We start from the raw sequence: 71103 nt of genomic DNA, 5'->3' as shown, positions 1-71103 counted from the left end.
CAGATTCTGGAACTTGAGATTTTTCGGGGCTTGCAACATTCCTAGACCTCAATGTAATTGCCTTAACTTGCTCTTTTGCTTCCCTCTTGCCTGGTACTTCTGTGTCACTAGGGAGTGTACCAGGTTGTTGATTCAACAAAGCATTGGCAATCTGCCCAATTTGATTCTCCAGAGTCTTGATAGAAACCGCTTGGCTCTTGCACATGAGCCTCAACTCCTTCAATTCAGATTTTTCATTATACTGGCTTGTACTTCCATGCGGTAGTTGTTGAAGTTGGAGTTTTTGTCTTGGTGCATATTGCGGTTGTTGAAAACCAGGAGGGTTGAATTGCTTTGCTGCATACTTGCTGATAAGGCTGTTGCACCGCATTCTGATTATTGCTCCAGCAGAAGTTAGGATGATTCTGGTTGTTGGGATGATAAGTGGATGGAATTGGTTGCTGCGACCTCTGAAAGTTGCTTACAAACTGAGCTAATTCACTAGAAATTGCACACTACTCAGTCTCATGCGCACCAGCACAAAGCTCACATATACTTGTGATCTGATTAACTCCATAATTAGCCAAAGAATCCACCTTCATCGTTAAAGCCTTAAGATGAGCAACTATAGCGGTAGTTGTATCCACCTCCAGAATTCCTGCTACCTTGCCTTGAGGTAGTCTCTGAGTTGGATTCTGGTATTCATTAGCAACCATTAGTCCAATCAACTCATAAGCTTCATCGTAGCTTTTAGCCCATAAGGCTCCACCTGATGCTACATCGAGCATGGGTCTAGACTGTGCTCCCAAAACATTATAAAAGTAGTTGATAATCATCCAGTCAGGCATCCCATGATGAGGACACTTCATAAGCATCTCCTTATAGCGCTCCCAAGCTTCACACAAAGACTCTCCCGATTGCTGCGCAAATTGAGTAAGAGCATTCCTGATTGTAGTTGTCTTTGCTATAGGGATGAATTTAGTAAGAAACTTCTGAGCAAGATCTTCCCAAGTAGTAATAGAGCCTGGTGGTAGAGAATGCAACCAACACTTAGCCTTATCCCTCAGAGAGAATGGGAAAAGCCTCAGCTTTATAGCATCTTCAGAAACATTATTGAACTTGAAAGTGTCACAGATCTCGATGAAATCTCTAATGTGCATGTTGGGATCTTCCGTTGGAGAACCCCCAAACTGGACTAAATTCTGCACCATCTTAATCGTGCTAGATTTGATTTAAAAAGTATTAGCTGTGATGGATAATCTGATAATGCTAGAATGAATATCATTGATCTTCGGTTGAGAATAATCCATCAAAGCTTTCGTATTCTCTACTGGTTCTCCCATTGCAATAATAGCTTCTTCTTCAACTTCCTCAACTTCTTCAAAAACCTCTTCAACTACTTCAACTTCTTCTAGCGCTTCCATACGAGATTGAGAACGTGTTCGCATACACGATCTCTAGCGTACCTGAAACACAACAAGTACCCTTGTAAGTAAGATATCCGAGTCAGTGAACTTTAACGACCATTGGTGTCAAGCACATAAACTAAATTGAACATCGAGTCCCCGGCAGCGGCGCCAAAAACTTGTTAGGGCGAAAACACGCGCTAAAATTACACGCAAGTATACGCGTTCGAAGATACTATAAGAATTAAATCAGATAAATACCCACAGAGTCTCTTTTTAGTTAACTTAATATTATGCACCTATGCAACAATGGTATGGCTATCGCTCAATGCTAAGACAAATAACAAATTGAAATGTTTAGAACTAAGATTAAACTAACATGCTGTTAGATATATTTGATAATGTCATGGATAATATGATTTATGTTTAGTTTTCAGATCTTACTTTAACAGGATAAATCAGTACTTACTGGAAGTCAGGACTTAAGGATATCAATACTTATATTATCAGGAGATAATCATCAGAAGATGGATATCAGAACTTAAGTGCTGAAGGATGTTCAGATAAGGACAGTAGCTGATTAAAGGAAAGAAGATCGAGATAAACATAAGAAGAGATATGCATGAAGAAGGAATTCTATGAAGAATAGAATACTTGGAAGAAAAGATATCTGATTGATATATTTTAGAAAGCAGAATTATATTCCATATCAATTAGCGATTATCTTGTAACTGTGTAGTATATAAACACAGACATAGGGTTTACACTATAAGTGTTATCATATTCGAAGAGATTATTCATTGTAACTCTAGCAGCTCTCGTGATTTTTGTTCATCACTGAGAGGTAACAGTTCCATACTGTAACAGAGTTTATTGTTTCAATAAAGTTTATTTTCTGTTACTTGAAATATTAAAAGTTTGATTTGATTGTATTTTACACTGTATTCACCCCCTCTACAGTGTGTGTGACCTAACAAGTGGTATCAGAGCCTATCTGTTAACGCGCATACAGTTTAAGATCCAAACACAATCGTGTCTGACACAGAAACTCCAACTAAGCCTACCAAAACTGAAGAACCTCCAAAGATACAAATTTAAAGTCGGTATGAGACCATCAGAGTTCCCATACTGAGACCATCTGAATATCCCATATGGAAGGTGAGGATGACCATGTTTCTGGAAGCTACAGATCCAGAATATCTTGATAGAATCAAGGAAGGACCTCACAAACCAACCAAGCTCTCTGTTGCAGTTGCAGGTGAAGCAGCAAAGACTGTACCAAAGGAGAAGAGTGATTATACTGCTGAAGATATCGCATCAATTGCTAAGGATGCTAAGGTACGACACTTACTGCATAGTGCCATTGATAATGTAATGTCAAACAGGGTAATTAACTGCAAGACTGCAAAGGAGATATGGGATGCTCTGGAAATAAGGTGTCAGGGAACTGATACAATTAAGAAGAACATGAAGACAATACTCACTCAAGAGTATGAACACTTTGACTCAAAGGCTAATGAGTCATTGACTGATCTATATGATAGATTTGTCAAACTCTTGAATTATCTGTCACTGGTTAATAAGGAGTATGATCTTGAAGATTCAAACCTTAAATTCCTGTTAGCTCTTCCTGAATGCTGGGATTTGAAGGAAACAATAATAAGAGACAACTACAATCTTGATGAAACAACTCTTGATGAAATTTATGGAATGCTCAAGACTCATGAACTTGAGATGGAACAAAGAAGCAAGAGGAAAGGAGGAAAGTCAAGGACAGTTGCTCTTAAGGCTGAAGAAGAATCCCCCAAAGCAGCTACCTCAAGGAAAGACAAGGGTACAGCTCTTTTCACAAAGTCTGATACTGAGTCCTCAAGGTCTGAAAGCGATAATGACTCAGATTCTGAAAGCTTGCCTGAGACTGATGCTGATGAGGAGATGATGAAGCTGTGTGCTCTTATGGTGAAAGGGATCACAAAGATTACATACAGGAAGTTCAGGAAGGGAAAGAAGTTTTCCAGGAAAGGCACAAGTTCTGATAAAAAGAATTTCAGAAGATCTGAGGGCAGAGGAGAAAAGTCTGATAGAGGAGATTATACCAATGTCAAATGCTATAACTGTGGTGAGAAAGGCCACATATCTCCTGATTGCAAGAAAGTGAAGGGTGACAAAGGCAAGGCTCTGGTCACAAAGAAGAAAAGCTGGACAGACACCTCAGACTCTGAAAGTGAGGAGAACTATGCTTTGATGGCAAATGCTGATAAAGAAAGTGCCGAGAGCAGTTCTGAAGCTGCTGAAACAAAGGTACCTCAGACTACTTACGCTTTTCATACTGATGATATTAATGAGTTGAGAAGATATCTTAAAACCATGTTTGTTAGTTACAGAGATCAAACTTTAACATGTGAAAAATTAACTTCTGAAAATCTTGCTTTTAAGAAAAGAAATGATTTCTTAGAAAAATAGTTAGTTATGTTCCATCAAACTCAGAAGGATAGAAATGATGCTTTTTATGTTAGGGATGAAGTGCTAAAAATGAATGAATCTCTAATAACTGAGTTAGAAAAGGAAAGAGAGATAATCAGGACTTGGACTAACTCTAGCTGAACAACTCAAAATTTGCTAAGTAGTGAAAATTGGAAAGAGGGCTTAGGTTATGGAGAGGATAAGAATGATAAAGGAACTGTAGAAATTAAGTCTATTGTTAAGCAAAAGCCAAAGTTAAAACCTGTTAAGTTTGTAACTGTAAAGTCTGATAATGATAAATCAGAAGGTAAAGAGGGATTAACTTCTGACAAACTAAAACAGGAAAAGACAGCTGAAGTAAACATAGGCTTAATGACTAAGAAGCAGCTTAAGCATAAGCTGAAAGATGTTAAGAATGCAAACAAGGTAAAATCACCTAGGAAAAATAGGAATGGAAAGGAATGTGTGAATAAAAGCAATGATTATAAACCTGTTCCTGATGCTCCTAGGAAAACATGTCATAACTGTGGAAGTTCTAACCATCTGGCTTCTTTTTGCAGGAAGAATAAGAACATTAACTCCTTACCTTCAAAATCAGGAGTTAAGAGTCAGTTTGTTAGATATAAACCACAAAATCCTTGTTTTCATTGTGGTAGTTTATGGCATTCCATTTATACTTGTAAGGAATATCATAGTTTGTACTATGATTATTGTCAAATAAAACCTTCTTTGAAGAAAGTTTCCATTGTTCCTTCTAGTGTAAATTCTGATACAAAGTCTGATAGTGTAAATTCTGATAAGAAAAATGTTAACATAAACTCTGATGCTAAATCCGCTGCAAATGTTAATAAACTTGATAAGGCCAAAGGATCCAAACAAGTCTGGGTCCTTAAAACTAATCATTAGTGGTCTTAGTGATTGTAGGGCAACAGGAAAAATATTCTAGTTCTGGACAGTGGATGTTCAGGACAGTGGATGTTCAGGACATATGACTGGAAATAAAGCCCTGCTATCAGACTTTGTGGAGAAAGCTGGCCCAAGTGTTTCTTATGGAGATGGCAACATTGGAAAAACATTGGGATATGACAATATCAATCTTGGGAATGTCATCATTAAAGAAGTAGCTCTGGTCTCAGGACTTAAACACAATCTGCTGAGTATAAGTCAAATCTGTGACAGAGGTTATCATGTTGATTTCTTTGAAGAACACTGTGAAGTTGTGAGTAAATCCAAAGGCAAAGTTGTTCTAAAAGGATACAGGCGTGGTAATATTTATGAAGCTAAGCTTTCAACAAGTACTGATGGTTCTGCAATCTGTCTGATGAGTAGAGCATCAATTGAAGAAAGCTGGAATTGGCACAAGAAACTCTCTCATTTAAATTTTAACAATATAAATGAACTAGTCAAGAAAGATCTTGTGAGAGGACTGCCAAAGTCAGTATTTGCTCCTGATGGCCTTTGTGATTCTTGTCAGAAGACCAAACAAAGAAAATCTTCATTTAAGAGCAAGACTGAATCATCAATTCTTGAGCCTTATCATCTATTACATGTTGATCTATTTGGTCCAGTGAATGTCATGTCTATTGCAAAGAAGAAATATGCGTTGGTCATAGTGGATGAGTTCACCAGATACACATGGGTGTATTTCTTGCACACAAAAAGTGAAACTGCATCTATCTTGATTGATCATGTCAAACATCTGGATAAATTGGTCAAAGATTCTGTGAAAACCATAAGGAGTGATAATGGCACTGGGTTCAAGAATTTGAAAATGGAAGAGTTCTGCAAAAACCATGAAATTAAGCAGGAATTTTCTGCTCCTGGAACTCCACAGCAAAATGGAGTTGTTGAAAGGAAGAATAGAACTCTCATTGAAGCTGCACGTACAATGCTTGAAGAAGCAAAGCTTCCAACCTACTTCTGGGCTGAAGCTGTGCAGACTGCTTGTTTTACTCAAAATGCAACACTCATTAACAAGCAAGGAAAAACACCATATGAGATGGTGAGGAAAAAGAAGCCAAATCTGAAGTACTTTCATGTATTTGGATGTAAGTGTTTTGTTCTCAAGACTCATCCTGAACAGCTATCCAAATTTGATCTAAAAGCTGATGAAGGAATCTTTGTTGGATATCCACTTTCCACAAAAGCCTTCAGAGTCTATAATTTGAGAACAAGAGTGGTCATGGAATCTATCAATGTCTCTTTTGATGACAAGAAGATTACTGGTCTTGAAGATTTTATTGATCATGATCAGCTGAGATTTGAAAACGAAGACTCAAATTCTGATACTGAAAATCCTGACAGTCTAAGTCCTGATACTGTAAACTCTGATGGATTAAACTCTGATGTTATTGAAACAGTGGTAACTATGCCAAAGGAAGATGCACCTATGTAGGGGGAGCATACTCAAGATCTTATCACATCTCAAGAAGCATCAGAACATACATCTGGCTCTTCAAGTTCTGATTCGTCAAGTTCTGATAAGCCAAGTTCTGATAGTGCTGAAAATCTAAATTCTAAAGAATCCAACTCAGAGAGCATAGTTTCAGGGGGAGCATCAGAAAATGAAATTGAAGACAGCATGGATCATGGGGGAGCATCCAGTTCTAGAGAAAACCTTCCATCTGCAAGGAAGTGGACTAAATCACATACACCTGATTTGATAATTGGAAATCCTGATGCAGGTGTCAGAACTAGAACAGGTACTTCAAACGAATGTCTTTACAATTCTTTTCTCTCTCAGACTGAGCCAAAGAAAGTGGAAGAAGCTCTACAAGATGCTCATTGGGTGCAAGCAATGCAGGAAGAGTTAAATGAATTTGAAAGAAATAAAGTCTGGACCCTAGTGCCAAGACCAAAGAATAGATCTGTTGTTGGTACAAAGTGGGTATTCAGAAACAAAACTGATAGTGATGGCATAATTACAAGGAATAAGGCAAGGCTGGTTGCAAAAAGATATTCTCAACAGGAGGGAATTGATTATGATGAAACATCTGCACCAGTTGCTAGGTTAGAAGCCATAAGGATATTTTTGGCTTATGCTGCTCACAAAAAATTTACTGTCTTTCAAATGGATGTGAAAAGTGCTTTTGTCAATGGAGAATTTGAGGAGGAAGTATATGTTGAACAACCTCCACGCTTTGTAGATTCCAAACATCCAGATTATGTCTACAGGCTTGATAAAGTACTTTATGGACTTAAGCAAGCTCCTAGAGCATGGTATGAGACTTTAGCTCAGTTTCTTCTGGAAAGTGGATTCAACAGAACCTCACTTAACAGCTGTGAAAATAATTTTTAAATATCTTAAGGGAACAGGTGATATGGGATTATGGTATCCCAGAGAATCAGATTTTAAACTAATAGGTTACTCAGATGCAGATTTTGCAGGTTGCAAAATTGACAGGAAAAGCACAAGTGGAAGCTGCCAATTTCTTGGAGGCAGATTGGTTTCTTGGTTTAGCAAGAAACAAAAGTCAATTTCCACATCAACTGCAGAAGCAGAATATATTGCTGCAGAAAGCTGTTGTGCACAGATTCTTTGGATGAAGAATCAGTTACTGGAATATGGGTTAACATATTTCAAAATCCCTATTTACTGTGATAATCAAAGTGCTATTGCTATGACAGGTAATCTAGTTCAACACTCTATGACAAAGCACATCAGCATCAGGTACCACTTCATCAGGGAACATGTAGATGAAGGTACAGTGGAATTGTACTTTGTTCCAACAGATCAACAACTAGCAGATATCTTCACAAAACCATTGTGTGAAGCTACTTTTACAAGATTGGTAAATGAACTTGGAATGGTTTCAGGTTCTTTCTCTAAATCTGCTTAGTTTTGTTCTGGTGCATCAGACTTTATGATCAGTATTTACAGAATTTAATCTCTTTGTGTATTCTGTGCTTAATTGAAAAATTTGTTTAAGTACTGACTGTTGTCTGATCAATATTTCTAAACTCTGATAGTGATATGTCTGTTTAGGTAACTATTCAATCCTATGAGGATAACTGTGCTAGATGCTGACCTAGTAGTCTTCAATAAACAAGGGATCCCATGTAAGAAGTAATTATTTCTGTAGAAATCTATTGACACAAGCAAATTCTGATAATTGAGTTTAGTTGAGTTTACTTTGTCTATCTTATTACTAAGTCATAAACTAGAATAATGCTACTCACCTGTTAAGTTCTGATGCTAGTAAATCAGTTGAATGTACTAAGTGCTGATAAACCTCACTTATCAAAAGAAAAAGAAAGCGAAACAAGGATTAAAAAAATAAAAAATAAAAAAAAATCAGGTACTCCTTTGAGATCTAGAGTAAAAATGTGGAAGGGAAGACCCAAGTGCAGTGCTGGTATTAAGTAATATGCATCAGAAAAGCAAATAAAATATTTTCTTGGTACCTTTTCACACTCTATGATTACTGGAGAAATACTCTGATAATAACATAAATTCTGATAAGCAGTCGTGACTCACTTACACTGAGAAGCCACTGTAAAAAGGAATTTAAAAAGATGCACAAAATTAGCACAAAATAGTTGAGGTGGACTCAAGCATGAACTCATTCAACAGTAGGTTTCAGAATATTGACAGCTCTTTAGCAAAGTTTTAGATATGCCTTATTTCTAAGATGTACTGAAGTGAATCAGACTTTACTCTTTGTCTGATATTTAGCTTAATGCACACACTAATCACTCCATATGAATGATGAAAATCACTGTGGTGATCTATGTTGTTTTAGATGAACAATCATTGTGTCACATTGCACAAATTCTGAGGACAAGCTCTGATGATTAAGTTCTGAAGAATATAAATCAGAATTTGTGAGAGGACTTACTAAGATAGGAATTTTTTTTCGAGTTAAGAAATTATGTTCTGATGACTGTTAAGTTCTGATATAAGTCTAAGTTCTGATATTAAAGTCTGATTCTTTACTTGACTTATTTGTGGATAAAATATGACAACAGTCTCAGTTTAAACCAGAATATGTTGAAGTGGAAGATTAATAGTCACTATGGTTAGGGTTAGCGATACTCGTACTTGAACATTCAACTTTTACTTGCTTCTTGTGCGCATTAAATCATTTTTTCTCTTTCCAATGAATGTTTTTCTTTTTCCAAGTCTGGGGAGACGAGGTAGAATTATTTCTACCTGTCAGCATTAAATTTCTTTGCGTCTCCTGGCATTCTCCTGCCTATATAAGCAACCACTTCACTTCAGCCTTCCCATCAAATCTTTTCTCACAAACTCACCTTCATATTTTTTCTATCAAAAACACCATGGTCAGATACAATATATTTTTGAACTACGAAACTTTCAATATGGAGCTACGCTGTGTCGATTGGCAGCAGGAATGGCACGTCACTGCCATTCCTGATGAGATATGGGACTCCGTTCCCCAGGAGGTACTCACCCACCTCCTGTTCTTCTATATGGATTACCATCGCCATCTGGAGCGATTGGAGGAGGAAAGGCTGGAAGCTCCGCCAGCAAGAGCGAATCATTCGACTCGCCATTCTGTTTGTCGAGAGTAGGAAGAAGAAATGATTTATTTTCTTCTTCCTGTTTTTCTTCATCATCAGCCTTGCCCTGCTTCTTGAGCTAGGACAAAGGCTGTTGACGTTAGGTTTAGAAGCTTAGGGAAATTTTGTACAAGTTCTGATGTAATTTAAATTTCATGAATGTATTCTCTTGATATATTAATGAAATTTATTTTTGTTTCAAGATCTTGTCTCTAAGATATTTTAATGCATTGTTAAATCCTGATACATATTCATATTCTGATGACCATATAAATTCTGTTTTAATTTAAGTTCTGATTTTCCTTTATCAGTACTTACTCATCTGATTTATCTTGGTCATTTTCACTCGATTTATTTTCAGAATATTGATGTTGCAGTGAACAATAATTAAATAAGTGGGAACGGTTTCAATTCTGAATTAAAACTGTTTCACCTTGATTAATGGAATATCTGGGTAAGTGGAACGGTTTTTCCTTGAAAAACTGCAAGTGGGTAAGTAATGATTACTGTTTTCTCGTGCCCAGTAACTATCTGTTATTACTGCATGTCTAACAGGTGTCCAACGGTTATATTTTTTTAAAAAAAAGTATAAGTAAGACAGAGAGAGGATTTTTTAATCTTTTATTTCCTTTCATACTTTTTCTCTCTACTTGCTTTTACTCTCTTTCTTCTTCTCACATTGGTTTTTCATACAGACATTTTATCAAACACCTAACAGGCACTCTTAAATCTCAATTTTTCTCATGGCACCAAAGGATTTAATCATTGATGGAGCTAAATTTGTTCCAAACAACTATTCTGCAATTCTTGATCATGCTGAAGCTCCATCTGAATTGCATTTTGTGCAAAATCTTCTTGCACACAGTGAGATTGGGTAAGCATTGACCCAACCTTCAGTCTTTTCGAGCCAACAAGTTCTGACATTTTAGCGGACTGGGCACTTTGATAATGGTGGTACACATGGCACTCCCAGTATTGTTTTCGAAGTGGGTGATTTTTCATATGCAGTCACTCCTGGTACAATACGCAAGGCTTACATCTCCCAGAAGGATGTACCTTTTCAATTCCAGAGGAATCAGCTCTTCAGGAGTTAATGGCCAGTTTGGGGTATGAACAGAGTTTGGCAAAGCTTGGGCAGTTGAAACGGGCTCATATCAGAAGGGAATGGAGCTTCTTCTTCGACTGCATCACTAAAGCTTTGGGAACAAGTGTTCGAATTTTGATGCTATTCCTATAATGAGTCAGCACATCAGGTATGCTATTATAAACCAAACTCATTTTGATTTTGCAACTGCAATAATTGGTTTTATTGGGGATAGGATGACAGAGGATAGGAATGTTGTTTACTTTGCTAGATTCTGTCAACTTATATATTCTTTTTGTACTGATGAACCTCAACTAACCAGTACCTCAACTCCACCTTTTAAAGTTGCAAAACGATACTTTAATGACCTGGTAAATGCTGACACTAAAAAACCAGTGGTTAGACCTTTACAGATTCCTCAGTCTGTAAAACAGATCTTAGTAAATGATGATCCTGATACTTATAAATCTGTTTATCCTGATGTCCATCCAACAACAACCTCCCAAACATCACAACAACCATCAGAACATACCACTCATTCTAATCAACCAACCCTCAGCCAATATATCCAATCCTATCTCTCCACTTCACAGATAGTACAACCCTCATCTTCAGAACCTACTGTGAAGCCTTCATCTTCCAAACCTAAGAGGACAAAGACTGTTCCTCAAACACCTCAAAAGAGAAGGAGGATTGCTTTGAGAGATGAATCTGATACTGAGGAACAGGTTCCTTCTTCAGAACCTGTTGTTAAAGAAGCTGAGAAAGTGACTTCTCAGAAGGATTCTGGAATTGGGGGATCTAGGTTTCTCAAGAGGCTTAGAAGAATGACTATTCCTGAAACTCCCAAGGAATCCATACCTACAAAGAGATACAAGAAACAGAGGGCAAAAAGGCCAGTTTCAGATGATGAAGAAGCAGAAGCTAAGGAAGGGGATCAGGAATCTCTGATCTCACAAGAAAAGGAATTTGCTAAAGTCACTTCTTCTTCATCAACTCCATCTCAGGAAGCTGTTTCCGAAAAGGTCAACACACCATATGTATCTCCTGTTGATCCAGGCACAAGTGCTGATATTGATGTTCAAAACTTGGTTGTGCCTGAAGTAATTCTCTTAGAAGCTCCAACAACAACTAATCCATCAACAACACCTGTTACTGATGTTGTTCAAACTCCAGAGTTATCTACTACACCTTCTTCTCTGCATCTAGATGCTGATGATCCAAATATAGGTGAGCATCATGATATGGTTATTGATATAAACTTAGAACCAGATCAGAAATTAGAGGATGCTGAAGCCTCAATTGCTACTCACACTGTTGTTTTATCAGAAGATACTGATTCTTTAAGTTCTGATGCTGCAAATGCTGGAGATACTGGTGATGCTACTCCAAATGCAGATGCTGATGAAGCAGGTCCTTCAGGACATGCTCCTCAATAAACTATTCTTAAGTCTGAACTTATTAAGAAGTTTGTTACCAGAGAAGCACCAGTGCCTTAGAGTGAAACTCCTGCAGGACAGGAGTGGACTAAGGAATGGAACTCAGTTTTCTGTGTTCCAACTGCAAAGCATCTTGCTGAGCAATTGACAAAAGCTGATGAAATGTTAAATTCTGATTATTTCAAAACACATCTTAGAATCACTGCATTGAGTACTAAACATCTACAAGATCTTCATTCAACTACTCATGCAGAGCTACACAAGATTCATAAAGAATTCATTAAGCAAGGAGAAGTTCAGAAACTTGACAAGAAAAGGTTCTTCCAACCTACCTTTGACATGATTGCTTATATTGAGAAGACTCAGGAGAAACAACAAGCTCAGATTCATGATATTCTGAAAAATCAAGCTTCTCAGCAATCTCAACTTACTGAAATCCAAGCCTCAGTGGAATTGCTTGTCTCTCTTCTACTACCTGCTGATGCCAAAAAGGGGGAGAAAGTAATTAAGTCCAAATGCAAGACTGATAAGACACTGAAAGGAAAGGATGATGAAAAGGATGACCAAGGAAACTCTGGAATGGGTAGAGGTCATAGTCAAGGTAGAGGTTTCTCATCAAGAAAAGCTGAAATCACAAGTCACATGACAAGTTCTGATACTGGGAATAGAATTAGTTCTGCTACTGGTAAAAGGATAAGTTCTGATGAACTTTTAGATCTTGATGAAGAAATGTCAAGACAGTTATTTCTTCAGGAAAATCCAGGAATGGACTTGGAGAGTTTAATGGAAGAAGAAGCCAGACTTAAATCAGAGAAAGTCACATCTAAATCTGAAGCTTCTGGTGAAAAGATACTTCCAAAACTCAAAGGCATTGTGATAAAAGAAAGGACAAATACTGAAGAAACATTGGCTAAATCACAACCGCAGATAGATCCAAGATCCAAGGGTAAAGAAAAGGTCGGTGAACCTAGCAAGGTTTATGTGCCTCATGAGAATGAAGAAATCACTGATGAAAAGGATGATCTTGCTTTAACTTCAAGAAAAGTTCTTAAAACAACCTCTGACATGGCTCAAGTTGTTCAGAGTCAAGAGACTGTAAGTTCTGATATTTTGAAGAAGCAAGTAACCTCTGACACAGCTCAAGTTAACTTGATATCAGAAGATAGATCAAAGAAACTCCTACCAGGATTCACTAAAGCAAAACAGACTCAACCTTTGAAGACTGCTGCAAGTGGTTTTGAAGCAAGAGTAGTTACTGAAAAGGAAGCAAGAGATAAAACTGGATTGGGAAGTGTTGATGAAAGAAGAATACAGAACACTACCAATGATCCAACTTCCTTAAGTGAACCAGGTATTGGAGCAACTCCTGAGAGATTGAATCAACTGGAATCTGTACAAATGGTTTACCATACCTACTTGAAAGAACACATCTTGTTGTACTTCATGACAGATGGTAGGGTTTATCATATAAAGCAAAATGCCATTCCATTGAAGTATTTTGAAGAATTGGAGCATGTGTTATTCTTACTTCAAGTGGATGACAGATTGACAGGAAGTACTATAAACTACTTGAAGGATCAGATTCAGAGACAGAAAAGGTTTTATTCTGTTAAGTCTGACAGCACATATGTTCCAAAGTACAGAGATCACAAGGGTGATATAGTTGAAATGAAGCCCAACACTGCTAAGATTATAACTACCTTTCTGGGTTACAAGGCTATGGAATTCAATCTTGAGTCTGATAAGGCATATTTGATCAGACTGGATCAGGATATAAGAAAAGCCAAGATTAATGATCTCAGGGCTGCAATCTTTCAAATTGGTGAAGATACTGCAGAGCTTAAAGATGCTAAAAGGAGGATGATTGATGAACTTAGATATGCTGAGAGATGTTTGTTGAAGAACTATCTCAGAGCAACTCCTGACATCAGAGAGATCAGAAGATGAAGCCAAGTCAAGATCTACAACTGATTAAATTCTGATATTTGTACAGACTGAAGCTGTTATCAGAAGTTAAATATTGGTAAAGCTTTAAAGACTGTAAGTTGTAGTTATATAGTCTAATTCTCATGCATTTGTATTTAATATTTTTGACATCATCAAATATCTATTAAACTTGTATATTATGCTAATTTACAAGTTGGGGGAGATTGTTAGATATATTTGATAATGTCATGGCTAATATGATTTATGTTTAGATCTTACTTAAACAGGATAAATTAGTACTTACTGGAGGTCAGGACTTAAGGATATCAGTACTTATATTATCAGGAGATAATCATCAGAAGATGGATATCAGAACTTAAGTGCTGAAGGACTTTCAGATAAGGACAGTAGCTGATTAAAGGAAAGAAGATCGAGATAAACATAAGAAGAGATATGCATGAAGAAGGAATTCTATGAAGAATAGAATACTTTGAAGAAAAGATATCTGATTGATATATTTTAGGAAGCAGAATTATATTCCATATCAATTAGCGATTATCTTGTAACTGTGTAGTATATAAACACATAAATAGGGTTTACACTAAAAGTGTTATCATATTCGAGAAGATTATTCATTGTAACCCTAGCAGCTCTCGTAATATTTGTTCATCACTGAGAGATAACAGTTCCATACTGTAACAGAGTTTATTGTTTCAATAAAGTTTGTTTTCTGTTACTTGAAATATTAAAAGTTCGATTTGATTGTATTTTACACTATATTCACCCCCTCTACAGTGTGTGTGACCTAACATCCCCCTTTGGGACTGAGAACCCACATTTTATTTATTTCAAAAACTGATGCCGAATTTTAACAAAATTTCTTTTAACAGTAAGCATTTTTATCAAGGGATTATAGACCAACTCGAAACACGGGAAATATGGTACTAAATCTCAGGGCCATGATCCACTGAACTTTACTCCATTATGGTAACAGAAAGGTTTTCATATATAAAACTTGGACAAGAAAATTTAGTGAGGCTATTGGATATTATGTAGGGGTAATGCCAAACTGGGCTTAAAACAATGGTTTCTCGTCAAGGTGCAAGTGCTAGATCATCAAGAAGATAAGCATCATGAATACTAAGGGTGTTAAGGTATGAAGAAATGATCTTTAACTCAGGATATATCAGAATTGTCTAGCTTTAAGATAAGAAAGAGGGGTATCAATCAATGAGGAATCACTTTGATAAGTATCTGGCTTTCAGGGTTCAAGGTAAGGTTCTATAGGGGTTCAAGTATCAGGATAAGATATCAATACTTTAGGAATCATCAGCATGTTAATCAAGAGAATCAACCAAGAGTTATAACTACCCTTTCTTTTATCATGGCATTCAACTTACTTTAATATACTATCATGATAAGACTTTTGAACTACTTGCAATACGTACTCGAGGGTTCATGGCATTTTTATATGATTCAAAGATAAACATAAGATACTGGAAGTCAGGACTTAAGGATATCAGTACTTATATTATCAGGAGATAATCATCAGAAGATGGATATCAGAACTTAAGTGCTGAAGGACTTTCAGATAAGGACAGTAGCTGATTAAAGGAAAGAAGATCGAGATAAACATAAGAAGAGATATGCATGAAGAAGGAATTCTATGAAGAATAGAATACTTTGAAGAAAAGATATCTGATTGATATATTTTAGGAAGCAGAATTATATTCCATATCAATTAGCGATTATCTTGTAACTGTGTAGTATATAAACACAGACATAGGGTTTACACTATAAGTGTTATCATATTCGAGAAAATTTATTCATTGTAACCCTAGCAGCTCTCGTGATATTTGTTCATCACTGAGAGGTAACAGTTCCATACTGTAACAGAGTTTATTGTATCAATAAAGTTTGTTTTCTGTTACTTGAGTTATTAGAGTTCGATTTGATTGTACTTTACACTGTATTCACCCCCTCTACAGTGTGTGTGACCTAACAGTAAATATTTTTAAATATTAAGTAAAATTACTTAATCAATGTGGGACAAAACTCACAAACCCATTTCAAGCTACTAATTTCACCTCAATTTCTATATGGATTACACTAAGAAAATGACTTAGATCCAAACATGAAAGTTTAAGTCCTCATTTCAAAAAACAACCTTCAACAATTAATTTTAGAAAATTAAATCATGAACATATCTAAAACATGTCTCAAACTTTCCGTTTTTTAACATATACTATATGGTGGACCACATTAACAACTTTTATATATGTGAGTTATTAAAGTGCATTTTAAAAAATAGGTTAGACAAAGATAGTATGGACAAAAAATTTATATATGTATTGGGTTGTTAAGTCTTGACAACTATCTTAACAACCAAAAACAAATTGGTTATTAGCAAATTGTTAACAATCCACTTAACAAATTGTTTTGGAAAGCAATGCATTATGCATGGCAATATTAAATCACTAGTCTTATTAATAAATTGTTCAGCTTCAAATTGAATAAATTGGTGGTTGTCAAGTTTGTATCCTAGTCTTTCTTGGAGATGCTAACCAATTGAATACAATTTGTCCAACTATGACCAATCACAGCACTTGAACTATATAAGTGCTCAGTATTCAAACTTAAGTTTCAGTAAGCTTTTTTCTTGTCTGTCCCAGGTTCTGATTCGATTTTTGTTAATCCTGATATTTGTTAGAACAGATACTCAGTCGTAATGCATATAAGCCTAATTATTTAAAAAAAGGTTTCATTTTCCCCATTTTAAACCCCTGCGACCAAATTTTTGTAAGAAGTTTCAGTTCAACTGTAACCTGCCAAAACACAAATGGTTTACGAACAAACCAGCATGATAACAGCAAGCAATCAATCGAAAAATGTCTGCGTTATCGGAGCCGGGCCATCGGGGCTAGTTGCAGCTATAGAGATTAGAAAGGAAGGACACAATGTGGTGGTCATAGAACAAAATAATGATATTGGAGGGCAATGGCTTTATAATCCTAGTGTTGAGGCTGAAGATCCACTTGGAAGATGCAGTACCTTAAAAGTCCATAGTAGTGTATATGATTCACTAAGACTTCATACACCTAGAGAGACTATGGGGTTCAGTGATTTTCCAATTTTGGTTAAAAATGATCCAAGGAATTTTCCGGGGCATAGGGAAGTGTTCTTGTATTTGCAAGATTTTTGTGAAGCGTTCGAGTTAAGAGAGATGATAAGGTTTGACACCCGGGTGGAGAACGTGAAAATGTTGAACGGTGGTGATCAAATTGGTAAAGATTTGAGCTGGGTAGTTAAGAGTATAGATAATAAGAATGAGATGGTGGTGGAAGAGTTGTTTGATGCTGTGGTTGTTGCTACTGGTCATTATTTTCACCCTAGATTGCCTACGATTAAAGGTATATATAGTCCCTTGATTGACCTTCTTATTTTCAGTCGATAAATTATCATGTAGTTCATTTTTACTAATTAGGAATTGATGACTGGAGGAAAAAGCAGCTGCATAGTCACGTCTATAGAGTTCCAGATCCATTCCTCAACGAGGTGAGATGATTTATGAAGCATGTTTACATAAACAATATGTTTGTCACGCTTCATTATTCTTGTCATGATCAAAGTTTTCTGCGGAAAGAGTCTTTTATATAAACCTAGAAGTAAGATCAGACATTTAGGATCAGAACAGGGGCAATATCTAGGCACTTCTTGTTGGGACATTTTAAGTAGGTTTGGTAGCATCTCTCATTTTCAAGGTTTTGCAATTGAAGTTGCTACTTGACTTGAAAATAGGTGGTGGTGGTTGTTGGAAATTCACTTACTGGGCTAGATATTGTAATGGAGCTTCTGCAAGTGGCAAAGGAGGTCCATTTGAGTTCCAAATCACTTGACCTATCTGAGGGGTTATCGAAAGTTATCTCTAAACATGATACCTTACACCATCATCTTGAGGTGAACAACAATTTAATCCAATTTCATCGCTTTTTAGTTTAGATTTCTTTACTATATGTGATATACATCATCCATGGCAACATATTGGTAATGCAGATAGACTCTCTGCACGAGGATGGCCGCGTGGTGTTGGTAGATGGCTCCTGCATAGCTGCAGATACCATAATATACTGCACTGGGTAAACAATCAACATGTTCCCTAATCTAGTAGGATATTCTGTATTTTCATGTAAGTGTTGCATAAATATATAAGTATGGTTTGGCTGACGATGGCTGCAGGTATGAATATACATTTCCGTTCCTTGAAAGCAAAGGAATAATAGCAGTTGATGATGGAAGAGTAGGACCACCGTATGAGCACACTTTCCCTCCATCACTTGCACCATCTCTCACTTTTATAGGGATTCCAAGAAAGGTCTGGACTTCGTTAAGTACTTACTTTTAAATCCAAGTCGAATGGTCCTAAAGAAAATCAAAAATGAAGTTAGCTAAGCCCTTTAAAAAAATTGAATTGGGATGTTGATATGTGGCACATACATGCTTTTTATATAGATTATAGGATTCCCATTCTTCGAGTCTCAAGCGAGATGGATAGCTCAGCTGCTGTCCGCGAAAACAAGTTTGCCATCATCGGATGATATGATGCTGTCCATTAAGGAGTTTTATCACGCAAAGGATCTTGCTGGTATACCAAAATATAACACTCATGATATCGCTAATTTTGAGGTATTTTTTTGGTTCACAACTTGCTGAAAATGCTAGTTTCATTTGACATTGAAACTGTGTCTGCTGCTGCATCTCATGAGTGGTATGAATTTGCAGTACTGTGATAAATATGCGGATTTTGCTGGATTTCCACGCGTGGAAGAGTGGAAGACAAAACTTTGTTTAGCAGCTTTGATCAAAGCAGAAGTAGACTTGGAAATATACCGCGAATTTCCTTACGAGGAGTATCGGCTACCTGAACAAGATTCTAGCCATTAAGTGAAGTCCAGCCCTTCATGATAAATGATGATACCAATGTGATACATATATATGTGGCTCAAGTGAAATGCTTTGTGAAGCAAGGAAATAGTTCTAAGTTTATTCTGATATGAGATATGAATGGCTTTCATAGTTGGAGTTGTGGAGTGTAAAACATGCTCTATATTTTTTTGCTAATTTTAAAGGAAAATTTTAGAGATACCAAATTTTTATCCAAAAAAATTCTCAAATCACGTGTCTCATTAAAAGTTGGCAACCTTCTTATGATAATATAGACCTCGTGTGTATTATATGCTCTTGCTAACCAAAATCAACCATTTGTCACCCACTTCATCTGACAAAATGTTTCGATAAGATATTTAGGATACCTATCAGGCTATCACTACTCAATTTTAAAATAACAAGTATAAATGATGCAATTTTATATATCCCTAAATATTTGTTGTTTTCTATTGATAAAAATATTGCATAGATATGTACGAATCTTTAATAAATTGACTTATTTAATAAAGGTTATGTTATTTTATAAAATTTGCAACATAAATAAAATTATATTAATACTGGGAAAATAAATCTACCACGATAAAAAAGGGAATAAATTAAACGCAAAATTAAAAACAGGAGAAAATTACTAAAGTATATATAACACGAAAAATTATTCTACAAAGTTGTATTCCATAATTCAGTTACGTTTTTACCCCCATGACATACTAAAATGGAACGACGTCGTCTAGCCATTTCTAAATGACTAAACCCCTAAATCAGTCAGTCTCATTGGGTTTTGAATTTGTATCTATAATCACCCACCTGGATCTCTCTTCGCCGGTCGTTCACGCAGGTATATATATATATTATATATATGTTCTATCATTTCTTATATATACATACATGTTCGTATACACAACCATAGTTTCCCCAATTAGCTTATGAGTACTAATTTTTTGTTTGTAATATGAAATGATGAATACAAATTGGGGTTCAAACGTTGTATATGTGTGATTAAAACTTAGGTAGCGTTAGAAATTTGTGGAATGAGTTCGAATGTAATCCTCATTTTTGTTTGTGATGGAACAGAATGTTTCTCGGTTGGTTATAGTTTTTGATTTTGTTACATTTCGTAGCTGGTTGCCATTGTGTGAGTCAGATTACGAAATAGATTGGATTATCTGTACACGTAAAATTAACTGCCCGTTAGTATTTGCAAATGGTTATAAAAATTGTTACATAATTTTGATTGAATTTTGTGACTGGTTTTCCGGTGTGTAGATAGTGACTTATGTGTTGGATAGAATGAATGTCTAACCTCTGATGAACTTGAGCCTCGGGACATGTTTTTTTTTGGGTTTCGTGTTTGTTTTTTTATTTAAATTCTTAATTCTGGTCAAGTTTGGGCTAGGAAGAAGTTGATAATTCATTTTGTATATGGCTGTTGTGTGTTAATATGTGTGCAATGTATGCCATTCAATCCTCGGTAAGTACTATACTAAAATCTTGATAGTAGAAATGGAAATTGTCCTGATAACGGAAGGGAAAATATCTTCTCCAAACCCCTTAAGGAAAAAAAATCCCCAAAATTACACCTGAGTTTTGAAGTCGTTAGTTGGGCTCTAGTAGGCTGAAGCTGAACCTGATTCTGTTATATGATTACTTGTAACTGCCAAATATGTCTTTTACGACTGAAGTTGCTGGTTTTAATTTTTACCTGCAGTCTAGCAACAGAGTCTCGATATTGACGATTACGTATTAAATATTCAGAATTTGTAGACATGTCAAGTGATCAGCAACCAGCGGATAACCAGCATTCGGCAGATAACAACCAGCAACAACCAAGTCCTTCGGCTGTAGGACCTGTTGGCTGGATAGAACACCATTACAAGAGGCTCAAAGAAAACGCAGAAACTTATCCCTATGTATGGGCTTCATATGCAGTTGTTTACGTTGGATTTGGCCTTTGGACTACTTATAGGTGGAGAAAACTCCGCCGGACTGAAGATAGAGGTAGAGTCCTTCAAGCCAGACTCCAGAAACTTGTTGAAGCTGACGAGTCAGCAGCCCTTAAGGCGGTTCCTGAAAGGACGACCTTCACAGCAGTAACTGAAATGAGAGCATCGAACACCATCACCAAAGCTGAGGAGTCGGAAGCAGCTGCCACGGTGACTGACAAAGCAGCTAGCTGAAGATAGAATTATCATATAGTTGGTTTGATCAATGTAGTTTGAAATGCAGATTTTATACAGATATATTATTGTTCTTTGCTGGTGAGAGTTTTGATTATATTTAGAAAGTTCTCTTATTTTGTTTGGATAAACTCAAATCCAATATACTTTTGTTTGGGGCAGCCTAAATTTGTTGGAGGGTGATTAGTTAATTGACTTCAACAACATTACATTAATGTTTTTCTTGCAAGATGTTAGTAATAGAAATTCTACTATTTTGGATTTGTGGTATCAGGGTAGGGCATTGCCCTTGCTATTTATTTGGTCACGCGGTTGTATAAATGAAGAGGAAACAAGACAAGCATCTTGTTCTCCATTAAAGATTGATTAGCCAGATTGATAATGGTAATAATTATATTATGAGTATGCTATAAAAAAAATTTGTTCTTTGTTACATTGATTTTAAGAGCAGGAACTCGTACCCTTACCAATTGTTGAAATTATAACTTACTCTGTAGTCAGTGATTGCACGGGCATGTTCTAAATTGAGTATTTTTAATTATAATTGTTGACGGTATATTCGTGTTATTTTCCGATAAATTGATGACGTTAACGTATTTATTTGTGTATATCAGCAATTTTTACCTTTTTGGGTGTGGTTATATGGTGCATAACATGTTTTGCGACATTTAACATTAAACTAAAACAATCGACGTCTGTAATGCTATTTCTAGCCCGTGCACGTGTGCAAAATGCGAATAAACAATTTCTTTAAATAACTAATGTGTTTAAATGATAAAAGTGCGATGAGTGAAGTACTCAATTGCCGATCTTGAAGGAATTATGTGTTAGACTAATGATTTTATATTCATTTTGCATCCCTTCGTTTCAGCTTAATGTAAATTTGGTTAAGAACTTTAATTATATGCAATATGCATTCCTTAGGTTTCTATACTCTTACAATAACCACCCCTTAACCAATTTTCTGTCATTTTGACTGTTAATTTTTAGTTGACTAGGGGTAAAACGGAGATAACACATAAAAAATATTTGAATAAAGCATTAATAAATTTAAAGTATTGGAAAAAATAGTAAAAAATATAATGATTTAAAAAAAATTTGAATCAGGTGTTAAATCGATTTAAGCCTTTTTTAAAAATAATAATAATTTTTTTTTAGTTTTTCTATTTAATTATTTCATCTTTAAAATATTCAAGTTAAATAATATTTTTTGATATATTTAATATTTTTTGATATATTTATAATTATTACGCACATTATAAATTTTTTATATAGACACTCACATTATAAAAAAAATTAACTATATTTTTTACATATTATTTTATAGTTTTTTTGAATTTTTAACATATTTTTTAAATATTTTATACTTAATATCTCCATTTTACCCCTAGTCAACCGTTATTTAACGGTCAAAATTAACAAAAAATGGCCGAATGGTGGTCATTATAACGGTATTAAAATCTAAGGGATGCATATTACATATAATTAAAGTTCTTGACCCAATCCGCATTATGCTGAAACCAAAGGTATGCAAAGTGAAACTAACTCTTTTCTTAATTGCAGGGCATGTTCTAGATTGAGCGTTTTTAATTATAGTTGTTGATCATATATTTGTGTTGTTTCCCGGTAAATTAATGACATTAACGTATTTGTTTGTGTATATAAATAGTTTTTGCCTTTTTTTGGGTGTGGTTATATGGCGCATAATATGTTTTTCGATATCTAATATTAAGCTGAAACAATAAATGTCTATAATGACATTCCTAGCCTGTGCATAGGCACTTGCAAAATGATAATAAATAATTTTTTTTTAATAACTAATACATATATATATATGTTAAAAGTGCGATAAGTGAAACACTTAATTGTTGATCTTAGACTAACGTAAAATTAACGATATTCGAATTTTTTCAACTGTTATTCTTATATATATGCAAGTTTGATGTTTGTTATTTATAAATACGTTAAAGATTTTTAGCATTATATCACGTAGATTTTTTAAAGTTACAATCTAAATCTTTGTTTACGTCTAGTTTTAATCGTTTTATGAAAATTAAGTAATTTATAATAGTTCCTTATATTGTTAGAATTAAGTATAATTTATATTATTCGTGCTTTAGTCTTCATACACTAATCTTATTTTTTCCCTTAACGATATATTTAATTTTTTTATATATATAATTACTAACTTAAAACCCGTGCGATGCACGATACGCGAGATTTTTTTTAACATTATATATTTTTTAGAAAAATATATTTAATTCAATTCTTAATTTTGTTCATTTAAAACTTTAAATGATATGAATTCAAGATAATTATATTAGTAGACGTATATGTTCATAACTTTTTAGAACATTTAAACTTATTTAAAGTGATAGCATTGGTAATGGGGGAAATATTATTATAACAAAATTATTATTTTATTGAGGATACAAATATAATATCTCCATTATGTTGGGACCTTAAAAAAATATTATTATAGCATGGTGATTACTTAATCGATCAACTATAACTCTATAAAAGATTTTTGAAAAAAGATAATATTACTGATTGAACGATATTGTTTTATTGATAATTCTATGTGTATTTTAAAAAATAATAATATATATGTTTTAATTAAAATTTGATTTTTCAGTTCATATCAATATGATATAAATTATACTTAGTGTAATATTAATTTGATTTATATTTGATCATTGGTTTACATTATTTTATTTTAACTCAATGCCCAATACACCGACCAAATCAAACTAATTATTTTTAGTTCATTTTTATTTATTTTTTAAAGTCTGAATCAATAAGATAATTTTGTTTTAGATTGAATAATGAGTATATATGATTTTATTTTTGTTGGTCGAATTGTATTTTTATTTTAGTTTTGTGTTAGTCTGAATCAATTGTATCATGTATTTTTTTATCATGTATAAGTAAAATATATTATCTTGTTTATCCACATTCATTAGTATATTTTTTTAGGGGGATTGATAGTATTATTATTTCATTTTAACCTGAGTCACATTATATATCAACTAAATATTAAAAATATATTTAGTCTTCTTAAATTTAATTTAGCCCGAAGTAATAAATTAGAATAATATAAAACTTGATATGAATTAAAATTTAAATTGGTAGAAGAAGTTGAATTTAATATAAATTATAATGATATAGAGTTCGAAATAAAATAGATATGAAATTGGTAAAGCAATAGAGTAAGTTGACTTCGATATCAATTATAATTGGAATTGATTGACCCAATAATTAGTAATAAATAATTAAATAAGGTGCGATGCACGGAGTGCACATTTTTTTTTTAATATTACATAATTTTAAAAAAAATACTTGAATTCAATTCTTAATTTTGTTCATTTAAAAATTTAAATGATATGATTTCATGATAATTATATAAGTAAATGTAAATGTTCCGAACTTTTTAGAACATTTAAACTTATTTAAAATGATAACATTGGTAGAGGGAATATTATTGAAGGGTTTTTAGCACATAAACGCAGCGAAAACGTAAATTTAAATCTTAAAAAAAAACCGAAACCCTCCGCAGGATACATGCGAAAAATAATATTTAATTCGTAGTTCAGTATGTTAACCTTAAGAAACTTTACGTTAATGGAAAGATGGAGGTCTTTAATGGCGATCCAAAAATGATGAACGGAGATCCTTAGCAGCTGCTCCTCAAGTGTGAAGCACTCCACCGGTATCCACCAAGAAAACAATGTAATGAAGGAGGAGGAGATGGAGAGAATTAGGGTTTTGTAAATCTTTTTGGTTGAGGCAAAAATAGGGTCTATAATAGTATATTTATAGGCAAAATTTTCAGCTGAAAATTTTTCCATAAAATATTATAATTATTAACCCTTTATTATTCTCACTAATAATTAAAACACCTTTTAATTATTAATCCCTTTTCTAAACTCTTTAGAAATAATTCTCTCACTTGATTTAATTTCCAAAAATTAAATTCTTAATTAATAATATTAAGAACATTTTCTTAATTAATTTATAATCAATTAAATCTCATTTAATCAATTATTAAATTTTGCCAATTAATTATTTATTTCATAAATAAATAATTATCAGCCATTATTAATTAATACCTCCACCATTAAATCATTCTCTTTTATGGTGTGACCCTGTAGGTTCAATATTAATCCGGTAGTAGAAATAAATAATAATAAAACTATTTTATCATTATTTATCTAAATTTTCTAATTCATTAAATATGATTAATTAATTAATCATATTTATTCTACATCGTGAGGGATACTTCTCAGCATATCGCGACTATCCGGATAATACGAATTCACTGCTTAGAATACCAAGAACCTATTCAGTGAGTAGTTACCGTACAATCAATTCCTTCTACCCTGCAATGTCACGATTAAATACAAGGCATGGAACTTGTGTCAAGCCTATCTTATTTAATCACCTGCTTTCCCATTCACTATGCTTAGTTCTATTTAATGTAAATTAGAAACTCCTTTCTAATTTCATTCACTCTGGCCAAAGATTCCTGAACTTACATAAGTGGATCAGCATTGAACATTCTCTTCCTACACTGGAAGGGGTAGATCCTTTATTGATCATACACTATCTTCTTGTACAAATTCCTATACCCAGTAGAACCCTTATAATTGTCCCTTGAGACTAAGAACTAAACCAAAACATAGTTCAGTGTACACAAGATGACTATGATGACCTCAAGTCTAAGGATACTTGTACAACTATCACTATGTGAACAACTACTGACACGTGAGTGAACTCCATTAGTTGTTCAGCCGTGTGAGTCATGTTCAGTGAACTTATTCTATAATAAGCACCTACATACTATCTATAGTGTCACCACACAAATGTCTATGAGAACATACATCCTTCATAATGAAGCAAGCATAGTATGTACCGATCTTTGTGGATTATTAATTACCAGTTAGTAATCCTACGACCAGGAACTATTTAAGTTTAGATTTATCATCTTTTAGGTCTCATTATTATGATCTCATCACAATCCATAAAAAGCTTTACTCTAAACTGTGGTATATCTTATTTAAACATTTAAATAGATAGAGCCCGCAATAAAAACAAAACAAGTCTTTTATTAATATCAATGAAATTAATACAGATTACATAAAAGTTATTCCTAAATCCGCATACATGATTGGACTTAGGACATATCTCTTTCAATCTCCCACTTGTACTAAAGCCAATCACTCTGGTATCTAATACCCATCTTGTCTTTTTGACGATCAAAGTGACTCTGAGAAAGTGGCTTTGTGAGTGGGTCTGCTACGTTGTTATGTGTGTCAACTCTCTCGACGTTGACATCTCCTCTATTTTCAACTCAGATTCACCACCAAAAACAAGAAAAATGACCTGAGTCCTTCGCAAGTACTTAAGGATGTTTTTCACTGCTTTCCAGTGGTTTGCACCTGGATTGGACTGATATCTGCTCATCACACTAATTGAATAAGCAACATCAGGCCTTGTACACAACATTGCGTACATGATAGATCATATTGCTGAAGCATAAGGAATCTTACTCATACGCTCTCTTTCCTCAGGTGTCTTAGGAGACATTTTTTCAGATAAGTTCTGATGAACTTTTAGATCTTGATGAAGAAATGTCAAGACAGTTATTTCTTCAGGAAAATCCATGAATGGACTTGGAGATTTTAATGGAAGAAGAAGCCAGACTTAAATCAGAAAAAGTCACATCTAAATCTGAAGCTTCTGGTAAAAAGACACTTCCAAAACTCAAAGGAATTGTGATAAAAGAAAGGACAAATAATGAAGCAACATTGGCTAAATCACAACCGCAGATAGATCCAAGATCCAAGGGTAAAGAAAAGGTTGGTGAACCTATCAAGGTTTATGTGCCTCCTGAGAATGAAGAAATCACTGATGAAAAGGATGATCTTGCTCTGACTTCAAGAAAAGTTCTTAAAACAACCTCTGACATGGCTCAAGTTGTTCAGAGTCAAGATACAGTAAGTTCTGATATTCCAAAGAAGCAAGTAACCTCTGACACAGCTCAAGTTAACTTGATATCAGAAGATAGACCAAAGACACTCCTACCAGGATTCACTAAAGCAAAACAGACTCAACCTCTGAAGACTGCTGCAAGTGGTTTTGATGCAAGAGTAGTTACTGGAAAGGAAGCAAGAGATAAAACTGGATTGGGAAGTGCTAATGAAAGAAGAATACAGAACACTACCAATGATCCAACTTTCTTGAGTGAACCAGGTATTGGAGCAACTCCTGAGAGATTGAATCAACTAGAATATGTATAAATGGTTTACCATACCTACTTGAAAGAACACATCTTGTTGTACTTCATGACAGATGGTAGGGTTTATCATATAAGGCAAAATGCCATTCCATTGAAGTATTTTGAAGAATTGGAGCATGTACTATTCTTACTTCAAGTGGATGACAGATTGACAGGAAGTGCTGCAAACTATTTGAAGGATCAGATTCAGAGACATAAAAGGCTTTATTTTGTTAAGTCTGACAGCACATATGTTCCAAAGTACAGAGATCACAAGGGTGATATAGTTGAAATGAAGCCCAACACTGCTAAAATTATAACTACCTTTCTAGGTTACAGGGCTGTGGAATTCAATCTTGAGTCTGATAAAGCTTATTTGATCAGACTGGATCAGGATATAAGAAAAGCAAAGATTAATGATCTCAGGGCTGCAATATTTCAAATTGGTGAAGATAATGCAGAGCTTAAAGATGCTAAAAGGAGGATGATTGATGAACTTAGATATGCTGAGAGATGTTTGTTGAAGAACTATCTCAGAACAAATCCTGACATCACAGAGATCAGAAGATGAAGCCAAGTCAAGATCTATAACTGATTAAATTCTGATATTTGTACAGACTGAAGCTGTTATCAGAAGTTAAATATTGGTAAAGTTTTAAGGACTGTAAGTTGTAGTTATATAGTCTAATTCTCATGCATTTGTACTTAATGTTTTTGACATCATCAAATATCTGTTAAACTTGTATATTATGCTAATTTACAAGTTGGGGGAGATTGTTAGATATATTTGATAATGTCATGGCTAATATGATTTATGTTTAGTTTTCAGATCTTACTTTAACAGGATAAATCAGTACTTACCGGAAGTCAGGACTTAAGGATATCAGTACTTATATTATCAGGAGATAATCATCAGAAGATGAATATCAGAACTTAAGTGCTGAAGGATGTTCAGATAAGGACAGTAGCTGATTAAAGGAAAGAAGATCGAGATAAACATAAGAAGAGATATGCATGAAGAAGGAATTCTATGAAGAATAGAATACTTGGAAGAAAAGATATCTGATTGATAAATTTTAGGAAGCAGAATTATATTCCATATCAATTAGCGATTATCTTGTAACTGTGTAGTATATAAACACAGACATAGGGTTTACACTAAAAATGTTATCATATTCGAAGAGATTATTCATTGTAACCCTAGCAGCTCACGTGATTTTTGTTCATCACTGAGAGGTAACTGTTCATACTGTAACAGAGTTTATTATTTCAATAAAGTTTGTTTTCTGTTACTTAAAATATTAAAAGTTTGATTTGATTGTATTTTACACTGTATTCACCCCCTCTACAGTGTGTGTGACCTAACACATGCAATTAACTAAGAATAAAAGTGATTGAATTGACTATATGATACAAACATGAAATTCTAACTTCATTAAATACTTCATTCAAAGTTATTGTTCTTAACCTTAGTATGCAATGGTGATGACAACTAATCAGATAACACGAAACTAGTAGACCCCAACTTTCGTTGTATGAATACCCTACTACCAGACATCCATAAAAGAGATAGAAGCTGAATAGACACCAATTATGTTGAGACCCTATATGTCTATAAAATTTGACAACATAAAGGTTTAATGAACAAGTTATCTATCATGTTTACATAGGCCAAGTAAGATGGTTAAAATTACCTACGAATCATGCATTACAATTACACATGAACCTATGCTAGCATGGCAAATCTAAACCTCTATATTCACTATCGCTTTAATAGTGATTAACAAACTATCTTATATCTTCGCGACGCACATAAGACGAATATGCACAACCAATACTAGAATATCATACAATCACACTTAGATATTCGAATATGCTATATGGTCTTATTGCTGCTATCTCCTCCCTCTTATATATGAAAAACGTCTATATATATATACAGGCTTCTGGACAATCGGGGCTTCAAACTCTTTGAATTCAAGTCAAATTAGGATTCTGGCAAAATGACCTTGCGCGGCCGCCCTCAAATCCAGCGCGACCATCCTTGCTTTCTATCAAACGGACGTGGCCGCTCCCAAGACCCCCGCGGCCGCCCTGAGCTTCTGAAAAAACTGGATTTTTCTGCTTTCTTGACCTTCTCGTACTGGTTTCTTTTGCGCAATCGATTGAGGTTCCATCCTAACACTCTTTCAAGCATAAAATATGCAATATCCATTCATTCTTTCGAATATGCCCTGAAATACAAAATATTACGAAAATACATCAAAAACACAAATAACTTGAGTACAAAATACCAATTCGAGCCTTTACGAAGCATTCTAAGTGGATATAAATTCCACTTATCAGTGGTGAGTATACGAGTACCTTGTTCAATGAATTTTGCGCAAACAATGATATAGTTCATGAGGTTACTCCACTATACACACCTGAGTCTAATGGGGTGGCAGAGCGAAAGAACAGAATTTTTAAAGATATAATTAACAGTATGTTGATTAATTATGGGTTGCTTAAGTACATGTGGGGAGAGGCTCTGAATACGGCTTTCCATATTTTGAATAGAGTCCCTCTAAAACATATGGACAATACACCTTATGAATTATGGAGAAAGCGTAAGATAAGTTTGAGTTATCTTCGTGTGTGAGGGTGTCTAGCTAAGGTGCTTTTCCCTGAACACAAGATAAAGAAACTAGGTCCAAAAACTGTTGATTGTATCTTTCTGGGCTATCTTGAAACCACAACTGCTATGAGATTTTTAGTTTTAAAATCTGACATAGATGGTATTATGGAGAATACGATAGTTGAGTTTCGTGATGCAACTTTCTTTGAGAAAATGTTCCATATGAAGACTGGTATACCTCTGGGGAATTATGAGGATGATCCCACTCACACATCGAGTTCTATTCCTAATCATGTGGAAAAGATGACAAATATAGGGGCACATCCTGGTAGTAGCTCTACTCCTAATTAAGTAGAGGAACCTAGAAGGAGTAAGAGTGCAAATGTAGTCAAGGACTTTGGAAGTGATTTTATCACTTACAATGTCGAGGATGAGCCTTTAACTTTCCGTCAAGCCATGGATTCTTCGGAGTCAAGGCATTGAAAAGGTGTTGTGAAGAGTGAAATTGACTCTATTGTTTTTAACGGACCATGGGAGTTGGTTGATCTCCCTCCTGGGTGTTCTACTATTGGATATAAATGGATCTTCAAGAGGAAACTAAATCATGATGGCTCAATAGATAAGTACAAGGCTAAGCTAGTTGCTAAGGGCTTTAGGCAAAGGGAAGGGATTGACTATTTTGATACATACTCTCATGTTGCCCGATTGAAAATAATCAGAATGCTTATTGCATTGGCTTCTGTACATGGTCTTATCATCCATCAAATGGATGTAAAGACAGCTTTTCTTCATGGTGACCTTGAAGAAGAGATTTATATAAATCAACCTGAGGGATTTGTTGCTTCTGGTAATGAGAAGAAAGTATGTAGACTAGTCAAGTCCATCTATGGCCTTACAGACTGGCATAAAAATTTTGATGGAACTATTTTATAATTCTGAGTTTTTAGTTAATGAAAGTGGCAAGTATGTCTACTATAAGGTTAGAGGTAATGATTATGTGATTGTGTGCTTATATGTAGATGATATTTTATTGTTTGGAACCAATATTGAGATTATTAACGAGACAAAAAGTTTCTTGAAGAGGCACTTTGAAATGAAGGATATGGGTGAGGCTAGTGTGATTCTTGGGATCAAGTTGACTCAACCAACTGATGGAATAATATTGTCACGGTCTCATTATATAAATAAATCTATACTTGAGAAGTACAATTATTCAAATTATAGAATCAATAATACACCATATGATTTAAAAGTTGCCATAGTCAAGAATAGTTCAGGAGTTCTTGTGTCTCAGTTAAGGTATTCTCAGATTATTAGTAGTTTGCAATATCTTGCTAATGTGACTAGACCAGATATTTCGTATTCAGTGTCTAAGTTAGCTAGATATACAAGTTGTCCAAAAAAGACTCAACGGGAGGCACTGGTTAGAGTTCTACTTTATCTCAAGGGAACTATTTCCATTAGCTTGCATTACCGGAGATTTTCGGGGGTACTAGAGGGGTACAATGATGCAAGTTGGATAGCTAAGAAACTTGGTTCCAATGAAGTGGCTGGATATGTCTTTACCCTTGCGGGTGGAGCAGTGTCCTGGAAGTCTTCTAGACATACTTTGATTACTCGGTCTACTTTTGAGACTGAGTTGTGTGCACTTGATGCCACGGGGATGGAGGCTAAATGGTTACATGGACTCATGTCAATGTTACATGTAGAAAGGAAGCCGCTTTCAGCCATTTCTGTTCATTGTGATAGCCGTACAACAATCGACAAGATCAAAAGTGTGAAGTATAATGCTAAGACAAAGAGACACATCCAAGTTAGACTGAAGCAGTGTTCTAAAAAGCGAAAATCAGGATTGTTATGTGGAGGGACCTTTCGGTGATTAATCGGATAATCGGTGATTAATCGGATTGATTAATCAGAGTATTAATCGGAAGCAATTTATTTAAAAAATAATAATAAATAATTCTATTTAAATGACCTTTCATAAGATTTATAAAAAAAAAATTACATATTATTAATTCAATATTTTTATAGTTAGAAAATTACTACTTACTAGTTCAGACCTTAAGATTTAAAATAAATCAAGTGAAAGTAGGACAAAATAATACAAATATGAAAGAAGTAATCATTATTGAATAAATTTAGAATTCCTTAAGATTGTGAATCGATTGGGCAAACGAGTTGAGTGTTGAGATTTGAGAGTAATTCAAATAGAGATTTTTGTAGAGAATGTAAGGATATAAGAATATAAGATTGTTTCTGTATGTAAAAGAGCCAATATATTAATATATTATTATTATTATTATTAATATTAATTATTAAATGTTAAATATTAATTATTATTTTCAAAAAACTATAATTATTCTTAAAAAATATTTTTTTTAATATTTTTTAAACTTTGACCGGTTCGACCGATTTTTCACCTGATTCAACCGATTTTTCCCGAACTGCCCGAATTTTGACCGAATTTTACGATTAATCGAGACGGGATCCGTCCGAACTCCGATTAATCGACCGATTTTTAGAACTCTAGACTGAAGTCTATAAAGGATCTTGTGTCTGATATGATTATTGCTATATAGTTAATAGGAACTCAAGATAATATAGTTGATCCGCTGACTAAGGGGCTTGGGCATGCTCTAGGCCTTAAGTCGAGGTTGGTGATGGGACTGGTAACCCATCATTATTCATCAACAACGGGAATCCAATACACCTGAGAGGAGATCCCTTGAAGTGTATTCAATATGGTAATAACAAGTTGTAAGGATGAATTGGTTATATCTCTACCATATACATTTAGATACTTATGTATCTGAGTCTATCTCATGTAAACCTTAAGAGATACTTGAACTGCTAGTTAGCAAGAGTTTTAATAAAATTTGATGGAAACAGTTTTGGATCAGGATTTGGTAAATCCTGATGGACCAATTACTGTGTCAGGATTTATAAGCTCTGAATGGGGTCAAGTCGTAAGACGAGATGTTGGAAGTACATCTTTGGAGATGCCCCAGCTAAGCGAATGCAATTGTGAGGTCACAATTAGAGGAAAGAGTTATTTCTTGAAGCATTCGACGAACAGGATCGAGATAAGACCATAACGTCTCAAAGCCGTAGATCGGCACCATAGCCTTTTGACTTGTCGTCGTCTATGGAGTGTGGTTACACCAAACGGATAGAGATTCAAGGTGAAACATTTCATCTCTATCCGGTAGCCATCGAAGTAGAGGACTTAAGAGGGTTCAAACTTGGAAGGGTAGCGACTCTGAAAAGTAAGTCATGATAAAATCTGATATGCATTTCTGTATGGACTTGTGGGGGATTGTTAGAAAATGGAAATTTGAGGCATGTTTTAGACATGTTCTTGATGTAATTTCCTAAAACTAATTGTTGGAGGTTGTCCGTGTAATGAGGACTTAAACTTTCATGTTTGGATCTAAGTCATTTTCTTAGTGTAATCCATAAAGAAATTGAGGTGAAGTTAGTAGCTTGAAATGAGTTTGTGGGTTTTGTCCCACATTGATTAAGTAATTTTACTTAATATTTAATTAAAATATTTACTAACTTATTATATTATTTTATTATGTGTATTGAATTTGTATAGCAGTAAGGATTTGTTAAGCAATATATGTTGATGCACATAACTCAGTATCCGTTGATGGATTTATCTGTTGAATTATAAAGTGCATTATCCGTTGATGCACAGTATTCGTTGATTGATTTATCCGTTGAAGTTCAATGTGCATTATCCGTTGATTTGCTGAGACTGATCCTGACGCCCTTGGATCAGGATTTGCTTTGGCTGATAAATCATGACGCTGGTCTGTTGTGGCTGGTAAATACTGATGGGATAGCTGTATCCGAATTTGACAAATCCTGATACTGACTTTTACGTTTCTGATTTTGCAAATATTTCATTAAATGCAATTTAAGTCAAGATATTTATTTTAATTAATGTAATACATTCAGTTACGTTTTGTGGTGTATTATATACTGAACAAAATATTTGGAATAGATATATGTCAATCACATAATTGTGAAACCCTAACTGCTATATCTCTCTTTTTCTCATCCATAATAGACAGATCATAACATTGGTTTTCTGGACGAACTGAGATCAGGTCGTTGTTAAGCTTTACGTATCTGTGGACTAATTGCTCTGAGTTGTTGTATCTTGTAAGTGATATTGCTGCAACCCAACACATCGTAAGTGGGGTAATAATCTCTACAAGAACAGTCTAGACTTCTCGAAGGCTAGGCGTCTCATCTGTTCATAGTTCTTTCAAATTTGTTAAAGTTTCTGTTAGAGCTAAGTAATCTATCATCTCTTTGTCAATTCAGTTACTGATTTATATTCTTGTTTGTCTTCGTGTTTTGTTTCGTTATTTGGTTTAATTGTCTGTTCTTGTTAATTGTGATATATATATATATATATATAACATCCTCATTGTTGGGCGTAGTGTTAGTTTACGTACCCAACAGTATATACATATTAGTAAAATATATAGTGAAATGTGAAAATTTAAAATTTGGCAAGATTAAATATATTTTGGACACTAGTATATTAGTATGTAAATAAAATTTGACAAGTTCTGATGTTTTTGACCTGCAACCTATTGACAATAACAAAGCACTAATAAATTGCAATTAAGGATGCAGGTATTGACAATCTACTAACAACCCCGTCAACCCCGTCTTTAAATTCTATGATCTGTATAATTTTCACCATAGAATAGGTACCTTTAAGGGCCACTAGGAAAAAAATTTAAAGAACAAACCATCTGGCATATTTGTGTCTGGTATTAATCCCCTCTGTTTTATTCCTAAACAAGAACACCAGAATACTATAAAGAACTATATTCCCTAAGCATTTAATAGTTAAAATGAATGGAAGAAAGTATGAAATATATTAGACCGAGTATAAAAAGTGAGAAATATATGTGGGCCGAGTGTAAAAAATAAGAGATTGATGGAATAAGATATGAAATATATGTTGAACCAGCGGAAGAAGTTAGAAATCCGTATTGGTTTTCTCTCTGTCTATATGACAGTTTTCTCTCTGTCTATATGACAGTTTTATACATCCATTATTCTTAGTAAGTTCATCAACATCAAGTTCATTGTCTTCATCTTTATTCTGCTAAAACCTACGTGAGTATAATGGCGCGTTCTCAAGCATCGCTAGAAGATATGTATGCAAATCTTGTCATCAAAGAGGAAGAGGAGGATGAAATAGTGGTGGCAAATAATGAGGTGGTTGAACAGAAGCCAACATATATGCTGGTGGGGAAATTTTTAACAGAGAAAAATATCAACTTTCAAGCTATGCAAAATCTAATGGCGTCATTGTGGCGGCCCAGAGAAGGAATGGAAGTGTATGAGATGGGAGATCGGAAATACTCGTTTATATTCTATCATAAACTGGATGTAGCAAAGGTTATGGAAGGAGGGCCTTGGTCCTTTGAACAGTCGATGCTGGTACTTCATCAAGTGGAAATGGGGGACGATCCAACTGCGGTTGAGATACAAGATATGGAAATGTGGATACGAATATATGATATGCCAAGAGGTTTCGTCTCCGAGAACATTTTGAAAAACATAGGTGCAGCAATGGGAAAGTATGTCAAATCAGACCCAACAACGTTTGAAGGAGGCTGGAAACCATATATAAGAATTCGGGTTGCAGTGAATGTAAAAAGGCCGCTGAAACGAAGATTGAAGATAAAGCGAGAAGGAAACAATTGGAGTTGGATTAATTTTAAATATGAAAAACTTGGTACATTTTGCTTTGTTTGTGGTATCATAGGACATTCTGAAAGGGAGTGTGACGTTGTTTATGCAAATCCTGAGAAGCTGATAGACAAGGCATACGGAACTTGGTTACGTGCACCGTCCAGGGGTGCGAAAAATAATACAGGGTCAAGGTGGATTCGAAATACAGATGGGGGAAAGGATGCATGGGGTACCCAGAAGCAGCAAGGGGAAGCTTCAAACGTCCATGGTGGAAATCAGGGAGGTGCGAGATTCATGGATGTTGATGGTAGGATTCACGAGATTGGTGGCGAGGTTGGCGAGATCCTAGTCAAATCACGTGATTTGAGGGAACAACAAGTAACAGAAAATGTGACTCAGGGATACAAGGAATCTAATGACGAGAATATAGTGATTGACCCTAAAAGAAAGCGGGTTGATAACGGCAAGCATGGAGAAAATAATGGGCCGGATTTATTACAAATAAATGAGAATCAACCGAAAGATGTGTCAAAAAACTTGCTAATGGCGGGTCCTGGGGTCCAGGCCCGCCAAATATTATGAGTCTCTTAGCATGTAACTGTCGTGGGCTGGCCGACTCCAAACAGTTAGACTTCTGTTGGATATCAATCAGCGGTATAGGCCCAGTCTCATCTTTCTTAGTGAGACTCTGGTTAAAAGCAATCAGGTAGAGAAAGTTCGTAAGAAATTAAATTTTGCAGGGTGTTTTGCTATCGACGTACAAGGTCATGGAGGAGGGCTTGCCTTGATCTGGAAAAATGAGGGAGCAGTGCAAATTATAAATAGTTGTAATAATTTTATAGATTTTGAGGTCAATAACGAACAAACTGGAAGGTGGAGGTATACTGGGTATTATGGCATTCCTGATAGAACTAGACGTGTTGAATCTTGGAATATGCTTCGTGACCTTTCTGTAGCCTCAGTATTACCGTGGTGTATAATAGGAGACTTTAATGATATCGTTTCGATGGATGAGAAGAGAGGGGGGCAAAGACAACCTAGAAGATTGATGGAGGGATTTTCTGAGGCAATAATGGATTGTGGCTTGCATGATTTGGGTTTTTCTGGAGATATATTTACATGGGAGAGATCAAGAGGAAAGGAAACGTGGATCCAAGAGAGATTGGATAGAGGAATGGCAACAAGTCGGTGGACCGAGATGTTTCCGTTAGCAGAAGTGAAAATTCTAGAGGTAACGACATCAGACCACATGCCCATACTGCTGCAGTTGAATAGACAAGTGTTTGTGCAACGAGGTCGAAGATTTAAGTTTGAAAATATGTGGATCAAGGATAGGGAATGTAGAAACATAGTGCAAGCATGTTGGGAAGAGGAAGATGGGGGAGATTTGATGGGAAAAATAATGAGATGTTGTACGAAATTAGAAGAATGGGGTGGGGGTTTAATTCATGAGATGAAATTGAATATGGGGAAGTATAGAAAGGAAATGCAAAGATACCGTTCCAGAAGAGACATATTCGGGATTCAGAAATATGATACTGCACGGTGCCATTACCTGAAACTATTAGAAAAGCAAGAGATTTTTTGGCGTCAAAGAGCCAAACAGTTTTGGCTCCGTGAGGGTGAGAAAAATACCCGATTCTTTCATAAATTCGCTTCTACAAGAAAGGAGCATAACAAAATTAAAAAGTTGAAAAATGAGAATGGGGATTGGAAGGAAACGGATGCTGAAATTCAAGAGATTATCACAGATTATTTTGATAATATGTTCTGCAGTACAAGTACAGGAATAAGTCTGCCAGCAAGAATTGAACTTCCGGTTGTTTCAGATATGCAGAGCCAGTTGCTTGTCTCGCCTATAGTGGAGGAGGAAGTTAAACGTGCTGTGTTTGCTATGCACTCAGATAAATCGCCTGGGATCGATGGCTTAAATCCAGGATTCTATCGAGCATACTGGGAGATAGTAGGAGGAGATGTGACTAAGTTTTGTAGAACTTTTTTCGAAACTGGAGAGCTACCAGCTGATGTGAATCGCACTCTGGTATGTCTAATTCCCAAAGTGAAGCAACCAAATAAAGTGGCTGATCTTAGGCCTATCTCGTTGTGCAATGTGTTGATGCGAATTTTATCTAAAGTAATGGCAAACAGGTTAAAACCAACGTTAAATGCTCTTATTTCTGAAAAGCAAAGTGCATTTATCGAAGGTCGTTTGCTAACTGATAATGCTTTGATAGCATATGAGATCAACCATTATATTCATAGGAAAACACAAGGGAAGGTTGGAGTAGCTGGATTGAAGGTGGACATCTCTAAAGCTTATGATCGGTTGGAGTGGTCATTTATTGAAATGATGCTCGAAAGATTTGCGTTTCCTGCTATCTGGATAAAAAGAGTAATGCAATGTATTAAAACAGTTTCTTATAGTTTCCTAAGAAATGGTGAAATTTTTGGGGAAGTGATACCTCAATGAGGAATACGACAAGGGGATCCAATCTCTCCGTACCTGTATATCCTTTGTGCAGAAGGTTTGAGTGCAATGATTCGAAAGCATGAAGAGTGCGGTCTATTACATGGGTGTAAAATTGCAAAAAATGCACCAACAATCTCTCATTTACTCTTTGCAGACGATTGCTATTTCTTTCTTAAAGCAACAAAGTCAGAAGCAAGCATATTAAAGAGTGTACTACAGAGGTATGAAGCATTGTCTGGCCAGATTATAAATTATGATAAATCTGAAATCGTATTCAGTCCTAATACGTCTGATGATGATCGGGTGGGGGTATGTGATAGTTTCACAGTGAGACAAGTTCAAAAACCTGGAAAGTACCTTGGTATGCCTATGTGTGTTGGCAGAAATAAAACAGAGGTCTTTGGATTTCTTACTGATCGAGTGCAGCAAAGATTGAAGGGTTGGTACAACAAAGAATTGTCACGTCCGGGGAAGGTAACTCTACTGTCCTCTTCAGCTCAAACATTACCAAGTTTCTGGATGAGTTTATTCTTAATTCCAAGTACCATGTGTGAGGAAATTGAAAGAAAAATGAATGCTTTCTTATGGGGGAATGGGGCAAATAGTAAGGGAGTGAAGTGGATGTCATGGAGTAAAATGTGTATGCCAAAAAAATGTGGTGGATTGGGTCTTAGGGAGTTAAGAAAGTTCAATTTATCTATGTTGGCTAAACTGGGATGGAGACTACTTAAGGGATCTAACCCATTAGCTTCTGCGATAATGAAGGCGAAGTATTATCCTAATTCGAGTTTCTTAGATGCTGAAGTTGGAACAAATCCAAGTTACGTTTGGAGAAGTATCTTGGCGTCTATAGAGGTAATTAAGGCAGGGGCTCGGAAAAGGATAGGGAATGGAAGGGATACATGTATTTGGGGTGTTCCTTGGTTACCGGAGGTGAATAATGGATATGTAATGACTCCAATGCCTGTGCAACTTCAAGATAGCAGAATTCATAGTTTAATGCAAGATGACGGGCGTAGATGGGATTATGATGTAATAAATGACATTTTCCAAAGTCGAGATGCTGAGCTAATTAAACATATCCCGTTGCCGATGAAAGATACCACAGATTCATGGTTTTGGATTCTAGATGAGAAAGGAGAATTTACTGTAAAAAGTGGGTATCGCTGGCTGCAAGGTGAATCGGAGGACGCGTTTAAGCAGTATTGGACCAAGCTATGGTCGTTAAAGTTACCATGCAAGGTTACCAGTTTTTTATGGCGAGTTTGTAAGTCATGTCTGCCTACAGCTCACGCACTGGCAACGAAGCAGGTTAATATCAGTATTTTGTGTCCCTGGTGTCACTCTGAAACTGAGACAGATACACATGTCTTGTTTTCATGTGAATTTGCGAAAACAGTATGGTCCCTGGCAGGAATGTCTATGATGGTGCAACATTCGCCTCACGACTCAGCTTTTATGGTGATTCGAAGGGTATTTGACGAGTGTTCAAGGGAGCAATGTGTGCAAATGGGAATGCTATGTTGGGGTCTGTGGAACAGAAGAAATAAATGGGTTTGGGAAAGGGCAAATGGATCTGCCTTTGGAGTTATGGCTGCAGCTAGTAACCTGTTGAGAGATTGGAGAGAAGCTCAATTATCGTCTACAAATGATCGACAAGAAGTTGGTGCAAGAGAGTGGGAGAAACCGAATGCAGGATGGTTTAAAGTTAACGTGGACGCTGCAGTGTTCCAGGATAATAGCATTGGTTGTGGTGCGGTTATCAGAGATGAACAAGGAATGTTTAGGGGAGCTATGTGTAAAAAGATGGAGGGGGCCTGGAGACCAAAAGAAGCAGAAGCTATTGCGCTAAAGGAAGCACTGTCATGGATCATTGAATTACAGTATGAAAGGTGTGTGTTTGAAACTGATTCAAAGGCAGTAGTGCAGGCATGTAAGAAAGCTCCAGATCAATCTTTTTTCGGAACCATAGTGGATGATTGTGTCCATTTATCAAAGCACGTAAATCAAGTGCTTATTCAGTTTGCATTTAGATCTGCGAATAAGGTGGCACATGAATTAGCTAGAGCTACCTATTTTATGTCAGATAAAGGAGAGTGGTATGCCACTCCTCCTGATTTTATTTCCCATGTGTTAGAACTTGATATTTGAATGCAAGTACGATTTACTCAAAAAAAAAAAAAAAAAACAACCCCGTCATAGATGCTCTTGGCGGGGAACATGGCTTTAAAAAGCCGGTAGAAACAAATGGATCAGACTTTTTTTAGAATTCGATTTCTGATCGGATGAATTTTGGATCGAATTTAATTTTAAATTATGATATATTTGAAGATTTTCCGGACCGAATACGATTCAGTTCAGGTCTAATTTGGATTAAATTTGGATGGAACTCAGATTAAGATCGAACACAATTTGATACAGGTTAAATTCGATTATAATATTTTCGGATTACAATTTATTCATTTTTCTAATTTGTGAGACTTAAAGAATATTTTTTTTATAAAATTTGATACTTTTATTATAATATAATGTACTTAATAAAAAAATATGATTAAATAATTATATTATCATAAACATAAATTTGTTTAAAGTATGAATTTTGTTTAATTCGGGTCATATAATACATTATTTGATTTTGATCGAAAGTTATAATCGGATCTAGTATTTCGAATCATTTTCGATTAAATTTTCGGTTTGAGTAATTTTCAGATCGGTTTAAATTTGTTTTCGAATACTTATCGGAACGTATTATTCAATTCTCAAATCAGATCTTGATTTCATGAATTTCGGTTCATTTATTCGGATCTAGACTCATTTTGTCATGTATACATGTGCGGCCTAAAACCTGACTAGATTAGAATTATTTATTTTATTTATTAACAATTGATGATGCCAATTCATGTCGAAAATTATTTTCAAATAGATAGTAATTATTAACTTATAAATTATATATGAAAAGACTTTTTGAAAACTGTATACTTGTTAGAAAATAAGAATCTCAAAACTTGGTAGAAGGGTGAATGACTAGTTTAAAAAAAATAGATTTTAAAACTTGAAACTCAGAACACTTCTAAAATATTAGTGGTTGAAATTTAAATAAATAAAAGACAAAGATATTTTAGGTAAACTTACTTTATGTATATAAAGTCAACTTTTACCGCAACTCCGAGAAAATTATGGTGTTTTTCTAACTTCTACTCAAGAAGAGGCTATTGATTTTTCTTCAGAGAAAATAAAATAAGACTTAAATAATCTCTTTAATTTCTCACTCACCTAAAAATTAGGTGTGGACTCTATTAATAATACAATGTTCTATAAAATGTGACAGTAAGTTGTCATATCTACAAAAAGGAAAAGGACACGTTGCAGCTTTTAGAAAAATTCTGTTATGCGTTCCTGATCTTTAGCTGCGTGTTTCCTTTTCCGAAAATGATTGTTTTTGTTAATTTTATATAAAAAAATAAGGCTAAATTTGTCCATCACCCTAGTTTAGATATCAAAACAACTATTATATATTTTTAATAGTATAATAAAAAATTTAAAGTGTTTATTAAAAAAAATAGATATTTTAAATTTTATACAAAATATCATATTTTATCCCATTTTTTGAAAATTTTGGGTTCTTTATATGGGTCAAAACGGATTTTTATCCAAAATTTTCTAATTTTGGACTGAATTTTCCAAGAAAAAAGAAGGTCATGCTCAACCAAACCGATTTTTCCAAATCGAGCCTATTGGGAAGCCATGTTGAGAACTTTTATAGATTTTGGGCCTATTGGGAAGCCATATGCTTTGTCTTTTTTTTTTGACTAATTAGAGTCATATACCTTATAATAAGTATTTGTTTATTAGGGGTGAGTGAAAATCGAAATCAGAATATGAGACGACAAGAGATAAGTCCTTCAACACATGATATATCTCACCGCCCTCACCTTTTATCCTTTTGGTGTGATTATTTTTAATCATTTTTTAGGAAAAATAAACTGAATCGTCCCTCAACTATTGCTATTTTATTGTTTGGGTCCCTGAGCTAAAAATTTCATATTTCAGGTCATCTAACTTTCAGTTTTCCCCGATTAAGTCCTTCCATTAAAAAGATTATATTGACCGTCAGAATCTTGTTGAGAAAAATCCGGTCACCAAAAAATTTTAACTAGGAAAAATCCGGGCGAGGCTAAAACACCTCGAAAAAATCAAATTAAAAAATCGTTAAGTGCACAATTAACAAATCTATACATATGTATGAACGAAATAAAAAAATAGGCTCAATTTAAGGTTTTTTGGTCAAAACTCAAAATTCCGGCGAACAATACAGTGCAACCATCAAAAATTGAAATTACACTAATCATAAAATCTAAGTTTAGAAATAGAAAGAATTTGATTTGGGCTTAAGTTTGGTTATTAGTACTTGTGATTTGAAGTTCAGTAACACCTTCAACCATGCCTTCAATTATGATAACAATTCAAGAATTCAGAAAAAGACATGTGTTAGTGAGCAAAAAGTAACATCATTCACTGACGGAGGAGTTGAATAAAAAAAAATTAAAAGACAAATAACCCATAATACAAAATCTTTAGTTTAGAGATGCAAATAATAAAATAACAATAATTGAGGGATGATTTAATTATTTTTTCTTTTCTTATCGTTTTGTGATGTTTTTATTCATATTTAATGGCATATTCGTTTTTTAACAATACACAATTGTAAACCTAAAAATCATACTGTCAAAATACTTTACGACGGGTTTTAAATTACAAATTTATCCCACTAAACATATCAATATTTCTCGTTGTAATTAAATAAAGTTAATATTGAAAATAGTTTATTATTTGCTATCCTAGTGAATAAATCTTTTTTCATAGATATACTCTTCTTTCTCGTCACCCTTTCTATTCTGCTAATATTTGCAAATTGCTATCACAATATTTTAGAAAAAATTACCCGTTATCCTGGTAATAAAGTAAATGAACATAAGATCTAGTAATTGAAGGGAGAAGTCGGCTCCTTGCAGATATTAACTTACAAATAATTTATAAGTTAAAAAATACTTTTAAGTCGTAACTTACGAGTAATTTAAAAGTTAAAATACATCCATATACATCTTCAAATTTATAAATTGAAAAACAAATGCGTGCAATCATATACGCCTTTAAATTAAAACTCGCTAGTCGCCGTATATTATGCAATATTGTTCATTAAAAATTTTGAAATTATACTTTTGGGTGATGTTCAAAAAAGTCGAGACCCAAAATTCAATTCGGAGAAAATCAGAAAGACTGATTCGGAAAAAATTCGGTTAGATTCAATTTGGTCTGCGGATATTAAGCGAGTCTTCTTTTCTCATGAAAATTAACCCGGCCGGATATCTAAAAAATCTAAATAAAAAGGACGGATTTAAAAAATTCCAGATAAAAACGAATGAGTAAAATGCACACCGTGTACCTCTAGTTTCACGAATGTGCACTTTGTGTACCTGTGATTTCATATCTAGCAAACTGTGTACCAGAAGTTACCGGATTCTTGCAAAGTGTGTACTTCCGTTAGATTGAAGTTAACACCGTTAGTATGCAAAGGGCACCACAGACATTTCCAGTTTTTTTACCCCCTAAACTTGACTTTACAAATGAAAAAGACAACAATTTTGTACTAATATATTGTTTTGCCAGAATGTTGTAGTTGCAGGGACAGGCACAAGTGCAGCAGCTGTGGTATGGGCCATGACTTTATTAATCAAGAACCCCACAAAAATGCAGAAGGCGCAACAAGAGATTAGAGAGAGAACCGGCAATAAGGGATTTATAGACGAAAACGACTTGCAAAAGCTTGTTTATCTTAAAGCGATAGTGAAGGAGGCAACGAGATTGCACCCACCTGCTCCACTTCTTGTGCCTCGAGAAACGATTGAAAAATGTGTGGTAAGTGGCTATGAAATTGAAGCTAAAACACGTGTATACATAAATGCATATGCTATAGGAAGGGATCCTGAATCTTGGGAAAGTCCAGACGAGTTTTTTCCCGAAAGATTCACAGATAGTAGCATTGATTTTAGAGGACAGGATTTTGAGCTGATACCTTTCGGAGCAGGCAGGAGAATGTGTCCAGGAATTTCAATGGGACTGGCACAATGCACAAGAAGAATGATCTTTGTCTTGTACCAAACATGATCAATTAAGTCTCAAATGCATCATAAAGGGTCGGATCATACAATCAGTACCGGTGTTATATGTTTGAAATATTTTTTGCATAATTTGATTTGGATGTTCTTCGTGTTGATATGTGTTGATGTCATTGGTTACAAGTAAGTTAATGTTCTTATAAGGTCCTGATGGTGAAAACTACTCCTTAGAGCTCCTAATGCTCTAACCGAAAACTGGAAATATCTGTGCTGCCCTTTGCATACTAACGGTGTTAACTTCAATCTAACGGAAGTACACACTTTGCAAGAATCCGGTAACTTCAGGTACACAGTTTGCTAGATATGAAATCACAGGTACACAAAGTGCACAATCATGAAACTAGAGGTACACGGTGTGCATTTTACTCAAAACGAATAAAAGTTTGATTCGATAAAAAAAAAATGAAAGTAAACCCGGTCCAATACACTTATTGTGCATCTCAGGTAACTAGTGCTTCCTACTCCTCTAAAAATAAGATTAGAAAATCGCCTATAACTTTCCGCAAAGTTTATTGTACTTAACCTGCGCCCAAAATAACATTTGCACAGGTTTACAGTCTGTCACTACCAAATAATCCCTTAAACTGGGATTATGACAGAGTAAACCCACAATTTGTTAGATTGAATTCCAGGTGATGAAGCTCTTAATATCTGGAAATATTTCAGCACATTAAAAATTTACTCCATATAATATCATCTTCTCGTTCTTTTATTTGGTTTCTCCACAAAGTCCAAAAAAGATTCATCAACATGAAACCCGTTTCATGTTGATGGGTTTTCAAATGAAGCTGAATAGCAAGAGATAACAAGGTAAGACCTAATCTAATTCGCTTCCTTATACTTTTATGAATTCGTAATTAAAAGAAATTTTATTCATGCATGCATGCATGTCCAATATAATTTTAGGTGTTTTTTTCTGAGAAAATGTTGCATTTAGCCAAGAACTCATTGGTTTTGACATGGCCCTCATAAGTTGTAGCAGCAATATCTAAAATCTGTGTGACATTTTTTCCAGGTTTGGCTTGATTGACTACATCTATAATTTTTTGGATATCCGCATTTGTTGTCTGAGGTTAGGGCGTTGAGCATTTCGATTTCGATTTTATTTTTTCTGCTAGTTAGAATTTTGAGTTATTTTTAGGCTGCACGTGACTAATATAACTTCAAATTACGAAATGAATTTGATTCTTTATTAGGCACTTTAGTCTTGTTATTTCTTGCACTGAATGAATTAGGCTCTTATTGAAGCAGGTTGATTTGTGGATCTCGTTTGTGTTTGATAGTCTGTGTTCTATGAAGATGGCTGAGGTGACAATTGATACCCTGGTGAACACAGAGACAGATGAAGAAAAAGATGGTCATTTAAGAAGACTCTCAAATGCAAACTGTGATGATCAAATTCGGGTAGCAAAAAGGATGTCACGTTACCGTAGTGCCTCTTGTGGATCATGCCATGACTTTTGCAAAAATGGGTTCAAGAGTGATCCCGAGACGACAAAGGTTAGAAGGTCCTTGGTGAGAAGAAATTCACTAGATTCTACCAGAAAAACAGCCAGAAATTACGAGGTTTTAAAGAAAGAAATTCAAGAATCCTCTAAGAAAGCAAGCATCTCTTTAAGACGACAGACCTCGTCGCCAAGTCAGATAAATTATGCTTCTGAGAAGCATTCGAGAGTCCCAAGGCCAAAAACATCCTCTCTGGCTGCCACACAACGATTAAGTACAAGACACAGTGAAATACCCAAAAATTCAGAACCTCTCTATGTGAGTTCAGCTGGGGGTGCAATTGGTAAAACAAACAGTGAGGAGAAAGTGAACAAAGAAACAGAGAACTCCAAAATAGAAAAGAAGAAAATCTTGGGGCGAGAAAAGTTTTCTTTATCTTCCATGTCATCTACCAAGAGGATTTTGAGAACACAATCTGACTGCGTCAAGAAGTTAAAAAATGTACCATCTACCTTAAAAAACCGAATGCAAATAAAAGAAGTAGAAGGAAAGTACCCTCCAACTCCAAGTGAATGTGTTGTAAAGAAGACACCACATCATGTTGGAGCACAGGCCGGAAACCAAGCTGTAGGACTGGTTAAAAGAGGAAGTTCTGGTTCATCCCAGGTTTCTGAGGACAAAGGTTTGGGATATGGTGAATGTACGGTGAAGGCCTCACATTTGCCTCCTCCAATTAACACACATACATCATTGTCTTCATTAAATTCACAGTCATCAACCGCGTCACCACCTGAGGCAATGCAAAGTGATGACAGTGCCTTTGACATTGATAATTCTGAAAGTGAGTACTCGACAACTGAGCTGGAAGTGGAAAATATGAGGACTCCAAGATTTCAAGTCCTTAGTTTAGAAGATAAAGACTGGCCATCATCCCAAAAGCTCCGATTCAGGCGTGGTATTGTACTTGATATCCAACTTGAAGACATGAGTCCAAGTCGACTCAATTTTAGGCATCAAGAGGCATTGGATGAGGACCAAAATGGTATTTCAGACACGGGATACATAAGCTTGAGGACAATTTCAAGTGACGGAGTCAAAAATGAAACTGATTCAGAAACGGAGAAAGTTACTCTTAAACACCAAGACATGGAAGCAAGGGAAGAGACCTGGGCTTTGGTTAATGATGTAATTGAAGAGACTGCAAACAGGCTTGTTCGGAGCAGGAAAAGTAAGGTCAAAGCTTTGGTGGGTGCATTTGAGGCCGTATTAAGTAATCCGAATAGTCCAAGGAAATGAATTGCACATGATTACTAATATTATATTAAGCTCTTTAGCATAAAGCCGTTTGCCTTCTAAATATTCTATCACCTGGAGAAGAGGGCAGGGTACAGGTCCTGGGTGTACATGTCTTGTATCCTAGTACTGTGTCATAGAGGATAAAACAAATACAAATTTGGAGCTTCAAAGTCGGAATAAGATCAAATTGACAAGCCTCTGTGCAATGAGATTTGAGGAACCTGATCGTTGGTACTGCTAGGTATTCGCGTGCAAAGTGCTGTTGTACTACTCTTCTTAGCAACAAAAAAAATACACATGTAGCACACATATCTTTTTTAAAAGATTGTTAAAATCCTCGCCTCTTTCAGTAAATTATTGATAATTTAGTTTGTCCTAAAAGTTACATCACAATAACATCTAAAGATGAGTTTGGGCATCCATATTTACAATTTTATTATGAAGTATTTCAAGATTCGAGTCTCTGAAACTCGTATCAGAAATCCTTTGTCACAAAGTGTGACCATGGCATTGTCCTATCACATGCCATAAATATCTTGTTGATGGCTCATCATTTTTCTCTTTTAATTATACAATTTCTTGCTAATATTTTTCAGTGTCACTAGGATGTGAGGACTTATGCAGTCAAAGAGCTGATGAAATATGAAAGGAGAGCACTGGACTGAAAGGAGACTATTTGGTTTGTATCACCTGCCTCAAAGATACGACCAACTCATCCTTGTATTCATGCTTATTGCATATCTTATGCTGTATTAATTGTCAAGACATTAAGCATGATGTATAATTTTTTATATGTTTGCATGAACATATATATAAGTTCATTACATATATAAAATGACATTTACATGTTTTTATCACTTTTGTAACTATTGTTATGAGCACTGCCATAATCATAGATTCCAGGAGAAACAACAACAAAAATATAGCACTGTTGAACTGGAAATTGGATGTTGCGATTGTTGGCTGATTCTGGGTAACACGCTTCATTCATAGCATTCAACTCTTAAAGAAAAGGCAATAGATTGCATCAGAATTATAATTCTTAAATGTACGATACTGGCAGTATCTGAGTTGGTCCGTAAGAAGACACAAAATCACGTGCCTCAGCCTGCGGTAATGGTGGTTATACTATGTACAAATGCACCTGTGGATTATAACAACCAACAATAATTTTATCTTCAAGTTCACAGAATCTGTTCCAACCTTTTTCCGTGGTTAAATGTGTCATACATGTTACATGCTTGTGTGTGTTTGTGACCTGTTACAATCAACCCAAATCAGTAATACCCTAACCATAGTAATATCATTGTGTCGCATTACTACATGCAAATAAAGCCTAGGAATTCAATGGAAATGAGGAGCTAGGCACTTCTGTCGCCTCAAGGTATGCTATGTGTCCCTCTATAAATTGTCTGCATGTACCTTAATTATATACTGTAATCCATCCCCTTCATTGTTCGACTCTGATTTTTTTTTATATGACTGTCATCTTCAAGATTTAAGAGGGTAGTAAATTATAGGACCCTGGTGCTGGGTCTTCAGGCAGTGCTGGTGTTGAAATCCCTACTCACACCCCTTAATCTTCTCCGCTTGGAAATGTCAAAAGAATATTAGTACTATCTCATTAAAAGGGTTGGTGAGATATCCCCTTACACTTGTTCAATCATCCAGTCTGTGACTAATGAGTATATGGTCCTTGATAATTTATTGAGCTGGGAGTGGAAATACATTATACTTGTGTGCCATGAAATTGAAGTTGGCTCCGCCATTCATACACAGATAGTAGTATATTGCGTCACTGTCCAATTTACATGTTACTAAATTAAGAATACTGGCTCCTCTAGGATGATCAATTGGAGGATGTGTTTTTATCGAAACCCTCATGAATCTGTATACGATTATTTATTGGTCCATCTGTGAGATATATACATACTGACATACATAAGCTGTGGTGTAACTGATATAATGAATGCCGTGAACGAATATGGATGAAACATAGTTAAGATGCTCGATATATGTCTGTCCTAGTCTGTCAATACTATATAAAAAGATGATCATTAAATTATGTACTGGTGATTGAAGTCTATATAGTTATGTTGTTTAATTATTGTAATCTTACCTAGAAAGCTTCTAATTTAGTACTTTTAATTCGGGTGTTCTACTTCTTTCCAAACGGGCAGTTCTGATGAAAGCGATGGGAGTTGATATCATGATCCAGTTGCCTCTCCACAACCAGACAATGAACTTCCAGCAAAGGACTTCTATCTTCCTAAATCCAAATTTGGGTTTATAGCTTTTTTTCCCATGTGGCTCCTTCTAGGTTAATTGCTATAATTAAAATTTTCATAGTTCATGTTAATATTAATGTGTTTGGTTTTACTAATATATATCTTACTTCTAAATTCGATTAACTGCTATTTGGAAATTTCAGTATATTTTGGTATTGCATTTTGAGTGACCTTCCTGATTCTTAGCCAGCTATATATTTTGTAAATAAATGGGGAAGGTCAGTTACTTGAATACTGAAAATTGTCTGGTTCCCAGTTCGTGGGTCCTAATCATTACAAGAACAAGATTCTGAACCAGAAGTGCCCTTCTAAGAGCTGTTTCTCCTAATTAGACTTCCAAAAGAATGAATATAACCAATTGAGAAGACAAGCTTTGTACATTGAGACTCGTAACTCATCTTATATCCCTCATGGTCAGAGATCATGGGTTCTAGCACTAGCTCTTCTCCATGTATACTAACAAGTCTAATGCATTGAAAATATAGAACACACCTTGGGGGGGGGGGGGGCATTATCAAAACTCTGTTGCTACAGCTTGTGCATGTTAACTACTTCTTTATGTAGCAACTAGCAACTATATGCTGGTAATTATAGTATTAGATTCTACATATCTGTAGTAGGCTTCAGGATCAAGATAAATATAGTGATAATTATATTTTTGTGAATTTAACATTTTTGAGATGGTAAATAAAAGCAGTTTGCATTACTCTCTTTGTACATGTTTTGAGTGCAAAGTGCCATTTGTTGTCTGTGCTGCCTGAATAAATTGTTGCTGATAGACTGCTGCAGCCATCTTGTTGTTGAGTTCCATATTCATGGACTGCAGGAAAGATGTAATCAGTAAACAGTAACATTTAAACATGTGAAAGTGGGATTTTGCATTTATGGTAGATGATTGTTGCATCTTACAAACATACTTGTGCTAGAAATGCTCTGTATGGATCATTGAATGGAACAGGATTAGTGCTTGTAGCGCCCTGAACCGTGCTTTCTTGTGGCTGAACTTGTCTTGCAATTATGGGTGGAAACATAAACTGTGGCGGGATGAATGTGGGAGTTGCCGCTGTGGTGACAGAGTTAGGGTGGATAAAGGAAGAATGAGGTTGAGATGCAGTTTGAGCTATGTTAGTCATGTCAATGTTCATCCCTGGGCCAACACCCATTCCCATCCGTGCAAGAAGAGACATCTGTAGTTGTTGCTGCATTCCTAGAGGCATCATCATATGGGGTATATTTCTAGTGCTCATCATCTGAACTTGTGCTTGAAGTTGTTTCAAGTGCTCAATTACCTCATCGAGCATTGAAGCTTTATCAGTCTGCAGAGGTTTTTTTTTCAGGACAAACATAAGCATCTACTTAATTTTTTATAGCACAACTTCTTCCAACTTAAAACAAAGCGAGAAACACCTTATTTGCATTTGGCACCAGCCTCTGCAGAGTTTTCATCTTCTGGTTGATCCTGTCTCTACGTTTCTGTGCAAGTATAGGAAAACACTTATCAATTTGCAGTTTGTAAAACTCAGCAAGACATTGAAATCATTGAAAGATACCCTTTCTGATTGATTATGAACAGCAGCTACTCTGCTTCGTTTATTTGAGTGGGATTTAACTGTTTCACCCTTGTTTACTGGCTCTTCATCATCTGGCTGTTAAAGATCATAAGAACACTGTACAATGATGTACCAAGTTGACTGCAGTATATGCATCTATATTACTTTGTATAGACAATATATAATAGAAGTCTGAAACAGTGTCACTTTCGTGAAATATTTCTAACTTACAGATGCATATTGGCAAGCTGAATCCTCATCTAAAGCTGTATCATCTTTTCTAGCAAAGGTTGCATTGCCACTGCCACATGACCTCTTATCAGCATGCTTTTGGTGATTACTGGTAAAGTTATTCACCCCGCCACATTGATCTGAGTGTTCTAATGACTGGACCCGTTTCTTGGTGTACACTGGCGGATTCACTTCCATTTGGATGGAATTTTCCCCCCATATTCTGGTTGAGGGTGTGACAGCGGAGTTCTTGTTTGTCAAGTGATGATTGTGATTCAGGTGATGATCAAATTCAGGTAAGTTTATGTTTGGGTATGTAGCTTGATGAACAATGGACTCAAGTGTATCGTCGGTCCTATCCCACGTGGTTTCTGAATTTGGAACAGAAGGAAGGCCCCCCACATGTTCATGCATTGATGGCTGGCCATTCTCCCATCCCAGCTCTGTAATATCAAAATTTGACCTGGATTTGAAGCAACCTTGGGTTAGTTTCTTTTCTTTTCCTAATTATATCATAAACTAGAAATATCACATATTAGGAGCAAAGTTGTACTTTTGCATTCTTCCTGCAATTATTTTTCGTGTACAAAGTTCCACTTGCACAGGGCATCATAATAAGCTTATCATACAAGACAAGTTGAGAATAATAAATATATTCCCAAGGGAAGAAGAGATGAATAAAAACCGAAAAAGCTACATTGCAAGTAACACAAAGCTTATCCTCAAAAAGGAAAAAAATAAAGGCCTATATCCTTTTAGCACAATTATCAAGTAGAAGGATTCCGGTTTTTGAGTCAGTTTGACATTGTTGTGGCCAACAAAATCTGCTGCGAGAAAACCCCCGATAAGTGTTTAGTAAAAGCAGCTCTTGAAGAAAGAAGCTGTGGTAATTTTACCAAACACTTTCTAGTTGGACAAAAGACGGGAAAACTACTTTCATGGTATTAGAAATAAATGCCGAACAAGGACTTCACCAGTTAGTCCAGGAGATCTAAAGATTTCTTTTCAGAGAACCATGGCTAGGTTAATAAAAATTTATTGAATCACAATAACTACATATGTGCAGGTGTATGTTTCATGATTTTTTTGTAAAGGCAGGTGCATAGCATAAAGTAAAGTGGACCGTTCGAAAAGAAGTACATGGCAATCATAGCAAAATGTTCTGCTGAGAAAGCAATAAGATAACTAGCAACAGAAGCAGGTATTATGTTTATCTTGACTACATGAGCTATTTTTGAATGTTGGCGAGTCACAAGAAGTATCGAAAAATCCACATGAATGTGAACTTGGAAGAATTTCGTACAGACGAGTTGCAGAAGAATATGTAAAAATAGTGGTGGTGCAATGGATACATACATGCAGACAAGATGATGGTAGGATTTCTGATGGTTGTGCACGTGAGTGGACCTTCTGTTTCCCTCAGCCTCTGCTCCAACTTTCTCTGCTTGTCTTAAGTGCCTCCTCAGATCACCCTCTGCTACTGTGTAATCCTTTCTACTCATATTTTATACTCTATTTAATATATATCTATGTGTGTGTTGCTTTGTTGCTTCTCTCTCAGACACACAGAAGAGAAGAATACAGTGAATGTGTTGAGTTTGGGTATGATTTTAAAGTTGGATTCTTTCCTCATTTCCTTGTCTACGAGGTCCCCATTTTAGAATGTAACATTTTGGTTGATGGAGATTCTTATTTATTATAAAGAAGAATATGTGGTGTAGATAAGTCTGGTATATATATATATATCTCTTGTTTTCTTTGGGTGTGTATAATTCTATTTATTCACACCAATAAATAATAGTCCCTCCCTCCTACAATTAATGCATATAACCATCTATCCGTTGTAAATTTTCGTGAACACGGATAGATGGTTTGCCAACCCTCTCATATTATAGACCAACGTCCATTAGACTATTAGTTGATGAAGTTATAAGATACCTAGTCCTTTCTAATTCTTTTCATTAGCTTAGAATTTATCTAGTTCCCAAATCTGTTTAGTTTCAGAATTCTATCAACTGTTAATTTAAATGCTATAACTATTAGTTTAACTGTTAATTTGTGAGTTAACCTGTAATTTTAATAGATTGATAATCTGTCAGATTAAGAAGGTAAATATTAATTGGATTCATTTAAATTTTTCTAGTACTAAGCAACAAGTAGTTGTCAAGTTTAAAGGACATAAATTCTTCCAGATCATGTATTAATGCTACTTTGATATATAACCTATCAAGCTTCTAGCTTTATTATCATTCCAAAGGCCAAATGATCCATGTCTATCAATCCCATTCACTATATTTAAAGAGTTTTTGGGTAGTCAATGTCCAAGAGCAAGTAGTTCCCATCTTGCAAGTTTTACATCCTAGAGGATGTCACATTTGACATCATTAGTTGGCAAAGTTGGTTAATGATAATTATTTTCAGGAAATTGTCTCTTTCAGATCCTTTTAAACTCCTTAGTCCTATTATATTACCTGTCCGGTGCACAAGGGTTTGATAGTAACTTTTCGAGTCACAATTATTTTCTTCATTTCCTAGAAAAAATCGTCTCTGGCTATAAATAACAAACCAAGAAACAAAACAATCGTTTAAATGCTAAAATTACCTCATCTTTCTCTAACATGTTCAGGAGGATTTGGAAGTTATGTTTGTTGATGTGAAGGGGTAATTTGAATGAGCTACAAAGTTAAGAGAGCCTGCTACATGACATTCTAGTACTTTTTATGCAATTGCATATTATTGTTATTATTTTTTCCCAAGCCAGTAGCATAGAAATGTTGTATATGACATACCTGTTTTATTCAAATCATACTAATTACCATGACCATGTAATGATAAATAGCACTCTTGTATGATTATATATAATCAATTACTTATATAGTTTAAGTAACACACATTTACTTTTTATATATTTTACATTAATACATCATGGAGTTTGGACATTCAGAAGCATAAGCAAGAGGTATGAACTTTCCCAGATGATTTCATCTTCTTTGCTCGTTCTTGTACTTTTATCTTGTCGTTTTTCTTTTTCTCTTCAAGCTGTGCTCTTGCTACTTGAGCAATATTATCAATTTTGGCTAGCTTAAATTGGTAATGCTGTGAATTTCTTGCCCTTCTCCGATCTAGTTCACCCTGCATGACAACAACTTGTCAGTAAAGTTCTTGTGAGCTGACAAAAATTATCTGGGAGTCCCAAGTTTTAACCTTTCTCCTCTCCATTTGAAGCTTAGCTTTCTTTTTCTTCTCATTCTCCCAAGCAAGAATATCGGAACTCATCTTCTCATATCTGATTTGTGCGGAAATGTATCAATGCTACTATTAGCTCGTACATTATCCTTAATTTATATATTTTACCAGATATTTTTTAATCTCCCATACAAAATCGTCTATCCTGATTAAGTGAAAACTTAAAAAGGTTTACCGTTTATGAATCTTTGCATTCTCGGCTTCTTCCCAAGCCTCCGCTCTGGTGTTTCCGTTTCTACCTTGGGTAGAATTTCGGATAAATATTTCATTTCCAGTAGCAGGGGTTGCTGGCCTAGATGACTCACTTCCTACTGGCCTTCTCATAGATGATTCTACAAATTCAGATTAATGTTATCTATATCATAATGACATATTATATTTTACTTGATTGCAGGATTGCAGGATTTACTATTTTAGTTATTTCTCTCCTCCACAAACAACAACTGTTGATTAAAGTTTATAAAATTTATAGTATTCACACAAAGACAAGGTAAAAGTTATACAAAAAAAACATGGGTTCTAGCTTGTTTCTCTTTAAAACTAATTATTTATAAAGCATACCAGGGAGCAACTCACTTGCAAAGGTTTCTAATCACTCGATAACTCAAGAACTATAGTTTTCAACATATTTTCAGGCAAGGTTAAAATATAACATTTACCTTGTCTTCCTCTGGTATTGTTACTTGATGGTCGTCTAGATACTCTACCTGGTTCTGGAAACCGAATGGGGTCTTCTTTTCTGGTGTTCATCCTAGAAATTGGGGAATTAGGACCCTGTCTATTGATTTTCTGGTTGTACCCTACTCTTGATTCGTCATTTGAATATATGGCAAATGTAGCTGCTGCAACTGCTGTGGCATGATCACCGTCTTCAGAGTCAAAGTCAGGACTCATTTGGTTAGAGAATTGTCTCTGGAACCAGTTTTGTGATCTTTTATCTACCCAAAACAGAACAAATTTATAGATGTTAAGTCCAGTGTATTTTTTTGTATATGAAAACATAGTTTCGGGATATTGGAGGGGGGGGGGGTGGAGGTTCAGAATACAGGAAAACCTCTCTTAAAGGATTCTGTTTGTTGCAGTGGTATCCTTGTTCCTTTAGCAGTCAATATTTCCTTGCTGGCTTGTCCTCCTCCAGAATTTTTCACCCTAACATGGATCAGGTAAAAAGATTTAGAACAAGAGCACTAAGCTTGTTTAATTGAACAACAGATCAAGTTGGTGATAGGAAGTTCAGTAAAAAACATATTGCCATCTCCAATATTTTGAGAGTTTGTTGTTAAAACAACATAAAGTGAGAAAAATGGCAAGGTTTAAAAGCTGCGTAAATCTACTATGTAAAATAAACTTCATATATTTCCTTGCTGCATTAGAAATGAAAGTTCATTCATGTGCATTGAACGGTGAAAAATACCTCTTTTGCTGCTGTTGTTTGATCAAGTTTTCCATTCTCTTATTCCAATACGGTAAAAGTCACAAATCTGTCTCCCTTATAGTTTGAACAATAACTGAATGATTTTTCAGAAATTGGGAATCAAGAGATTTGTACAAGTAGAAAGCCTAGCAGACAAGTCTTGCAGGTTTGTATATTATATATTGCACATGTAACAGTGCAGGAAGGAAAGCAAAGTGCAATATGCTTGGCATGCAGGAAAGAAGAAACTTACAGTCTTCACCCTACCCCCTCCCCACACCTCTTTTTCCTCTATGGTAACAGCACATGAGGAATCCATTGCTGTAAGTCATCGAATTATATCCTAAAACATCTTTTCGCGAAGGCTTTATGGTATTCTAATATAGTTCACATTGTATTATGCTTTCTTGATTATTATTCCTTGAAATGCAGGTTTTGAGCTGGTATAAAGTGAATATACATAGGTGAAAGCAGACTATAGAGCATAATAAGAAATGAGAATAACTAAAATTGTGGATAATGAGTTGGAAACTATTCTGAAAGATGAAATTTTGGAATATTCTTGATTGTTACTGTTTTTCCAAAGGTCCAGCTTGCCAAATGGTGGAGAAAGGTATCAGCTTTCCAGGGAGCACTTTTCAATAGTTTGTTTGTTCTATGAGATTTAACAGCTGAAACATATTGTTTTTATCGATTTGTAATTTAAGACATATTATTGCTTTGTAATTTATGTATATTTTCGAAAATTATCACTATAGGGAAGACTATAGGGAAGACATAAAAGTTAAAACATGCACCAATTTATGCTCACAGATTATTTTGAATCCCAAATTTAAACTCATAATTTGTGAGACTCAAATGGAGGGCGTTGGTTTATTAGAGTTGAGAGATGTCATTAAACTATTGGAGTGTGAAATGAGTTGATAAAGAGTGCCAATATGGGGTGCCAAAAGTTGGCATTGTAGGTAGGGCTGTCAATGGATCGGAAATCCGGTCCGATCCGGTCCGATCCGAAGGTTAATGGAGGGGATATGGATCAACTAAAAAAAAATCCGATCCGAAAAAAATCCGATCCGGTAACGATCCGATCCGATAAGAACCGGATATGGATTTAGGCCGATCCGATCCGTTAATGATCCGATCCGGATAATTTATTATTTATTAAATATATATATATATATTATAATAAATTATATAAAAAAAATATTATAAATTGATCACTGTCTGAAAGTTCTGATAATAGATTATAAGTTAGCATATCCAAATGGTACAACAACAACAACGGTGCTTATCAATGGGTTTCACACTCCCAAGAAAGACAAGAAGGCGAAGTAAGAAATTTTATTTGAGTGTGTAATCCTTTTCTGAATAAGAAATTGATATCTGGATAACGAGAAATATAAAAGTTATCTACTTTCTCATCATCTTTTTGCAGGAAGCAGATTCATGGATTTATATAAGAAATTATGTTTGTATTTTATTTTTTTAAATATAAACGGATCGGAGCTCTGATCCGTGATCCGGTGATCCTAATGGATCCGGATATGGATCGGGTTATAAAAAATCCGACAAAAATCCGATCCGGATCCGAATCCGGTAAAATTAAATGGATCAGGATATGGATCAAGGCCGATCCGATCCAGATCCGATCCATTGACAGCCCGAATTGTAGGTACCAAAAGTTAGTATCCCAGAAAGTAGGTTGTCAACTTAATTTATATTTATGTTATACATTTTTTTATTAAATTAGTGAAGTCGACATCTTGGGGCACTATTGAAGTGTTTCTTAAAAAAAATGTGTAAAAAATGATATGAAAAAAGAGAATTTAAAATATAATATTTTTTATTATGTGACAAAATTAGCACCTTTTTAAGTGGTTCCAATTATTGAAGATACTGTAAGTACATATAGTCGACCAATTTTTATAAATTGAGGTTGTGCCAAGATAATGCTAAAACCTTGTGCTTGATATTTGTTGAACAGACAACGCCAAGGTGTAACCAACACTATCATGTAAATCTGGGTACCCTTCTTCAGATGGACGTGGTTTTTTTACTAAAATAATTCTACTGTAAATGAATGATTAACTGTCAATATTCCGTAAACAATATCTCACAAGTTTAGTTAAAATTGACATCTTTTGAAATCTTAGCTATGTAACTAAACATGTCGTAATTAGAGCCGGCCAAATGTGTGGGTTCGAACCGCTTATTCGGGACCAGCTCGTACGGAAACCGGAATAAATTCGGCACAAAACGAGCTGGTTCAACCCCGTCCAACTCGCTAAATTAGATAAACCGAGTATGAATTTCAATTTTAGAGCCCGGAACCGCACAATCCCGCTCGAACCGAACCCGCACAAGCTGCACGTTGTACGTAACCCGCATAGACCGCGGGAAAGCGGAGAAGCACGAAGAGGTCCACAACAATCACAACTCGGTGGTTTTATGACATCAACGGGAGTGGAGGTATGCCTTTTTCCTATAGTAGAGATAGAATGATAGAAAGTTTTGCTACTTTTGTTACACTAGACGAGTTACCATTTTCTTACGGTGAGAGTGATAATTTAGAATATATGATGAAAACTACGATAAATCCGGCATTTAGAAAAATTCCTAGAAACACACTAAAACGGCACACAATAACACAATATCATTGCGCTAGAGCACAATTAATTGATTTTTTTCGAGAATTTGATGGCATGATTTCGTTAACTAGTGATTGTTGGAGTTCGAGTCAAGGTGAGCCTTATAAATGTGTTACCGTTCATTGGATTGATGTCGATTACATGTTACAAAAACGAATTATTGCATTTGATGTTATGGACGAATCATACACCGACTATAATATTATGTCTAGAATTTTAGATACAATTAAGAAATTTAATTTGTTTAACAAGGTATTCACAATTTCCTTAGATAATGCTGCTAATAACAACAAATATATTAATTATATTAGGACCGCAATCCCTTTAGTTTTAGATGGAGTATTTTTACAGATTAGATGTTGTGCTCACCTAGTTAACTTAACGGCTCAAGTAGGAATTCAACAAATAACTAATTTATTAGAACCTATTAGGATGGTAATTAAGTATCTACTTTTTGCGGGTAAATATAGGTCTAGGTACAAGAAATTGTGTAAAGAAAATGGACTAAGGCCGGAAAAATGGGGTATCGATTGTCCTACAAGATGGAGTTCAACATATAAATTACTTGTTGAAGCAATTAAATACAAACCCATTATTACCATCTTATATAACGACGATCCAATTCACCAATACGAAGGAGGAATTATTACCGAGGAAGATTGGAAATTAGCATCTACTGTACGTGACATACTTTACTGTTTTGCGCATGCTACTAAATTTTTTTCTTATGTTTATGAACCAAATGTACACCATTCTATCATTGAATGTGTTAGTATTGTTACTACTTTAAAGGAATACGAAGAAAATGATAATTTTAGTGAAATTATTAAGGATATGAAAATTAAATGGATCGAATACTTTACCGAAATTCCTTATATTTATGGTATTGCATGTCTTCTTGATCCCGGTGTTAGGAAGGAAGGTTTAGAAAACATGTTAGAACATTATTATGCAGTGTTAGGAGTTTCATATAATCATATTTTATATGTAACTAATTGTTTAAATTTGTTATTTCGTTTTATAGATATGTATGCTCCTCTCAAAGTACTATACCACCGAAGAATAGTAATACTTCTAGTAGATTTAGTAGTACCATTTCATCTATACTAACCAAAAAATAAAAATGTAGAATTTCCGAGTCATCTCCCGTACCTTCTTCTGCCACTAGTATAGTTGACGAATTTTTTTCATATAGTTATGAGTTAAATGATGATTTTGATATACTAACATGGTGGAAGAATCATGAGTTATAATTTCCGGTTTTAGCAAAAATTTCAAAGGATTTTTTGGTTGTCCCAGCTTCTACAATTGCGTCTGAGTCCGCTTTTAGTGCAGGCAGAAGAGTGTTAGATGAGAAGAGATCCAGTCTTGCGCCAGACGTTGTAAAGATTTTAGTTTGCAAAAAATATTGGGATCAAGTCGATAAAAGACTACAAGGAAGAAAAGAAGCATCCGACGATGACGACGAGGCATGGATGACAATGGATACTTTATCCGAATCGGGAATCTCAACTAGCAAACAACAACTCTAGAACAAATATTTAATATAATTTTTTTTAATGTCTTAATATTATTTGATTTGTAATTTTTTAATGTTTGATGCGGTTTGTTCCATTTTTTAGAGAGGAGTTCTCTCACATCATTTGTAATATTTTTAAATTAATAAAATTTATAAGAGGTACCGTCCTCTTTTTAATCAAAAACTTAAAATAATAAAATTAATTGATTATAACTATAATATTTCGAATAAATTATGTAACATAATAGAAAATAGTGTTACATTTTATTAATTATATTAGGAGCTTATATTTTAATTAACATTGATATACTACTTTCGAATTTTAAATAGTAAAAAAAAATTATTATACATCTTCAATACATGAATTTAAAAATAAATTATAATATTTTCTATAAATTATGTAACATAATAGAAAATAGTGTTATATTTTAATTCTATAAAATAATTTTGAGTTTGTGAGTTTACATTTAATTAAAAAATAACATATTATGCAACAATAATGAGATGATGCACTCGAATATTATAAGTTGTACATGAGCTCAGTGTCGCGTGCTAACCCGCCAACCCGCGTGCCAACCCACCAACCCGTATGCCTGCAACCCGTGAACCCATGAACCGCTTGGCATGCACACGAGTTCAATGCCGAATTCGAGTTACCTTCTGTAAGTTCAAGCATAGCCCGGCCCGATTCGCTCGCTTCAAGTGCCGGTTCAGTGTTCAGATTTTCCGGTTCCAACCCGGTCCAAACCCGGCCCGGACCACACGACCCGCACGGGTGGCCACCTCTAGTTGTAATCCACATTTTCCATGCAGATTAATTTTTTATAACGGTTTTCAGTTCAACCCATCTAAAAAGGGGTCTTGTCCTTGGCTGGACAGAGTGAGATCGAGAGATTGTGTCAGGATCCGTTTGTATAATACATTGTTTTAGGGGTATCACATTATCTAGATTACATTTTTTTTACCGTTTAACTATAATTTCTTACAGATAATGATAATACATATTATTTTTGGCCCACAAAAAAGCCCATTAAGAAGAGGTCAGGCCCAGAATGTAATAAGGGGGAACATCCGGACATGTGGTGTCATCTTTGCCATCTAGGTGTCCGGAATCTAGAACCTTTCAATGGTCTGAATCTAGAGACACGTTGGCCTATCACAAACGTCCACGCGTTCCCCTATCTTACACATATCGATGGTCCAGATTTAAAGATACCAACCCCCAAACCCTAATGGAAAGCCTATAAAAGGCTGATCAAAAGGTATTTTGGGGGTTACTCATTTTTTTTCTATTCTTCTACACACCTGTACATACACCACATATCTGCATAATTCCTATTCCACCCTTTTTCCAAAGCCCTATCTTATTCTCACGTTGGAGGTGCCGTGAGGAAGCCACCTCCCTCCGGTTTCGTTTTACAGATACCCAACTCACAGCCAATCCTCAAAAACCATCATTTCTGCATTCATGGAGGTTGAGTCCGGATAGAGAAGGAGGGGACCCCGAGATGAATTGGAATTATCATTGGCGTTAGAAGGAGGGGTCGAACCTCCGCACAATACGGTCATTGTTTTCAGTCCCTCTACTCCGCCCAGGAGGCCAGAATCTCACCCCCGTAAGATTACTGTTTTGATTTTTCAGATCTACTTTGTTCAACGCTTATACTTTTAGGTGTTATTAATAGATCTTGTTTAACCATATTTTTCAAAATACGTGAGCACGTACTGGGTGATAGATATGATTACCACATACTTAAATCTAGTCTTACGTATTGTTGCACGAGCACACACTGTGTTTAGCTGTGATTCTTACGTATTGTTGAGAACGATGACTAGAGGAAGAGCAAAGCTGCCATTTCTGGACCAGTTCCGCCTCCAACCGCCCTGCCCAGGAATGGAGACATAGAGGATATTGAGGAAGGGCTCCCCATAACCCGTACCTCATCTCAACCTCTCCAACCAGGAGATCAAAGTTAACTATTGAAAAGGGCTCATAAGTATGCGGAAACCTCTGCTAATCCTTGGGGGAACATGACCCCGGAACAGATCCAACCTGCAATGAACCTGTGGAAAGAGAAGAATCATCTAGAGCCCAAAACCTGACCCGGGGACTAGGAAGAAGAATACTCCGGAAAAACCCGCGGTTCAGTTTTGGATCGAATCGCCAAAAACATGAAAAGGCCAACTGATGATGCCCGATATGAAATTAGAAGAGCCTCTCTTAGGTACTAGATTCGGAAAGAGGAAGAGGCTAAAGCCAAGGCAATCATTGAAAAGATAATTCAGGAAGAAGAGGAAAAATTGAAGAAAAAAGTCCCCCAGAATTCATGTTTTTTCGGAATCCGAACCCGAGATAGAGTCAAAGCAAGAACATATGGCCCGGGCCCCGCGTAACCTTAAAGAAAAGTTGAAGGCGACATGGAAGTAGGTGCAGCTGCCACCCCCTTCACCAGAAAGCTGAAGTTCATTCCCAGGGAATCTAGGCTTAAATACTTTAAATTTGATTCCTTCGACGGACTGGCCGACCCCGAGGAGCACCTTAATTACTTTGAACATATTTCGAACATCTATGACTACAGTGACCTCACGAGGTGCCGTTTCTTCGTATCAACACTGAAGGGAGGAGCACAGAAGTGGTTCAGCCGGATTCCGTCCTGGAGTGTAGATTCATGAAAAGACTTTCTGGAAATATTTTTGAAGAGATTCCAGGCCAACCGTATGAATAAATTACAAATGTGCCATTTGAAAACAATCCAGCAAAGAAGCAAGGAATCAATCCCCGAGTTTATCAAGAGATTTCCAGAACCTGTTAACCAACTCTCCAACCTGGAGGAAAACAAGGTTGTGAACATCTTTCGAAGGAATTTACACCTTGTGTCTTACGAATGTTATGTCAAATATCTGATCTACGGAGAACCCCAGAGCCTCGCATCCATTTACACCTTGGCCTCCAAGTTCATAAAAGAGAATGACTTCCTTAGATCGATGAAGATGAATAGAAGGATCCATGATGATGATGAATCCCCAGAAAGACGCTCATCATACTGGAAAGACAAAAGTTTCAAGGTGGATAGACAGTCTAACTACATCCAACACTCACAGGGAACCCCACCCCGGAGTGGATATTCAGGACCTAAAAAGAATGACAAAAAACTAAAAGCCAAAAGAGATCCCAAGCCGGAGCCCAAATGGACACCTCTTAACAGACCCTGGGCTGACATCTTAAGGGAGGTCAAAAGAAATCTATTCTACTACCCTCCAAAACCACTGCTCGCATCCCCGGAGAATAGGGCAAGGGATAAACACTGCGGATACCACAAAGACCACAGTCACACAACTGAGAAATGTTTCTTTTTCAAATTGTTCATCAAAGATCAAATCAAAAAAGGAATTATGAACCAGTATATACAGACAAAACCCAACGACAAAGACAAAGCCCCGAGAGGTAGCAAGCATGTGGTCAATGTCATCTTTAGGGGCACAACCTCACCACCCCAGGGTCCGGACATGGACAATGACGTTATAATGATCCAACCTTTTGAAGATGAGCCGATTTACTTCTCCTACTCAGATTACGAAGGACTCGACCCGAATCACAACCAGACACTGGTGGTAACTCTGGATTTTGCGGATAATGAGGTAAAGAGGATTTTAGTTGATAATGGTTCTTCTGCAAATATAATTTTTGAACATACTTGGAGCCGAATGAAGCTGGGCCATTTATGCATAGATCCTTGCCTTAAAGACCCCCTTTATGGATTTAGGAACTCAATGATACCAATACGGGGTGTAATATATTTCCCAGTCACCTTTGAAACTGCCCCCAGCAGGTTTTGCATGTCATGAAGTTCTATGTGATAAGCAACATCTTCCTACAATATGATTCTGGGAGGGCCGACAATCACCAAACTCCGGGCTATCCCGTCAACTATACATCTGAAGCTTAAGTTCCCCACCCCGGGAGGCATCGTAGAGCTTAAAGGATATAGAGACATGGCATGCATGTGTTACGAACAAGCTTTAGTCATGGCAGAGACAGAACCAGAAAACAGAAAGAAGGCTATGTCCCTACCCAAGGGGAAAAGCCTAAAGAAGCATCGGGACCACTAAGTAAAAGAGAAAGATTGGATGTGAATTTCATAGAAGATTCGGGATACAACGTAACCAACGCAAATACCCAGATTCAAAAGTTCGTTGAGATAAAATAAAAAAACCAAGGTTCAACAAATTCGCTCATGATCAAGTTACCGGCTATACGGACAGTAAAAGTTGAATTTGACTCTGGGAACCCCACTCGGAAGTTGTGAAATCGGGAAAGGCTTGGAATCAACTTTCCGGGCAGAGCTCATCAAATTACTGAAAGAATATGCAGATGTATTTACCTGGAACCCGGAGGATATGTCTGAAATCGATGAATTAGTATCAATGCACAGCTTAAACGTTGATCCAAGACATAAACCGATCAAACAGAAATGAAGAAATTTCACCCCGGAGCGCCAACAAGCAATCGATGAAGAAGTGGAAAAGCTCCTCAAGGACGAAATCATAAGTGAAATTAAGTATCCGGATTGGCTTGACAATGTCGTGATGGTCAAAAAACCAAATGGGAAATGGAGGATGCGTGTTGATTACACGAGTCTGAATTTGGCGTGCCCTAAAGATTCCTACCCTCTCTCCAATATCAATCAGCTGATTGATGCGACTTCAGACCATGTAATACTAAGTTTCATGGATGCTTTTTCCGGATACAATCAGGTCAAGATGGATCTGAAGGACATCGCGAAAAAAACTTTCATAACCCATCGAGCTGTATATGCTTTCATTATAATGTCGTTTGGACTCATCAACACCGGAGCCACCTATCATAAAATGATGAACACCATCTTTAAGAGTCAACTGGGAAGGAATATGGAATCGTATATCGATAACATGATCTCCAAATCAATTTCAGTCCCGGGCCACATCAAAGACCTCAAGGAATGTTTCGACAACTTAAGGAAATATAATATGAAGCTCAACCCGAAGAAATGCGCATTCGAAGTCCCTGCAGGAAAGTTCCTGGGCTTCCTGATTAGTGAAAGAGGGATTGAACCAAACCCAAAAAAGATAAATGTAATACTAGAAATGAAAGTGCCCTAAACCCAAAATCGCATTCAAAAGCTGGCAGGATGCCTCACAGCACTTCCCAGGTTTATCTCAAAATTTGCAGAAAGGTGTCTCCCCTCCTTCAAGTTGCTCAAAGGAGCCCGAAACATAAAGTTGATAGACTGGACCCCGGAGTTTAACTCAGCATTTGAGGAAGTTAAGAAACATTTGATGAACCCCCCAATTCTGTCAAAATCGAAGCCCGGAGAACCCCTATCTCTCTACACAGCTGTCGGCCCGAGAGTTATCTCTTATGCTCTTATTCGGGAAGAAAAAGTAGTCCAGAACCCTGTGTATTATGTCAGCCAAGTTCTCAAAGATGTTGAAACTCGGTACCCAAACTTGGAAAAGTGTGTCTTGGCCCTCGTACACTCAAGCAGGAAGCTAAGGCAATACTTCCAAGGTCGAGAAATTAAGTTGGTCACTAATCAGCCACTCCTAAAAATCATCCACAAACCCTATGCATCCGATAGGATGGTCAATTGGGCAATCGAGCTGAGTAAGTTTAACATCAAGTTTATACTCTGGACAACAATAAAGGCCCAGGCACTAGCTGAGTTTGTCATGGAATGCACATTTCCCGAAGCCCCATCGATCACCACAAACCCAAATAATATCGAAAATGAAGCTCTTAACAAGAACACATGGACATTATACGTTGATGGATCGACAATGGCTGAGCGATTCGGGGTTGGTCTCATCCTTACTAGTCCGAAAGGGTTCAACATCCAACAAGCAATAACTTTCGCTTTCAAAGCAACAAATAATCAGGCCGAGTACAAAGCACTATTATTCGGACTCAAATTAGAAAAATCTCTTGGGGTTAACAAGCCTAATTATCCACAGTAACTCTCATATTGTGGTCAACGAACAAACGAGGAGTACATTGCAAAAGATCAAAAGCTAGCACAATACCAAGCCATGGTAAGGGGTATCCTAGAAACTATCCCAGATACAACAATCCTACAGATCAACAGAGAAGAAAACTCAAAAGCTGATGAGCTCTCCAACTAGTATAAAATACTTCGGATCTTAGCAGTTCAGTCTATTTCGAAGAACTCCGGGCACCAAGCACAGAACGGGCTAAAATCTTATGCATCACCAGCCCGAAAAATTGGATGACCCATTTTATAGCTTACTTAAAAGATGGGACTCTCCCAGAAGACAAGAACAAGGCCATGTACTTGAAACATAAAGCTGCTCATTTATCCCTCGAAGATGATCAGCTATACAGATGAACTTTTTCAGCACCGACTCTAAAGTGTGTAGACCCGGATGAAGCCGATTATTGTCTCCTGGAGGTGCATGAAGGTATTTGTCGTGATCATTTAGCAACAAAGGCTTTGGCATACAAAGTCATCGCACAAGGGTATTATTGGCCAACAATCCATACTGATGCAATTATATATGTAAAAAAATGTGACCAATGTCAAAAGTTCAGCAATGTGCCAAAGCAGAGTTCGAATCTACCTGCATCACTACTCTCTCCAATACTTTTTGTTATCTTGGTATAGACATCATGAGTCCTTTTCCCTAGGCCAGATGAGACCTACGCTATGTGTGAGTGGCAATTGACTACATGACCAAATGGGCGGAAGCAAAGACAATGAGAACAATTAAACAACAGGATTGTATAAAGTTCATGGACTCTATAGTGATGTGGTTCGGGATCCCTATGATATTGGTCTCGGACAACGGACTCCAGTTTGTTGGCTCGGACTTCGAAAGTTACCTTAAAGAGCTCGAGATCAAGCACAAGAGGTCATCTGTGGCACACCCATAAGGAAATGGACAAGTAGAAGTGACCTATAGAACCATACTCTGGGGCCTCGAGAAAAGACTGAAAGAATCCAAAAAGAAATGGCCGGATAACTCCCAAAGGTCTTGTGGGCATACAGAACCACACCAAGAACATGCACCGGGGAAACACCTTTCAAACTCGCATACGATTCGGAGGCTAGACTCCCATTGGAAACCGGGTCCCCATCTCACAGAGTCATCCACTTTGATAAAGTGTCCAACATTGAGGGCCTAAGGACAAACCTGGAGTTACTGGATGAAGTAAGAGACCGGGCAATGCAAAAAATAGAGAGATACAAAGAGAAGACAAAGCTCTACTTAGTGAAGAAGGCCAAAATCAAGCATGAAGTCGGAGATTTGGTTCTGCGGGATACGGAAGCTTCAGACCCAACAAACCAAGGTAAGCTGTAACTTGGAAGGGCCGTATAAAATCAAAGAAGTGCTGCGCCCAGGAACCTACAAGCTGAGCTACCTTAATGACATCGAGGTCCCAAACACTTGGCACGGAGCTCTGCTAAGAAAATTCTACCAGTAATTAAAAGGTGCACATTCCGGAGTTATCTCTCTACTAGAGCTATAATTTTTTTATTCCCAAAATAAGAGATTTAAAATCTGTATCCATTTATCCCGAAATGTAATCACCACCAGATTTCTATTGAAATGAAATACCATGTTTTGAGCATCCTATAGCTCAGAATAATTTTAATCCTATGATTAGATTATAACTATTACATGCAAACCCAAATGCATGATTAATTACTATAATTAAGCACAATCCATGTGCATTTAGAAAATTTTCTCAAGTTTAAATTTTTTACCCCGACCCGGAGTCTATTAAACACAGTCCATGTGTACTTAGAAAATTTTCTCAATATTAGTTTTTTACCCCTACCCGGGGTCAATTATATACAGACCATGTGTACTTAGAATTTTTTTTCAATTTTAGTTTTTACCCCTACCCGGGGTCAATTAAACACAGTCCATGTGTACTTGAAAATTTTCTCAATTTTAGTTTTTACCCATACCTTGGGTCAATTAAACATAGTCCATGTGTACTTAGAAAATTTTCTTAATTTTAGTTTTTACCCCTACTCGAGGTCAAATAAGCACAGTCCGTGTGCACATAGAAAATTTTCTTTATTTTAAATTTTATACCCCTACCCGACATCCATTAAGCACAGTCCATGTGTACTTAAAAAAGTTTCTCTATTTTTACTTTTTTACCCCTATCCGGGGCCGATTAAGCACAATACATGTTCACTTAATTTTTTTTCTCTATTTTAATTTTTATACCCCTACCCAGGGTCGCTTAAGCACAACCCATATGTTAGAAAAATTTGCTAACGTCAAAAGTTTTACCCAAAACAATAAGAATGCAAAACAGAAATGCATATAACAAAGCATAAATTTAAAACCCCCGGAGAAATCAAGCCCCGACAACTCCAAATTATAAGCGACAATTACAAGCCAAATGGCTTAGTTCCAGAATGACTTAAAGTACGAAGAAATTAAAGTTACAAGCCATAAAGGCCAAATATTTTCATTCTTTTACTTGTGGCTCGGGGGAGGAGAAGGAGGTTGTTCTTCAGGGAGCGAAGGCTGCTATGCTAGGGGCTGCTCGGGGGGAGGAGGAGCAGAAGTTGAAGGACCAACCCCGATTTCAGTCGCCGCTATTGTATTGGCTTCCTCCTCGAGTCTGGTCTCCTCTTTAATATACAGGTCCAGAAAGCCGTCAATTTGAACCCCGGGAACTTCAACGAGATACCGGGAGGCAACCTTCCAGCCTATCTGAATTTTCTCTTTGGCCTTCTCGTTTAGCTATTCAAAATACGATGGAGTTCCCCAGAAATTAGCCTGGACCTCGTACGGAGTTGGTTTAGCAACTAGCGTCTTCTTCAACTTTCGGTTCTCCTCCGCATCTCCTTCACCGCAGCATCTGCCCGGTCCTACTTAGCACGAAGATCATCCAAAATTTTCTTGTGAGCCGCATTCTCCTTAGCATTAGCCTCCTTTAAGGCTTTTAGCTCCGGGGCCAAGTTTTTCACCTCCGTCTTCGAAACCTCCCTCACATCAGCCTAGGCTTTCAACGTCAAGGAAATCGCCACAAGGCCAGCAACTCGGGAATTAGCCTGAAAGGGGAATGATTGTCATGACGAAAAAGAAATTCACAAAGAAAAAAAGACAAGTACAATGAAAATACTTACGACAATAACATCCTCCTGCATCCCCACCAGGAAGTCTTCAAAAGGCTCCCTCAAGTACTTCCTGCTTTTAGCAGTTGTAACATCGTTCTCAAAGAGCTTCTTATGATGAGTCTCCAGAGTGAAGCTAGCTAGAAACGCCTTGAGTGTCTCCGGGGTATCCGGGGCCATTCAATAACAATATTTTTAGAGGCCCGGCTCCCAGAACCCTTAGCATCCTCAACATCGTCCCCGAAAACATTTTTCTTCTTCCTAGGAGCCTTCTCCTTCTCCTTTTCCCATGGGGCTCAGCAATCTGAATGTTAGTCCTCCCCGGGTTCACAACAACAATGTTTCTTGTCCCGGACCCCCTAGCGCCAGTAACCACCTCATCAGCCTTCTTGCCTTTCCCGACCTCCAAGCTGATCAACCCACCACTAATCATCTTGCAGCGAGCAACCTGATCTCTTAATTGAGCAGACATGTTGTTCGGGTACGGAAGAAGCTTCTGAATACCTGAAATGAAACCAAATCAAGCATTAGACCCAGATTCAAATCAATCATTAAACAAGGGAAATGTTAAATAGAAAGGATTAATAACTTACAGTCGGCGGCATGCATCTCAACATTATTGTTAAAAGTATCCCGGGTTCACTGCCCTTGGGGTGCCCCACAGAAGGAATACACCATCGTGAGGGCTCCTTGTCTGAACTTCTGAACCAGAAATTTATCTATTTTTAACTCACGCTTGTATAGTGGCATGAACTCTAGGTTCCCACTCCAGACAGAAATGAACTCCTGATGCCAACCTTTACGTGAATTTAATATGCTAACCGGGAGCACCATTTTGTCAAACGGATAACCACAATCCTCTATCCGGAACATGAATTCATACGAAGGTTTGCTAGTGGATTTTTTTAATCTTGAAAATATGGTGAAAAAGTCTGAAGATGGGGAGATAATCTTTGGAGTGACAACAAGCTAAAAACTAGTTAATCCATCTTACTAAGTTAGAAGCCAACTGGGTGAAGGGAACCCCATAACATCCCGACACAAAGACTTAGTGAACTGGTGTAAACCTAGGCGCATACCCCAGAGGTGCTCTAGTGGAATTCTGACATCCCCCGGCCGGTCTGTAGTACACACGCTCGTGTGGCTCTGACCACCTCCACTCATGCTCCTCCCCGAGGTTAACCGTATGCCGGAGCGCGCTATCTACCTCGGCATCAGTGTATCGCTCCCCAATGTCCTTATGAACCGGACCACACTCATATCTAGTCCCCAGGGCATTAAAGAATAAATTATCAAGAGAAGTCTCATCATGTGGCTCCCTACCATCCAAACCCTCTGGGCCCCATACGCCGCGGACAAATCACAATAATAAAAACCTAAGGGACGAGGATCCTTTCTACACTGTACAAAGTAGTGGTCAACATCCTCCTATGACTTATCTTCGTTTGCTAACGTCCCCCCGGGGCCCAAAACTAAAGTCTCCGCCAACACCTGAACTGGTCTCTCAATACGAGGAGGCATTTCTATAGAATCACTAGAGGAAAAAGAAGAGCTGGGTTCTATGTCACCTATGAATTCGGGTCTATCCGAGTTGTGCTTTTTAAGGTTAGCGAATTGTTTAAATCTTCTACTTTTCATATACTAGATATGTATTACCCGGAGTCAATGCCACAGCCGAACCCAAACACATAAACAATTGAAACTCAGAAACAAATTTTATGAAATTTAAAGGCCAAAAATCAGATCTATAGCATATACATACAAATATAATCACAAACATATACACCAAGAACACATTGAGTCACCCCAGATTCAACCGAGTTTCCATGAAAAAAACCCAGTTTAATGCATGAAAATCAAACAAAACCAAACACTCGCCGTACAAATCAAACACAAAATTATCACCAGAACACGATAAAGCCTTACAATCACACAAACACGAGTTCAAAACCCCAAAATTGGAACGAACTCGAAATGAAAAACTAAACAATAGTTATGCTACTTCGAAAGAAAAGACGACATGCAAGATAAAAACGTAGAGAAAAGAGAAAGTAAAGAGAACTTACAAAGAAACAGGAGAAAATGTAGAGGTTTCGATGACAAAAGTTATGAAAATCTCC

The 71103-nt window shown here is 36.1% G+C and overlaps 8 protein-coding genes and 1 non-coding gene across 15 annotated transcripts; 7 read left to right on the top strand and 2 right to left on the bottom strand.

Moving 5' to 3' along the window:
- Positions 1-825: 825 nt before the first annotated feature.
- Positions 826-932, top strand: LOC141663077 (small nucleolar RNA R71). Its single transcript, XR_012551162.1, has one exon. It is a non-coding gene; the product is annotated as a small nucleolar RNA R71 (small nucleolar RNA).
- A 15748-nt stretch (positions 933-16680) lies between these two features.
- LOC141659901 (flavin-containing monooxygenase FMO GS-OX-like 8) lies at positions 16681-18761 on the top strand. Its single transcript, XM_074466834.1, has 7 exons — positions 16681-17230; positions 17305-17375; positions 17619-17777; positions 17874-17956; positions 18057-18192; positions 18330-18503; positions 18600-18761. Exons 1-7 carry the CDS (start codon positions 16681-16683, stop codon positions 18759-18761), a joined length of 1335 nt encoding a protein of 444 aa, XP_074322935.1.
- Positions 18762-19456: 695 nt separating this feature from the next.
- Positions 19457-21144, top strand: LOC141723833 (uncharacterized). 2 transcript variants are annotated; one of them, XR_012576378.1, is made up of 2 exons: positions 19457-19599; positions 20470-21144. XR_012576378.1 is itself a non-coding variant. In XM_074525747.1 (2 exons), the coding sequence occupies exons 1-2, from the start codon at positions 19506-19508 to the stop codon at positions 20936-20938; spliced, it is 516 nt and encodes a 171-aa protein (XP_074381848.1). In that variant the 5' UTR covers positions 19457-19505; the 3' UTR covers positions 20939-21144. The 2 variants fall into 2 exon arrangements, 1 of the variants encoding a protein (XP_074381848.1); XM_074525747.1 differs by having other exon boundaries at positions 20517-21144.
- A 13845-nt stretch (positions 21145-34989) lies between these two features.
- On the top strand, positions 34990-38032 carry LOC141659900 (uncharacterized). The gene is made up of 2 exons (XM_074466833.1): positions 34990-36120; positions 36269-38032. Exons 1-2 carry the CDS (start codon positions 34990-34992, stop codon positions 38030-38032), a joined length of 2895 nt encoding a protein of 964 aa, XP_074322934.1.
- A 5644-nt stretch (positions 38033-43676) lies between these two features.
- On the top strand, positions 43677-47807 carry LOC141723594 (uncharacterized). 5 transcript variants are annotated; one of them, XM_074525436.1, is made up of 4 exons: positions 43677-44493; positions 45224-45280; positions 45460-47191; positions 47547-47807. In XM_074525436.1, the coding sequence occupies exon 3, from the start codon at positions 45502-45504 to the stop codon at positions 46948-46950; it is 1449 nt and encodes a 482-aa protein (XP_074381537.1). In that variant the 5' UTR covers positions 43677-44493; positions 45224-45280; positions 45460-45501; the 3' UTR covers positions 46951-47191; positions 47547-47807. The 5 variants fall into 5 exon arrangements, with proteins under 5 accessions (XP_074381537.1, XP_074381540.1, XP_074381536.1 ...); XM_074525439.1 differs by lacking the exon at positions 43677-44493 and adding an exon at positions 44701-45018 and having other exon boundaries at positions 47556-47807; XM_074525435.1 differs by lacking the exon at positions 43677-44493 and adding an exon at positions 44701-45018.
- LOC141659899 (cytochrome P450 71A1-like) lies at positions 43781-44197 on the top strand. Its single transcript, XM_074466831.1, has one exon. It carries the CDS (start codon positions 43781-43783, stop codon positions 44195-44197), a length of 417 nt encoding a protein of 138 aa, XP_074322932.1.
- Positions 47808-49867: 2060 nt separating the features above from the next.
- LOC141723596 (transcription factor PIF7-like) lies at positions 49868-52623 on the bottom strand. 2 transcript variants are annotated; one of them, XM_074525440.1, is made up of 6 exons: positions 52376-52623; positions 51020-51482; positions 50789-50884; positions 50646-50711; positions 50156-50554; positions 49868-50058 (listed from the first exon to the last, which is right to left on the bottom strand). In XM_074525440.1, exons 1-6 carry the CDS (start codon positions 52519-52521, stop codon positions 49942-49944), a joined length of 1287 nt encoding a protein of 428 aa, XP_074381541.1. In that variant the 5' UTR covers positions 52522-52623; the 3' UTR covers positions 49868-49941. The 2 variants fall into 2 exon arrangements, with proteins under 2 accessions (XP_074381541.1, XP_074381542.1); XM_074525441.1 differs by lacking the exon at positions 52376-52623 and adding an exon at positions 51573-51844.
- Positions 52624-53845: 1222 nt separating this feature from the next.
- On the bottom strand, positions 53846-55817 carry LOC141723597 (uncharacterized). Its single transcript, XM_074525442.1, has 6 exons — positions 55680-55817; positions 55320-55414; positions 54925-55203; positions 54441-54597; positions 54224-54305; positions 53846-54151 (listed from the first exon to the last, which is right to left on the bottom strand). The coding sequence occupies exons 1-6, from the start codon at positions 55712-55714 to the stop codon at positions 53960-53962; spliced, it is 840 nt and encodes a 279-aa protein (XP_074381543.1). The 5' UTR covers positions 55715-55817; the 3' UTR covers positions 53846-53959.
- A 6762-nt stretch (positions 55818-62579) lies between these two features.
- Positions 62580-63692, top strand: LOC141659898 (uncharacterized). The gene has a single exon (XM_074466830.1). The coding sequence runs from the start codon at positions 62580-62582 to the stop codon at positions 63690-63692; it is 1113 nt and encodes a 370-aa protein (XP_074322931.1).
- The last annotated feature ends 7411 nt before the right edge of the window (positions 63693-71103 follow it).

This window comes from Apium graveolens, chromosome 5 (assembly GCF_009905375.1).
Source record: "Apium graveolens cultivar Ventura chromosome 5, ASM990537v1, whole genome shotgun sequence".
In the NCBI taxonomy this organism is placed as follows: domain Eukaryota; kingdom Viridiplantae; phylum Streptophyta; class Magnoliopsida; order Apiales; family Apiaceae; genus Apium; species Apium graveolens.
The sequence above is the reverse complement of the archived record's forward strand: the minus strand, read 5'-3'. Positions and strand labels throughout refer to the sequence as shown.

Bases quoted from the DNA above. Each gene is read 5' to 3' on its own strand.
- LOC141659901 (XM_074466834.1), top strand. From the start codon at position 16,681: ATGATAACAGCAAGCAATCAATCGAAAAATGTCTGCGTTATCGGAGCC. The intron at 17,778-17,873 runs GTGAACAACAAT...TTGGTAATGCAG, and splicing joins CCTTACACCATCATCTTGAG to ATAGACTCTCTGCACGAGGA. The intron at 18,193-18,329 runs GTCTGGACTTCG...CTTTTTATATAG, and splicing joins TTATAGGGATTCCAAGAAAG to ATTATAGGATTCCCATTCTT.
- LOC141723833 (XM_074525747.1), top strand. From the start codon at position 19,506: ATGACTAAACCCCTAAATCAGTCAGTCTCATTGGGTTTTGAATTTGTA. The intron at 19,600-20,516 runs GTATATATATAT...TTAAATATTCAG, and splicing joins TTCGCCGGTCGTTCACGCAG to AATTTGTAGACATGTCAAGT.
- LOC141659900 (XM_074466833.1), top strand. From the start codon at position 34,990: ATGGCGCGTTCTCAAGCATCGCTAGAAGATATGTATGCAAATCTTGTC. The intron at 36,121-36,268 runs GTCCAGGCCCGC...AAAAGCAATCAG, and splicing joins TGCTAATGGCGGGTCCTGGG to GTAGAGAAAGTTCGTAAGAA.
- LOC141659899 (XM_074466831.1), top strand. From the start codon at position 43,781: ATGCAGAAGGCGCAACAAGAGATTAGAGAGAGAACCGGCAATAAGGGA.
- LOC141723594 (XM_074525436.1), top strand. From the start codon at position 45,502: ATGAAGATGGCTGAGGTGACAATTGATACCCTGGTGAACACAGAGACA.
- LOC141723596 (XM_074525440.1), bottom strand. From the start codon at position 52,521: ATGAGTAGAAAGGATTACACAGTAGCAGAGGGTGATCTGAGGAGGCAC. The intron at 51,483-52,375 runs GTATGTATCCAT...CTTCAAATCCAG, and splicing joins TACCATCATCTTGTCTGCAT to GTCAAATTTTGATATTACAG. The intron at 50,555-50,645 runs GTGTTTCTCGCT...AAACCTCTGCAG, and splicing joins TGGTGCCAAATGCAAATAAG to ACTGATAAAGCTTCAATGCT.
- LOC141723597 (XM_074525442.1), bottom strand. From the start codon at position 55,714: ATGGAAAACTTGATCAAACAACAGCAGCAAAAGAG. The intron at 54,598-54,924 runs GTAAATGTTATA...CTGAATTTGTAG, and splicing joins CAATACCAGAGGAAGACAAG to AATCATCTATGAGAAGGCCA. The intron at 54,152-54,223 runs GTTAAAACTTGG...GTTGTCATGCAG, and splicing joins TTCAAATGGAGAGGAGAAAG to GGTGAACTAGATCGGAGAAG.
- LOC141659898 (XM_074466830.1), top strand. From the start codon at position 62,580: ATGTGCCATTTGAAAACAATCCAGCAAAGAAGCAAGGAATCAATCCCC.